Source organism: Pieris brassicae, chromosome 2, assembly GCF_905147105.1.
Source record: "Pieris brassicae chromosome 2, ilPieBrab1.1, whole genome shotgun sequence".
NCBI lineage: Eukaryota > Metazoa > Arthropoda > Insecta > Lepidoptera > Pieridae > Pieris > Pieris brassicae.
The window spans coordinates 6,218,595-6,271,282 of NC_059666.1; the positions used below are offsets into that span (position 1 = coordinate 6,218,595).

Consider the following 52,688-nt stretch of genomic DNA (forward strand, 5'->3'; position numbering starts at 1 on the left):
TAATTAAAATGTTTCAAATAAAATACGTCAAGTCATTAAAACTCAAAATTTGAAGATCTTTTAGTTAGGTAGGTAGGTAGTAGGTTGTAAAATTAACTTGAAAATAAATAAATAAAAATGTTGTGAGGGAACTGGCATCTAAAAAGTCGACGGCGTGAATCAGGCACAGAGGGCCGTCTATTAGAAAAAACAAAATCTAAGGCCCAGACCTAAAGTTTGTAGCGCCACAGATTTTTTTAATAGTCTTACTTCGAAGCTTATAGGTCTTTGTGATTTTTAACAATTTCATGGTTCAAGAGCGCCTATTACCGGCATTGTAAGTTTCATTGGTGTTTACGGAATCAGCCTACGAATATGTTTACGCTTTATAATTAAAATAATTATTAATAAATTATTTATTGTTATTAAACCTTTCGATGGGGATTTGAGGGCGCAGCCTTATTTTCTCTATTCTTTCATTCTCCGCTGGTCTGAAACAAGAATCATATTGAGAGCATTTATAATATGTCATATATTAGGCGGTGGTAGGTGGTTGGTACAAAAAAATACAGCGATATCGAGCGCTAGCGCCACGTGCATCTGACGTCATCGCCCCACTACTTTTCGGGTTTATAAAAACCCGAATCACCTGTATCCGCACACGTGTCCCCGAGCTACGCTCGCCAAAACAGCCCGAGCTGAGCTGTAAAGGCCCTTAAGGCCAACAGCGAGATTTCATTCAATAAAAAAAAATAAAAAATAAAGTATGGCACGCATTTCTCTGGTTGCATCGAGTTGCTCGGACCGCAGTCTTAACCGACCTCTTTCCATCACTGCTATTATTTTTATTGATTAAATTATTAATTAAATTGTATTTCGGCTTTACTTCTGATGTCTGAGCCAATTCCGACATATATAATTCGCACAATTAAACAAACAGTGTACTATTTAGATAGCAAGGTGTTTATAAAATACATCCGCAAATTATTTTAGCTTAAGTTAACCATAAAAAATGTTGTCGTGTACTTTTAAGAGGAACTATTGAAGTGAACTTCTTTAGGCGCATGAGGGTAAAATTTTGACAAATGAAACACAATAATAATAATATTAGCGTCACGAAGGTGTGCAGCGTTTTTGTCGAAGATAAGGGTGAGAGCGATTGAGACCGATTGAGACAGAGTTAGAACGACAAGAAAATATATTTTTACAAGCTATTTAGATAATGTTGAAACACGAACTTATATTACACATTGTACAACAATTAAAGCTTTATGATAAGTACATTATGATTTAGTCACAACAATTAGAAGAGATTACCAATAGAAGTCACGTTGAATAATGTAAATATCGAAGATATTAATTTTCGATATTTTTAATTTTTTAATGACAATTAAATTAATTAAATTCCTAAGGTTCCTTCCTTTTTTTCTCCACTAAGTCTCGGAAATCTAAAGTTTTAGATTTCTATAAATATGAACAAGACTTAAAAATTAGTTTGTCAAAGAAGTTTCACTTCTGACATGTGTACTTAGTATGCACGCACTTTGTTTTTACTCATACATAACTTTTGCGTTAGAGCTCCGCTAGAGGCTCCAGTGGAGCAGTGAAGCCCTGAGGTCGTAGGTTGGATCCCGGCTGTGCACCAATGGACTTTCTTTTATGTTCTAGGCATTTCTCGTACGGTGAAGGAAAACGTCGTGTTGAAGCCGGCTTGCCTTATGTATGTGCGTCAGCCACAGAAGGCTGATCACCTACTTGCCTATTAGATTAACAAATGAACATGAAACAGATACAAAAATCAGAGGCCCAGACCTAAAAGGGTTGTGGTGCCATTTATTTTTTTTTAACTTTTGCGGCGGATTTAATGTTATACAAAGCGTAAACGTAGTATGTAAAGTAAGCACGCAACGCTTTGAAAAAAATTGTAGTACCTAGTACGAAATCTTTGTTTTGGTGACAAAAGTTAAATTATTATTTCTTGTTACATTTTTAAATTGACGGTCTTTTTAAAGTGCACATAGTTTCCATTATGTAAAATTAAATTTTGATTTATTATGCTGGTATTGAATATTTTAATTAAGTCTTACCCGTCTGGATGACTAATCCAGGATATTTTTCTTTCCACGATATCGAATCCTCTCTCTTTCGGAGGAAGACTGCACTGCCTTCGGCCCCCTTTTCTAAATGTTTTTAGTTTATTAACGGATTATTTAATTTAATTAAAACTTCGACAAAATTTTGTCAATTGTTGTAAAATTGTAAATTCAACATCTCCGTGGTTTAGTAGTATTTACATATCTGTAATCCGGAGGTCCTGGAAACGATTCTTGACAAATAATAGTGTCGAGGCTTACCAGAATAATTAATGAAACACTCGGAATTGTAGCTGCCCATACGCTATCCACACATACACAACCGAAGATGAGTGACCGCATATTGATTTCTTAAATCAATATTGGGAATGAGAACGTAGATAAATAAAATCGCGTTCGTATCAATTGTAGATTTTTTCCAATCGTGTGTCTCTAATAACATCTTTCGTAATTATCGTAATTACTACGATCTAGGATATGGGTGGTACATACGAGGCTTCACTGATGACACAATCCAAAAACACTCCATTACACTGTGTACTGGTAAAGAGGTAGGGACCCTGACACTCCAAGTTCTCTGACACCCTAAACACTGAGGCAATTCCGATTAGCACTTCTCGAGACCCCACCCAGGTCACTAAGGGGCCACCATGGTCATTCTGAAATTATAATAACGGTAATTGTGTGGGCCTGGGTATCCGGAAGCTATATCCAGGATGCTCCCTTCCCTCGGTGAAATAATATGCGCTGGTTCGGCTGTCGCGTGTCAGTATAATAAAAAAAGGAATCCAATAATCGACAAGACTAAAACTATCACATACCATCAACGGTGGTGTATCATGCAGTCAAGCAACATTTTACATTTTGTTTTACTGACTTGATGACCCTTAGTTATTATGACAGTTCAGGCGTGACAATGTTTTTATTATTTTAAAATCTGTGCTTAACGACTACATTACCACATCTTTAAAAGAAATTACTGTGTGATTCCTACCTGTGTATAGTTATACTAACTACTAATAACTAATCTACCTGACAAATCCCATGTCTTCGAGTACCAAACGTCTGGTTGCCCAGAAGCGTTACGTTCATCAACCGTCTTCTAATTTCATCACTACTATTGATTACTTCGTCCTGACCATTCACACATTGCAGGTACTCCTAGGTAATGCAGAAATCATACATTTGATTTCCCAAGAATGATGTGGCTTAACTCATAGAAATAAACAATTTACATTTTAACATTGTGTTATGATTTAGCCAGTGTTTTATTTCATGAGGGTATTTACAAGTCCGAGGCGTTGTGTTATTTTTTTTGTGAAATTGGTAAGGTTCAGGTGATAGAACAAATGTATTTCATGACTATGAGCTTTAAAATATTTGATAGGATAATCGTAAAATTTAACGATTCAATATACTTTTTTAGATTTATTAATCTCAAATATTATAAAGATTGTATATTTTTTTTATTAGTAGGCTCTTCAAAATATCGGCTAGTTTGTATTTTGATTAATTAACCCTTAATAATGTTTTGGCGCTGTAATTCAAATGAAGCATATTGTTCTTTAAGTCTTCCTTTTAAACCTATAATTTCAAGTTTTTTCATTCAACCTGAGAGAAAAGCTTTAGAATTCGACGCGCATCATTTTACTGGCTAGAAAAAATTAATGGCGATGTAAGTAATCATTTGAATCATTATCAAAGCATAATAAAATCGAGGCAATTCATTCAATGAAAGTAAACATTATAACTGCGAATATTTTAAACTCATACCATGCCATCAAGCAAAACCTTCTGATAAACACACCCATCAGCCACTGGCTCTGATTTCTTAATAATCTCGCCTTTATCATTCAAATTACCAGCTGCATATGTACAGATCATGTACTTGTCTATAATTTTTTCCATTTCTTCAGAATAATGTTCTTTACATTTGTTTTTGTCGTAAAGCCGGGCGGGAGAATACCGTATTGTGTCTTGGTTGTAGTCTGCACGGTCCTTTGCCTGAAGTATTTTAACTATAGTAATATGGACTTTCAATTTTAAAATTCCCACTGATTTTGGGAATTATTTTAATTCAAATGTTACTGAATAAAGCGCCGAAGATAAATTACTCTCGGAGTTGTAATTAAAATTATATAAAAATAAATATTGTATTTATTATTTGTTGTCACCGTGACCACCCACGCTGAAAAGCACGCGAAACGTCGGAAAAAAAATTAAAATTTAGAATTATGTAAATAATTATAAGTTTTAATAATAATACATAGCTTTAATCCGTTCAAAAAGTGTTTTTCTTAATATTGTATTTACGACAGTTGTAGAAAAGTCCCGCAGCTGGTAATATTTCATTTAATTATCTTTGCAGTGCTCACAGGGACACGTTTTATACGATAACTATAAGTTGTATTTCTTATTATTAAAATCAAATTTTATTTGTGGGGCACTGGGCTTTTACAGGGAAGTCTCCCGTAATAGACGCACGCGAAAATACAAGCGACGGGGAATTCCCCGTTCCGTTCGATAGATGCGCATAATTGGATTTTATTAAATTGTAGATATTATTTTGTAAGTCAAAGCCAGAAAAAAATCGGCCGTGGGTTTCAGTGGGGACTGAGGGCCTATTTATATCCACGATTAGGCCTAAAACGTCCTTTACTAGATCCGCCCCTGGTAGTTCACCATTCACCTACTAAACAACATGTTTATGGAAAATTATCATAGAAAAACTTTTATATAAACGACGTAAGCTTACCCCCCTCCACTTATTCAAGTGCCCCCATCCCATGACGATCGCATCAGTCCCAGTTTCCTGGTACCTAGGCTCATAATTTATAGGTATAGTGGCCGGTATATAAGTGCAGTCAGTCTTGTATGATTCGTCGTACAGGTCAAATGCCGATTCTACCTTCACAATCGCTATGTCAACGAACGACCACTTCTCAATACGTGCGTAGTCTAAGTCGTAGGCTGTAAACGTAATTTAAATTATAAATCCTATGATTTTTTCACATGAATCTCGCGTGAATCATCGCTTGTGACCATTGCTTAGTTTAAAAGCCTGTCTAAAAACTTGCAGTCTGAAAAGATAAAGCCAAGAAACTCAACGGGTTTTTTTCCGAACGTGTCTACAATTTGTACATTCTAAAGTTAGAACTGGCGCAACTCTTATTTCTTAAACTGTAATAACTGATTTCACATTACACTTACTCTTACAGACTTACAGTGTAAAAAAATTGTAAATTCAGGGTATATTTTGCGTTTGCTGTTATTTAAACTATGATCTAAACACTATTATGTGGCAAATTGCTAATGTTATCAATGTAAATAAGATTGATGATAGCAAGTGACATTGATGGAGTGATAGTTTTTTGTTTCACAAGCTTTGTATAGCTCTCACTAACCTTTATAACGACTATCATTATAACGACTATCATTATAATTACTATCTAATAATATAGATGTATATTGATTTTATTCTAGTGAAGGACAAAATTAATTCTAAAACTATTTGACTCCCCGATGTGAAACCCTATGCGCAAATCTTAAACAAATAACATTTCTATTCTACTTTGTATGTCTATAATTAATAACATCTTTCGAAGCTTCACTTTGTGGAGGAAGGAAGCTGCTCTTCCCCGACCTTAAGGGAATACTACACTGACAAGAAACCACTGAAGCCTTCAAGCCTGCCGGAAAGTAGAAAAGTATAATATCCTTAGCGATTGGGATAACTTTCTTAATGCGTTCAGGTTGTCATCGTAATAATTTGTAGCCACAAATTGTAGGTCGCTACCACTTAATATCAAATTATCTACATCGACGTAAAATTAACGAGCATGAGAAATAAGTTACCTAGTTTCTTCCCGGGCCACCTACCTTAAACATTAAAACAATTAAGAAAACACTTTTTAAACGGATTGAAGCTATGTATTAGCATGCGTGGTCACGGTGACCACCGACGCTGTAAAGCACGCGAAATGTCGGAAAAATAAAATTATGTTAATAATTATAAATTTTCAATAATACATAGCTTCAATCCGTTTAAAAAGTGTTTTCTTTATGTGTAAAAGCTTTGTTAACAAAAGACAATACTAGTAAAAATAAATTGCTTACTTTTAGGCACACACGTGAAAACAACCTTCTTCTTTTTAGTCTTCGTGCATTTATCATTGTTCAGCTCGGCCGGTTTGATGTATTTATTATATCCAGCAATTACATACATGTGCCGCACATCTTCAACACATGCAGCTGATGTTACCACGAACCAGGTTGTAACTAGGGCGCCACCACAAAGCCAGAAGTCATATTTTTGTGGTGACATTGGGGCTTTTGTTAAGTATACCTTAAATGCAGACATTTTTGCTTAGTTATTCAATTACTGGCAAGATGGTGATTTGAAGAACATTGGAGCTTACCACATATGGTTTGTGGACACTAAGGGTCTCGCCATCTTTGATTCGTCGCTCGAACTGACCGACTGGAAAGATAATTTAAATAGTATAATATAGTATTGTCTTTTGTTAAAATAGCTTTTACACATTAAGAAAAATACTTTTTGAACGGTAATAATATAATATAGATATATAATATAATAGATAATTATAAGTTTTAATAATAATACATAGCTTTAATCCGTTCAAAAAGTGTTTTTCTTAGTATAATATAATAATACCTACATATATATCAATATATTATACTATAGTATAATAATATAAATTTACATTTTGATTAAGAAGGCTCGTCTTCTCTGAATTACTTGTATTTTTAATCAACTTTCCAACTTTTTTATGCTTCTGTTCTTAACTATTTCTTGATAGGTTAAAATTCTATAGGCTGTAAAAAGCTTAAAGCTTTTGTGCCCCGACCCGTTTATGTCACTAATATTTGTTTTGTTTTACTTTAGGTTAAGGTTCTATAATTTTTATTTTATATAACATTTGGTTATGCGCTTTACTCATCAATTTTTTTTTTGTTTTTATCTTACTAGGGTTGCCTGTAAGAGATCGCTTGTTAGCGATAAGGCCGCCCGTTGCATCCCTTATATTTTTTATGTATTGTGTTATTTGTGTATTTTTTATAATGCAACAGTGTGAATAAATAAATAAATAAAGTGCAGAGCTGAAGCGATTTAACATATCTTAAATGTAACTACTAAGAAACTAAAAACCTTGTCCGTGCCGATTGGCCTTGAAATTATAGACCGAATGTTGGGCCGCTGAAATATTTTTCCATTATCAAAGAAAATGGAAAAATTTTATGACTTTTTGGAAAACTTTGTGAAATTACACTTAAAAGGGTAGATGTTTTTGCATCTGGTGCTACGCATTTGCCTTATTAATAAAGTTTTGTACTTCGAACTTTTCGATCAACGAAAAAGGATCCATTTAAAAAGTTTTTATTGATATTCATGACCAATTAAAGAAAACAATATTGAGGTTTAGCCTTTAATATCCTCAATTTACTCCGTTTCTAACTACTCCGTACAAACATTTGATTGTAATTTTTATTATTCATTTATTGTGTAAAAAATACATATAACTCAACATAACATTACTTTACGGTTTTGATGACGTATTTCTCATTTAAGTTATTAATCATCAATTATTTTACTCTGTTAGTTATATTCTTACCCCGAAACAACCAAGTACTGATCACAAAACTTAATAATATTTTAGACATTTTATGTTTTAGCAATATCACGCTTGATTGACATTCTGAATTAACCGAGCAGTTATATTGTTTTATACTTAAGTACTACGAAGATTACAATATCAAGACGAAGCTGTGCACAGCTATATATTTATATTCAAATAAAATCATGTTTTACGGTCACTTGTTAATAATTGGACAATACAATAAAATTTGTATTTTAAGAAACCAAGTTCTTAAAAATGTATGGTTTTATTATAATAGTAAACTTTGTTTTTGTCGATACCGGGAATCGAACCCGAGCCACTAGGGTGAGAGGTATATTAATCAATTTCAGTATTCACGATCTTATGTATATTTTATCCTAACCACTTAATATTAATTATATAACAAACACCGCTTAATTTATATTGGAGATGCCACACATTTCTTTCAAAAATAAATTTTTCATATCATTGCCGGATCCCATAAATTAACAAGCCACTACGGCCTTTGCCAATGAAATTTGACTAAATCCCAATTTCATGATGCAAATTGGCTCTTATCCTATTTATTCAATACCCATTGATTGGATTTCATACGAAGTGGCGACTTGAGCTTATTACGTGAATGACTTTAACAATACTCGCTTAATTTAATATAACAAATCAATGTTCCTTTTCAAAATAGTTTGTCATCGGGTTATTACAAGTAATTTTTTTCGCACCTCTCTACATTAAGTTGTAACTACGCGGTTAATAACGTCGCACTAAGCTGATCTTTGCATAAAAATTGCATTTCGTTAAAAAAGTTGTTTGACTACATAGACGTATTAGTAGCATTTTTAAACATGATTTAAGATGCTAAGGACGCGAGTTTTATTTCAAACTTTATTGTAGTCTAAGATCCGGCTGCAGAATTAGTGAGCTCATCGGTTATTTGCTAAAAACCAATTTTATGTATATTTATAACTAGGAGAATATATACAAATATCTACCAAGGTGCCTATCAAATCCTATTTGGCCGCTAGTATTTTTAATGGAATTATTTTGAAATGATTTTTGGGAAAACATTTCGTTCATTTGTTATTTAAGTAAAATATCGTCTACATGACGGCAATTTACATAAAGATTTTTAAAAAATACGGGTGCCGTTGCCCTCCTGGCCGCACTAATTCGTAGCCAGGTGTAAAAAGGTATGATTTCAATACATTTATACGTTCACAACGTACATTTAATTATATATCAAATTGAAGTTATTTTTTTTCGTTTATCGTATATGGGTGCCTAGTTAAATCTGGCCGCAAATAAGGATTGCTGGCTGTTAAAGATAATAAATATTTTAGGAAGAGTGAGACAGTTAACGCATAACATCATTTGTCAGACGAGGATAGCGAATGCCTGTGCGACTCACCTGATATTAACTGATACCGCCGCCCATGGACCCAAGACCCTAAGTCTACAAACACTTAAAAATGAGAAATATTTAAATATATACTTATAGCAAAAAAAATCAGAGAGCTCGTAACTGTGGTCAAGAGACTTCTCTTATCTTTTTCCTAAAAGGGACAATTACAGACAATTTCTAGGACGGTTGTGGGAAGGAGGTCGATAAATTTATAGGTAAAGAAAACTGCGGATAACCTATAAGAAATTTATTTTACATTTTAACAGTATCTTGATATCACGTACCTCTTATTATACAAAAGCGAATGTAGGGGTACATTATCTTACAAAATTTACATTAAATCTTACACTAACTACACTAATCGGTTATAAAAATGTATGGAATATAATTTTTTTAACGATTATTGCTAAAAATATAAACATTCGTACTTAAAATAGATCTATTCAACGTCATTTTGTATAACGTACAAAAACTGAATATAAAAATTAACCGGACATTTTGAAATTTAACAGGAGCTCATAAAATTTAGATTAAAGTTCAATTTACATTTTTTGATACCAATTCAGAAACAGTAAATCAAAATGTATTGTGGTCCTATTCTTATTTCTGGGCAATGAGTGGGACACCAATACGTAATAAGTCATTGTGCCAAATTGTACATCTTTTTATCCTCAACTTAAACAATTTTATGGCAAAAAAGCAGACACTTGAGCGTTTTATTTTTAAACCAAAATTTTGTTAAACATCGATAAGCCTATGGTTAAATTAAACATTGGACATTAGAGAGCTAACTTAACTTAAGATACCTAGAATCGTTTATATTCAGTCAAAAAAAGGGAAATTAAAAAACTTATCTTCGTCAAAGGTAAGAAATTATGCAAAAATCTCTCTCTCTTCATAATAAAGTAAACACAATTTGACGAAAAGAGACATGAGAACTAAAATATGATTAGACCGAATACTTTTTTATAACACATGAACTAACTTTCAGACTCAGTTAACTGCTGTATGAATAAAATTTGAGATATGGAAGTCGTACTTAGCGCTAAGACGCGACTCAAAAACCTACCCACAGTACCGTGTTATCAGTGTTACGATCTTTTTTTCTTCAAGTAAAATTGGTTACCATGGTAACACGGTGGTTTTGTCCTAGATTTGTAAAAAGGTCGAATCAGTCATACTCCAGGCGGCATATGAAATGCACTGTCGGCACTGCTCAGAATCGATCATTAATTGTTAATAGTCATTTAGAAAGATTAATAAGAAATCAAATTGGAAGATAAAACGTTTACTTCCGTCCAACTTTCTTAAATCAATCTTTAACTTTCAAATTTCAAAACATGTATTAATTTAGAATCAGAGATAATTTAATGGAAGACTCTAAGTACTGCCGGTAATAAAATGAAAATTGTTTTAATATGCCTGTACTAAACCCTCATATTTGGAGTCTTGACTTAGCGAACACTCTTGACGAACAGAAGCATACTTAGCGTTAAGTATAGACTATAAGGAATATTGAATCTTACCTTATTGACGAAGATTTAAAGTCAAGAGGAAGCTACTCTAGAAGGTATGGAATTCAATTATCACCATAACATTTTTACTATATCTGAAATTTTCTAGATGAATTTTGTAAATAACTGTTAAGTAAAAATATTTTTTTCCACTGAAAGATCTCCGTTTAATTTTCACTCATTTATTTTTTGGTCCTAGAACACATTTGACAGTATCAAAGTTGAACCCATAAATAGTTATTACATGTTTAACGAATTTTTTAAATTGAGCGATTTAATATGTATTGCAACATAAAGACAATACAAACATATCCCGCACATTCTGTACCAGGTTTATGTGGCGATAATTTTTTTAAATATCTATGTGAATATTTAAAAAAATAGAGGAAGTAACCAATACAAAGAAAATTATCCATAATTATTACGTACCTTCCATTTGCGCAATCAAGCCGTAAAACACTAATGTATTTAAAACTTTTTCAATTAACGATATATTAAAATATCCAATCACTTTTGAATCGATACTAGCAAAAAAATCTAATTTATCTAAAAAATTACGGAAATTTCAAGATTTCTTTATCATTTTTAGCTGCTTTTAATTGCTCAAGTATTCTGAGTATTTGATGGAAAATCATCTAATACAGATATGCATATAAGACACTGTCTATTCCTGATATATTCAATTTCACATTGGTGTCATCCCGTATGGCTTTAAACGTGACCACAGTATAACAAAAACAGTTTCACCGATACGATGTCCGTCTACAATTCCTTGCTATATCCTGGAAACATTCTTCGCAGACACGTACCGGCTTCAATTGCCCATATCGTGGTAGAGGTATTGAGTTTGAGCTGCATGAGGCACAGAATACTTTGCCTGGAAAAGGAATTCTATGAGAATCTTATAAAAATATAGTACATATAGAACTGCACACTTTCAAGTGTTGATTACAATAATGATGAAAAAGAAAATTTAATTTCCTACAAGACACCAAAAAGGGAAATTTGAAAAAAAAAATATTTTTCGACGATTTACAATGAAAATAAAGAAAAAAGTTTTTTTCAATGCATTTTAAATGGGAAAGGGGACCCCCCATGCGCCAGCTCAATTTTCAAGATATCAAGCTCATATTTTAGGAGGTTTTTTTGTGTAACAAAGAAGCTTTTAAGATATATTTACTAAATAGTGTAGAAACTATTATGTCAAGTACCGTTAATATGTCAATGGAAATCACTAGCTGCCTTTGTCTTTTAACTAAACATCATTTTCTATTACGTATAATAAAGTTTTTTTTCTTTACTAAATTAAATATCGTGTACCCTCTAAATACCCTAGACATTCCATCGTCCCATTTGTCCCTCCCTGCAGAAGAACGCATTTGGACAATACTCAACGATGTCCAGATGGAGCATTCTGATAATCAAGCTAGGCAACTATGGATATCCATCAATAGTTTTCTCTACGTAAATTCTATGTTTGCCTCCTTTGTGAAACAATGCATCAGTGTGCCGAGGTTTGGCAAGCTTTTGTAAACGAAATAAAAATGAAATATTTATAGCATGTGATATTAGCTACAGTCATATACATACCGCAGTTTCGGCAGTGATGTCGTCGTCTAAAGGCGGTGAAATGTGCTGTGCAACGCATACAAGAAGCCGCCGCAATATCTGGAACCCACTCCGGTGCACGCTCAACTAGCACGCTTTCTTCTCTACCGCTACAATTAGTTACGTTATTTTTAAGGAAACGACTACACAGATATATGAAATTAGACAAAGCAAACCAAAGGCCCAGTTGGTCAGCACTATTTAAATCTAATGTTATTCGTTATGCGAATTTAGAGATTAAACCTCGGTTATATAAGTAAAAAGAAAAAACATTAAAACTTCACCACTTATACTACGATTTTTAAGTAATCTTGTTTGATGTAAAAAGTCTTTAGTCGTAATCAAAAATTAAAATGATATTGCTTTAACAGGTATAAGATACAGAACTTTCGGCTATATGGACCTTTAACCTTATGGTCCTTCGATCCAGAAAAGTATGTTCATTATTTACATATGTTTGTGTACAAAGGGTTTTATTATAGTCAGGATAATTACGCGATAAGGGTTTTATTATAGTCGTGGAAATAAATATATAAAAATAAAGGAAGTTTTATTATTCATACCTTAAAGTGAGATCACCGGTAGAGACAGATCCTTGTAAGTTCCCAGCATCAGACTTCCGTCTACTCTCATTAGCTGCCTCATTAATAGTGGAATTAACTGTATTTCTTCTCTCAATATGGCTTTCTGAGGGCGAATCAGAATTGCTATCTGCATATACTTCCTCTGCCGAATATACACTGTCAAATGAGCTTCCTGAAATTGTATGAAAATAATTTTATAACTTGAGTGCGTACTAGATCTACATGAAAATACTCAGATATAATTAGATTTTTTTTAGATAAAGCAATATGTAAGTGCCCTAGTGAAGCTAGTCGGTATTTGGTATTAGTGCATGGTGCTAGATATTGTCCTGTATATAGTAGATGTATAAACTCTTGCAAAAAAACGGAGAACTACGCAATTCAGTTAATTAAATGAAATGTAATTGTCTGACGTAGTCTATATAATTATAATTGTTTAAATTAATACGCGTGAAGTTAATTCTGGAAATTTGTCAAGTTTTGATGAATTCTTTAAAACCGTATGTAAAAAAAATGTATGTAGTCCAAAAGTTCTGTCACTGGCACATTATTTTTAAATGTCAAACAAGATTTTATAAAAAAAAATTGCATTATATTTTTGAATTGTTGAATATTGTTTTAAAACAAAAAGCAATAACTTTCCGTAATTCTTCACGATGGAGTGGACATTGAAAGAAAACCGAATAGCTGTTATTGCGTTGCAACACTAAAGGTACTCGCCGAGTACCATTTTCAAGTTGCTCAAAAATTTGAATATAACGCTTAGGCTTGTGTACTGTTCTATTGATAGGTACAACGAAGTTGCCAGTGTTGAGAACAAGACTATAAAATTTGGAAGGTCTTAGAGAGGAGGTCTGTGATAAAGATAGAAATGGAGAATCGTCTTTAAAAAAAGCAGTCACTGAAATCGACATGAATATGTTGTGTGCTGCGATAGACGACTGGCCGCGGCGCTTATTATGGCTGTATTAAAAATAAGGTAGGGATATCATTATTTCCATTTATGACAGAACTTTGGGACGACGTACACTGCCAAACAATAAAAAGTGGTCAGGAAATATTGGGCGGTCTATTATTCTTTTTTTAATAATAAATCACAATCATAAGGTTAATCTTACCATTTTGTATAACTTGGTCCTCAGTTGGCTGGTATTCGATACCGGGTGGTTCCTCCTTTTCTGGTGGTACATCATTGGTCTGGTTCATAAGAAACACGGCTTTCAATATGTTCCGTAAGTCTGCCGCAAAGTTTGTCTGCAACTGATCAGCTACGCCAGCGATACAGACGAACAGACGATGGATTAAATCTTCACTAGATCTGGAAATTTAATAAGAAATATATTAAAATATTACGTTGTTTTATTTTACATCCAAACGTACACGTATCTCAAAAACTACTGAACCCATTTTGATAAATCTTTGACGTGAAATTTTTAACCGGTTTCAAAATTGATAGTAATTTCTAATTACTATCAATCGATAGATCTCTAATTTAGGCGTAGCATTACAAAGTCTTATAAATATAACATAGAAAATAAATTATGTGCCCTTGACGATGCCACCTTCGCGCAGGGTTCAATCAAAATCGGTTCAGTAGTTTTTGAGTTATGGATATAGCAAGGGACATGTATAAATCTGTAAGTATTCAAATCCCTAACAAAAACGTTTGAAAATTAAGTACATGTACTAACTTAAACTTAGCTCTAGCTTGATGTCTGGCAGCCAACTCTTGCGCCTGCAACGCCAACGCTATTTGTTCGTCGTCTGCGCATTCTGAGGTGCCGCATGATGTGCCGCTGAAAATTATAAAGAACATATGATTTTATTATTTTTATTAATGTAATTGTTACTCATCGTCGCCATTCAATCAATAATTAGCCACCGAACCTTAAAAATAAGTGAATTGCTTCCAGATGCCTAGATTATTCGTATTGGCGTATATAAAAATTGTCACAGGAGTAAAATAATCAAATACCTTTCATCAACAAAATGGTCCAAATTCAACTTGAGCGGTGTATTTTGCGCGTGTCTACTGTCCAACGTAACCATGCTGGGAGACCATTTCTTCTTTTTACTCTTACCACCACTCTTCCTCTTCTTCCTACTCATATTTTTAGAAGAGTTCGTGGGTTCTGTACTCTCTTCTACCACCGTGTTCAGATTCTTATCTGATATTCTTTGTCTTCGTAATTCTATATTTAAAAAATGGAATGCTTAGTGACTGGAAAATGTTTAACACGAACTTTGACGCATATGTACGTACACGTCTATACAAAAGTTTATCAAAATTATTTTAAGCATTATACATGAAAATTTGCTCAATAATATTGCAATTAATTTAATATTTGAATGATAAAGACATAGATATGATTTGTTAAAGAATTAAATGTATAAATAATATTGATTAACGCAGATGGTGTATAGCTTGTATCCAGGAATCGAAGTCGTCTTAGAATCCCAGTTAATTTTAACACTTATAGTTAAAGTTATAAATATTGAGTTTGATTCTTATATAATGAATGAAATAGATAATATTCGATTAGTAAAGAGGGAAACAATAGTTGAAACAGATAGCTACATATATATCTATCCAGTGAAAGTTACAATGGTTGCAAAAATACTAACACATAAAGTTAAGATATACCTGTAATAACTTCTTCTATTGTCCTAAACTCGTCTTCTTCATTGCAATTATTTACACAAGAACTTTCCCCATTCAACCTATCTATCACAATTTCTGACGATCCAGCTTCATTCTTCTGCTCGTCATTTTCCTTATAATTAATATTAACATTGAACTCCTCATTCACCCTGTTTTCTATAAAATTATTCTTTTTATTCTGGTCAGCATCTGGCGATCTGTCCAAACTAGTGTTTTCTGTGCTAACGCCAGAATCTACTGGCGATTCGTGATCACTCTCATATCCTAGAATAAATTTAACCCTATCGTCTTCTTTCGCTGAATGAAAACTAGCATTATCTTCGCTTTCATCTTCAATTATGTTCCTAAATTCCTCATTTGTCAGTAACAAAGAGCTCAAATTAACGTTAGCTATGCTTATATTAGTATTTACAATTTCCGCTTCCAAATCTGGTATATTCAGTAAATCGTTTGGTATATTTTCGTCATCCTGGTTGAAAACAGCGGAATTATTATGCGACAATGATGCCAAGACGACAGGCTCTTGGCTTATCGCGTTTGGTATCAAATATCCATGACTAGTGCTGGGCATACAGCTTAATTGTTCATTCCGAGGTCCAGAAAAGCCGAAGGCCTCCGAATCATCTGTCAACGTGACGTCATTCGTTGAGAACGAATGCATCTGATCCAGAATGTCCACATCACTAACGATTGACGATAATCGATCTGCGATTTCGGTGACTTGCTCGTTTAGTGATGTTACTAGTTCTTGATCCGGTATTTGTCTGTTGTCTGTTGATACTGCGTTTATTAGAAGTGGGTCGAAAGTCATAAGGCCATTGGTGGAGAGGTTTCGTATTGAGGATAGATCGGTGTCTCTGCTAATTTTTCTGGATCTCTCTGTGTCGCTAGTTTGGTAGGTGTCTATGCTCGCTGTGTCTGTCTGTCTGTCTGTGTCTTCCGTTTCGTCTGTGACCTCATCTAGTCGTCTCAGTCCATCTATGATTGGTGTCATAACCTCAATATTGTCGGGAAGGTAATCCGCGTCGGTTATTGTTGGTTCGCTGGAACTAAGAATAGAAAGTGTTAGCTTACCTTATACAGACATACACACATAAAAAGGCTAAATTAGCAGCCAATGTAAATAATGTTGTTCATGATATTTCTGCAGGACATTTTATATTACCTTTGCTGTGTATATAGATCTCGGCAATGCGCATGATCCGCGTAGAACTTTGAAACGAATTCACCGATGTCAGGATAGCACGAATCACCCGACGAATCTTCTACTGTAAAGAGAAATAAGCCCTTCACGTAAACGAACTTAAATTACAAAAAAAAACTTGAACGCATTGACAATTAACTAAGTCATTAATTAATTCATTTCAATTATTTAACTAACTAACAGAAACTATTACTATTCCTTTCGTTTTTTTTAAATAAAATAGAGGGAAACGGGCACGCGGCTCATCTGATGTTAAGTGATACCGCCGCCCATAGACACTCAATGCCAGAGGGCTCGCGAGTGCATTGCCGGCCTTTTAAGAATTTGTACGCTCTTTTCTTGAAGAACCCTTAGTCGAATTGGTTCGGAAATACTTCAGTGGGCAGCTGGTTCCACATAGCGGTGGTGCGCGGCAAAAATTGCCTTGAGAAACGCTCAGTCTTGGAACGGCGGACGTCGAGGTGATATGGGTGGAATTTTGTATTCTGCCTCGACGTCCGATGCTGAAACTCAGCTGCAGGTATTAATCCGAACAAACAAACAACTCCAAAAAATCCGAACAACTCCTCTGAACTTGTATGAACAACAAATAAAGCTATGCATTCATACAGACACATCAAGATTATCGCTATGTATCATTCATACAAACATTTTAGACATCTCAAGGCCTCTTTTATTTTATTTTTTGCATACCTGGCGGCAGTTCCAAGCCTGCTAGACAGGAGACATCTTCGTTAGTGCACAGCAGTCTCTCCAAGACCATCAGCTCGCGACGGTCGAGAGTCCACAGCAATGATCGGATCTTGTGCAGTAGAGTGCGGAATGGACGGAACATGTCTGACATCTCCTCTGGAAGCAGTCAAGTAAACCAAGTATGAGTAGAGTCCGTGCGGAACCGGACCTGTCGTGGGATTTGAAGCATTTTTTTATAGGACAGGGGAGGACGCTTACCTGATGTTAAGCAATGCCGCTGTCCATAGACAATCTCAATGCAATAGTTATGTTAACAACACTGTTATGTCATTATAATACGACAGAAATTGTATTTCTTTATTTATTTAGTATAGTCTTTATCTGTGTGTGTCAATGCTGACGTTTGAGGGAGCGCAACTATTTGGTAGCCTGTTTGCATCGATTGCAAATGCCAACAGTTAGTGCCTTTAAGAGACGTTTGGCGTGCTTTATAACTGACAATAAATTATGGATTTGTGTTATTTGTTAAATTTCTTCTATTTATTATTTATTGTTGTTGTGTCTTTGTATTTTTTATCTTTTTTCGTGTTGTGTAATTGTAATAGTCGGTGTGAAGTGATTAATTATAGTTATATAAATGTTGAAAGAAAACACTTTTTACCGGATTGAAGCTATATATTATTATACACTTATAATTATTTTACATAATTTTACTTTTTTTCCGACCTTTCTTTCGGTAAAAAAGTGTTTTCTTTCAATGTGTAAAAGCTATGTTAAAGACAATACTATATATAAATGTTTCTGTGTAAAATAATAAACTTGTAACAGAAATAAAGATTCTATAAGCATAACTGGAGGTTGATATACGATGCTGACTGTTTAACCGGGGCAATGGCGTTTCATTAATTTTAAGAATTGTGTCGAATAAATAAGGGAATCGAATCTTAGACTTTAATTGTCATTTCTGGTTTTCACGTAAGAATAACATTTAACAACGTACCTTACAAAGGTTGTATAATACAAAAAAAATAACTTGGCGATTAAAAAGAGTGGCGGAGAGTTTATTGCCAATTCTCTTCCGTCTCTTGATTTGAGAACTGGCAGTAAATGTAAAATTAGAAGCATTTAATGTAAAAGTATATTGTGTTACCTAGATGAATAAGTGATTTTTGACTTAGACTTTGATATAACATTAAATAAGATTACAGTTGAGAAGGTATTGGGAGACTGGTAGGAACCTGTGATATGGATAACCAGGCTTTCAATGCACAGCAAAGTCATATTGAGTGGTAACAAAAAGTACATACTATTGTTCTGTAAATGCATTAGTTTTAAGTAATTTGTTTGTATAATTGCCTAATTGAATAAATCTGTTATTCAGCAACATCTTTTTTCATTTACATTTTAATTGCCATAAGGCAAAAGTGTAATTACACACTTATAAAAGTGTGTTAAATTGCCTTAATTAATTTATTAAAATGATGTGTAAAAAATATTATATTCGATTCGCTTAACTTCTGCGCTGGGTCTCTTTCCACTCCGACTTCAGTATGAGAAAGACACTTTTCAGTACCATTGAATTTTTTATCGAATTCAGTACTTCTAATTAATATATTACATACATTAACGAATTGTAATATTTATGTATATGAAATAAATAAATATTTAAAAAATACCTGGAGACTTGTCAATAGATAGCGGTCCACTAGAGTAGATGAGTAGACCGCTTACAATAGCTAGTCGAGGCACGGCAAACATTAAAGCAGGGTCATATGAATCCACCTGAAATCACACGATCAAAATGTCATTATAACGGTAACACTATTACACTGAAGAACTTTAAAAAAACAGATTAAAAAAGTACTAACAAAGATCAAGATAAAATTTGCTTATTTGGTAAAAACAATAAAGGATTATAACATAATTGTAGAAAAATGTTATGTTTGTATTAGAAGAGCTGGAAAAATACTTGTGGCAGAGTACAAGTATTCTTTACTTAAAAGGTCCCCGAAATCTAATAAACACATTTTATATAAGTAATTATTTGAAGTATTTCCGAACCAATTCGACTTAGGGTCCTTCAAGAAAAGAGTGTACCAATTCTTGAAAGGCCGGCAACGCACTTGCGAGCCTTCTGGCAATGTGAGTGTCCATGGGCGGCGGTATCGCTTCACATCAGGTGAGCCTCTTGCCCGTTTGCCTGCTATTACATAAAAAAAAATCAATTCTCAAAAAATGCAATGGAACGCAAGTTTTATTTACCAACTTATTTACCGTTAGACTAACATACAATATTGTAATAAATGTATAGCATTACCTGCTCCTGAGTGAGAAGATTGTGTTTGAGCGCCCTACGCAAGCTCTCAGAGAATAGCACACAAATGAGCTGCTGAGCTTCAAACTCGTGAGGGGTCTTTACGGTAACCATTGCACTGACATAGCATAGCTCAAACTCGGCAAACAATCTGTGAAAATAAGTTTTTCAATTTAAAAGACAAATAATATGTAAACTTTATTATATCATAAAATTAAATATATATACAAATATTATTAAATTAAATAAATTTATATAATATAAAAATTTAAACTTTATTTAAACAAGTGATTTGAATCTGAAGTGATCAACTTACTGCGCATCTGCGTTCTTTTGATATCAAAATATATATTTGATGATTAATTTCGATACAAGGACAAGTAAGAGCATAATACTTTAAAAACACAGAAACACCGGTCTTTATTTATTTTCAGAAATGTTAAGTCACAACAAAAATTATTTAAAATTTAAATGTACTTTAAAAATTAACATTAAATAAACGTACAAGAAATGCTACAAGGATACAAGGAAAAATATCACATATTGTAGTTGCTTTATTTTTTCATCTTAATACATCTGAAAATACATCTTTAATCTCTATTGATATATCATGATAAACAAATATAACATTGCTCGCATTGTTATGCCTTTAAACTACTAAACGTAAACCCCCACCTGTCGAAAATACGTAGGCTCTCGTGCAACATATCATCGTGGTCTTGCAAGGCCAGGCCACGTGGTCTTAGACATTGCTCGCGCAGCAGAGACCGGACAGTCTCAAGACTGCGCGTGAGTGCCTTGGCCAAGGGGCGCATAGCAGCCGACTCCTCTTCACGGTTCATTATTGAAGAACCGGCTGCCAGACACTGAAATTTGCAAAAAAAGCACAATAAGAATTTGTGACATATTGACAAAATTAGTTGAAATCATAATGTTTAAAACTCATAAATACACCGTATTCAAAACGTAAATTAAACGTTATTCCGTGTTTGTTATCAGGGTTACGATGTTATTTACATATAAAAAGAATTGTAACGTATACGGTACTACGTTTTATAATAAAAACAGTAATAGTTGAATATTAACACCTAATAATTCAGCTTATGAAGCTTATTATATTAAGTATCTGCCTATACAGAAAAGATAATTTTTAGCAAAACAATGTCAAGTGTTCAAACATTACACCTATAAAAATAAAAAATAAACTAACTTAAAAATTTCTAAACTTTCTTAAATTCTTAAAAATTTATCGATTAGAATAGTACGCATGTCATACATAAAGAGCGTATAAAAAATCCTTTAGTTGAGTTGTGTAGGACAGTCGGTAACATCTCACTATTTCACTTTTTTCTTTCATCCCAGTTTATCTAGCAACTATTCTTATAAAAATAGACTAAATACTTCTATATAAAAAAAATGTTACTACCAACCAAAGACCTCGCTAACCAACGTTTCAAATAATAATACATATCTTTATTAAGACAATTTTAAAAACTCACCTCAGCACCGAACCAAAGCTGTCCAGCGAGATTATCCTGCAAAACGTCCTCTGGGAATTTGACACGGAAACCCCTTGCCACCCGCTCGTCGCCGAGCACCTGGTCCATTATTTGACTGGTTATGTTTAGTACTCTGTCCTGAAATTGAGATATTAAGGTTTAATATTTTGTAACCATTAAATTACATTATTTATAGCAAACGGTCACCTCACCCGGGAAATCTCCACCGATAAATCGTATACTATACGGGCCAACAATTTTAATGACCGTAATGAATATATATGTTTATTGTTCATTTGATTTTACAAAGATTATGCTACATACAGTACTTATAGAAATACGAATTTAAAACTCTATATAATACATACTCAGTCTGACAGTGCTGAGAAAATGTTTTTAGATGCTCTATTGCATGAAATTTTGGGAATTCTATCCCTTAACATAAGGTCTGAAACGAGTAGTTGTACTCGTATTTACTGAAGATAAAAAAACTGAGAACTTAGGAAACTAATTAATACACCAAATACTTGGTGGACAAGACCAACCATAGAAACGCCGATACATTATGTATTTAGGAATGCGCACATGTAGTGATGTCAATCAAAACTAGATATAATTTAATATAGACCGCTCTTGTCAGCGTAGTTATTCATGACTCGCGTGCGCAGAACCAGTTACAATAAACACGTGAGTAACGTTCACTGCACATTGAATCAAATATCTACATTTAAAGCCATATTATATAATTATGGCTTTAGCCACTGAATAGACGAAAAATATATTATGTACGAGCATGATAAGTCGTAGTCGTAATTAAAACTGGATGAAAGGCCCTTCAACTGTCTCTTTTCTGTGTAAATTTAACATTTATTTTAAGTATTAATTAAAAGATGAAGTATGTGTGTAAGAAAGTACATATTTTGACATAAAAACTAGATCTAATGGCAAATAGAATATGTTCCGATTCATTATAGATAAATTTTGTGCTACTTATTTTAACAGTTTGTTTTGGATTCTTAAAACAATTACTCGTTTCAGTCACCAGGTACAAATGGTATAATTTTTTCGCGTATTTATCAATTCAATTGAGCACAACAGAGGTTCGAATGCCCGGTATTAATTCAGTTTTATACAATACAATAGTATTATAATAATAAAGAGGAAATATTTGTTTGTTTATGGAATAGCTCGAAATCTTAACTCAAGGTGTGATAAAAATACCAATAAAATTTTCTATCGCGTACGCTGCTGAAACTATTGATCATAGCTCAAAGCTTGACTACAGCTTTATAGAAGATATCAATGTCTACAAAGAGTGTGTACAGTGTACACCATATACCACCATGGAGCAGGTACTGAACGTCAGTTTTATTATAAATGTTACCCTTTAATTAATAGTATGCATTTAGCTCAATTATCGCAGCCGTGTATGACTCAACTGAATCACGTTTGATCAAATGACGTGCTCTTGTATTGCGTTCATATTTACGTATAAATGCGCGTTGACTACAACAGTGCCTTTCCTTAAGCGCAAGCCTACCACTTAACTACGATTAAATATAAACCTGTCATACCGCGTAATTCTTAATTTTAACAGATATTAGGTACAACTTTGAATTTAATCATTAGACAACAGAAGAATTTCTAACTATTTATTGAGTCAATTATTCAAAATCGATATGAGTTTTATATGGTGACCCATTTGCTCCATAGTCGCAATACTCATGTAATATGAATGTTATAGGTGAAACCAATACATTCAATAATACTGGGTTTTTCAAGTTTCTCTGTCTGTCGGTACACGCAAGTTTCTAAAACTGTTAAGCTTTTTCCATTTTACTAATTGAATAATCGATCTAATTAACCTGGAACAAAGTTAAGATATAGCTGTCAGACCACTTTTCCTTATCCGTATTTAAATTTAAAAATGATATGATATCTTTAGTATCTAGACATTAAAATACGAACCGTTTTCTTACAATATACCACATACCATATTATAATATATACAAAATATTTTATAGCGGACTATAGCTAGTTGTAGTATATTTACAAAGTTTATAAATAGGATGAAAAGTATTATCAAAGATAAACATATCCTATCAACACGGATGAGTTGAATTGATAACAAACGAACGATTGTTTCATTTATTCAAATTGTGTTGATAAATGGATTGTAAGAAACAACTTCTTTATTACTATTAGCCAAGCGATAAATAATACCTAAACTCACGAAAACAACTTATTTTCAGACAAGCAAGTAGAATTGTTTTAAGAGTTTCAATTTGAAAGTTTAGTGACAGGTATGTTGATTTTAATTTACAATACACAAAAATTAAGAAATATTTAATATTTTCAAGGTAAGATACATAAAAAGTTACACACAGTTTTAGTTCTGGCCTCAGATTCATGTAACTTTTCCGTGATAATATAATAGGCAAATAGGTAATCAGCCTTCTGTGGCTGAAACTCCGACGACTTGATCGGTCTCTGGCATGGCAGTTTCCTTACGATGTTTTCCTTCACCGTACGAGCTAGTGTTAAATGTGCACAGGATAACCATTGATGCTCAGCCGGGGTACCCCAGGGATGAGAGTCGCACGCTGAAGCCATTAGGCCAGCACAGCTCCAGTTAAATAAGATACAAACATAATATTATAAATATATATCACTGTCAAGAGACTAAACGCTTCAAATAAGGGAGCCTTAATATGTAAACTTTATGGACAAATGCACTTAACGAGAACAAATTGTTTATGGCATTAAACTAGTAATGTTAAACCTGTTTTCTATCTTGTCTATGCCGTATTAAAAATCTAGAACGTTCATATTGGAAGAAATTTATCCAAATATCCATGGAGCACAACTGGAGCGATCAGCCTCCTGTGCCTGACACACGCCGGGGGCATTTTGGATCTAAGACAAGCCGGTTTCCTCACGATGTTTTCCTTCACTGTCTGAGCGAATGTTAAATGCGCACATGGAAAGAAATTCCATTTGTGCCCAGCCGGAGATCGAACCAGGGATGAGAGTAGCACGCTGTGGAGTCACTAGACTAACAGTGCTGCACAACCAGCATTTTCACTGTTTAGATTAAGTCGTAAACATTTCTTCGGATCCTTAGTTCAATTAGTCATGCGCTTCTGATTTGGTGCTTACATCGTTCATTTGATTCAATGAACTGTGAAACGTGAATCATTATTTTTGCTAGGTCAACAGTTTCAAATTGAAAATTGGAACTGGGCATTGGTACTACTGAAATTCAATATTGCGCAATTAAAATCAAGAGAAGATTGCGAAACCATAAAAATGTAAATATACTTTTTTTTAAATGTGATTTTTTTTTCAAAATATTTGTGATTTATTTTGACAAAACAATGGATTAAGCTAGATTAGACCTTATACATACAAGTAGCTAACCGATGACAGTAATATGTTAACTATATAATATCGACATTTCAGTGTTTGCTATACCTACTGAATAAAATAATAATAAAACATCCAAAAATGAGTATGATAATTTAAAAAAAATCCAATGCACCAACATTTCTTTTAAGTCTGTACACACAAATCTTCAAAACTTTTAACCTTTACTCGATTTTACTAAATGATTCAGAAGCTGTCAGGCCACTTTCCATTCTCATTTTTAACTCTAGTATATATACCTATAACAAAAAGCATAAAAAATTCACAAAGCAATTGTCACGGTGTATTATCTCGACCTCCAATGGGTGATTCATAGCAACCAAATACGCATTCAAGGTACTTTTGGATAAACGCAATATGGGCCGATTGTCTGTCCACTTTACATACAAGATAATGATACCATTACCTAAATATACCACAAAATGTCCGCCGTATCAAAATATTTGTGTATTAATTATTTATATTGACTTTGTTGTTCAGTTTTGGACAGCTCAAAGAATAGTTTTTACATACAACTTGTTTAGTTCATTCAATTTCGATGCGTGCCTCCTTATATTTCCACATACTATATACGCTTCATAGTTTTACAGACGAAAACCTTTTGTTTCGATTGCTATTCGAATGAAAATAAAAACCCAAAACACTCAATGATGGAACACATTTTTCTTATAAAATCATCAAGTCGAATATCGACAATACATACCTAATAACAATACCGATTCGTTCTATAAAGAACAAAGGAAAGTATGGTATATCCTATTAAACGATTATCAGTAATTAATCATAATATTTATGTGCGGTGTTTTTTCTAATCTCGTTTAGTATGAATCATTGTTCGTATCAAGCACACGTTTCTTATAAACAGCTGTATCTATAAGTTCGAATGAATGCTATTAGGAAAACAACGAACAAACACTGAACATATAATAATTACAATATGAATACCTATTTTTTTATACTGATAGCCACGGCACTGATAAGGTATGCTTCGGGGCCGTAGAGATATGCGGGGACTCTACGTTTCCGTATAGAAAGTCTTTATTTAGAAAAAAAATAAAGAAATGGGGTTTCTCTCACACTTTAATATAGTATACACGTAGTATAAACGTAGATTTTGTTTTCAATTGTCTTCTCTAATCTCTTTCATCGCATTCTTATCGACCTGTACACAGTTGCAAAGGAATTGGTTTCTATTTCGCGTCATGTAACTAGTTTATCAGACTGTCAATTGTCATTTGTGAAGGAAATTTTCCAATATTATATTATAACGTGACCTTAGAAGAAATAGAATTAAATTAATTTAAAATAAGTGCAAAGTCTTGGTTAATCTTCATTTAAAGATTATCCTGAAGGAATTGTCACACTATTTTGTCTGTTACATTTTTTAAAATTAAAATATTTAAAAAAAATATGGGACGGTGTAACGAAACTTGTTTTCAAGATTCCATAGCTACAATTCAACAGGAACTGTAACATAAACGGTTTATTGATGCGTAAACATTACATATAAAACACTATCTTGCATTATTATAGAAATTATAGAAGAGCCTATTTTTCTAATAATAAGTATGTCTACAGATTTGATAACGACTTGTATAGTTGTACAAACCTGCGCATGACGGAGTTGGTTGACGAGTGTGGAGCACCTCTCTGGGTCTTTTCTACCATCAAACGAATCCAGCTCAGCAGCTATCATGTTTAAGGCATCGTCGGCGAAGAAAAACTGCGCTAGCAGCGATCGGTCGTCCCTCTGAAAGAATATGCAGCACTTATTAATTATTTCAATACATAATAAAGATGGTATGGAAACTGGTAATGGAACGTGGGTGGTATTTAATAATTTATTACCCGAACTTTCAAATATAATCCGTGGAGGTAATAAGGTCTCAATTGGGCCGAGTTTGGTTAGGTAATATTAGAATTATTTATTACAATATTATTGATAATGCCCTATGGACTAGACATGATTTACGTCGTAACGAAAGGAGTTTGACTGACCATTTAATGGTGACATTATAACACAACACTATATAAACTATAAGAAAACACAACAACTCTCCACGCAGTCCTAAGAAGTTCTTACAGGCTGTGTCAAGACATTTTATCCCAAGACATTACACTTGCTGTTTTAGGTGTTAATCGGTCAGCATTCATTTGAAATGCTCTTTGTTTCATACAGTCAAAGTCAAAATAATTTATTGATATACGTAACACAATGTACACTTATGAACGTCAAAAAAGAAATATATACATATGAAATGCTTCCAATTTTACATTTACCGCCAGTTCTCAAATCAAGGGCGTAGAACGGAAGTGATGAACTGGCAATAAGAAAAGCACTTTGAAGGGATTGAAGCTATGTATTATTATTAAAAGCTTATAATTATTTACATAATTTTTCGCGAAATACCGACTTTTCGCGTACTTTTTGGCGTGCGTGGTCACGGTGACTTTTCAATAATACATAGCTTCAATCCCTTCAAAAAGTGGTTTTTCTTAATGTGTAACAGCTATGTCAACAAAAGACAATACTAACTGGCAATAAACTCTCCGCCACTCTTTTTAATCGCCAAGTTTTTTGTGTTACACAATTTTTGTAAACAAACACTACACCATGTTCCACATGACTCCTTAAGTAATTAATAATAATAAAATAAATTAAAAACATTAAATTATAGGTTAACCCAACACTCGTATGGGATCGGGTTGTTTGTACCCAGCATAGTCTAAGGTGCAGCAGCAGATTAAACCCAGGTCCGAAAAATAATCCTAGAAGACACTCGCGGCATGTCCTAACAAAATTATCTGGACGTGGCTTTAATAGCAGGTCACATCAAAACAAATCCGCCTTCAAGTATTACCAAACATACATAATATATTATGCAATAAAGGTCAAGATATTCAATTACTCTGATAACGCTTTAAATAAATAATCCTCAATTAATTTTAAGATATAAACTCCTTTGTGTAACCTTTAGTGCGTATTTTATAGTAGCGACTGGTAGACTTGATGAGAATCGTGCATTAAAATATTTAGCCAAGTTTAATTAAAGAGATATATTTCACCATAGGCACATTGAATCGGTTGCGCTAGAAAAACACGTTCACTGGGTTCTGCTACCTTAAATAAGTCGATAATTATAAATAAATGAATAATAAAGTTGAAAAATATCTAAATTTTAGTTTAATTTTCGTGTTGTAGTAATTAGCACAGAATTACTTTTGCTAAATGTAATACATATATAAAAGTAGTTCAACGTTAATCAGTAGGTAAAACCACACAAATTTATTCATTACCATTAAGTTTGTATTGAACTAGAATGTTTTTAAGAGTACTTTATTATGCCATTGCGGTTTCGTTCTTGCAACATGTGAAGGCGCACCTTTTAATCATACAGACAGAAATAAAAATATTTAGTTTAACCAAGTAATCTAAGATATATATATATATAAATATATTAATTATTTTATTTTAACCCGCTTTACTTGCATTGGCATACACCCCCCCCCCCCCCCCAATTCAAACTCCATCCTGCACAAAATCACACGCGCACAATCCCATACGATACATACGTTACGTATACTCTTGCACAAGAGGTATACAAGCAGTGCTTCCTTCACGTCCATTTCCTTCGGCGATGTACGCAAAACTGGCTAAACCGCCTGATAAGTGAGCTTAGGGCAATGATCAAAATTCAGGAAACCAAAAAAATACACCCAGCACCTTGAGGTCATTGTGCATGTGCATTTAAAAAGGCCAAGGAGTACTACACCTGCTATTGCGACACTTGTAATGCCGATTCCATGTTTAAAATTTCGTAAACAATTTCTTAACCTTATCTATAAATTATTTTATATGTTTTGTTTTCCCCATGTTCAGTTCATCAACTTTTGTTTATTTTTATTTGTATTATGAGTTTTATATATGTGCATTTAAAAGTGTTACTTGTACCTATTATTACAACACTTGGTAATACCAGTAATTAAACGATTCCTGTCTTGAATCCTTGTAAGTTGTATGTTTTTTTGAGTGCTTATTTCATCAATTTGTTATGCGTTTATTTGTATATTTTTATATGTGTATTGGGTAAATGCGTGAGGGTAGGCAACGTTTCCTAAGTTTTAACTGTAAATATTCTACGGTATTTTTCATTTAATAATATCTTAGAGAACAAACTTACAACTAATTAAAAGTAAATCTATGCATTAAAATATTGTATGTATTATTTCGTCTTTAGCCTACTGACTACATGCCAACCGCTACAATTTGAGAATATTTCTTTGTTTTGACTCATAAAAAAGCCTATGAATTTTAAGTATTGATACTAGGTTTAAATGTTTAAACACGTTCTTTGCACTTATTTATTTTAGACGATCTTGAATTGTAATAATAGATTGTTAGTTCCAAGTATTGTAATCATTTAAATACTTCCCGACAAGAAAATCATTACAAAATGAAATACGGTCAGACTGGTCACTCCTTGACGGTTTCCTGTATATCAGATTATATTAATAAACACAAACATTATTGTTCAAGCAGTTCACCCTGCATTTAAAAATAGAATTCAAAATAACCAATAAGCAAAAAAGACTCAAAAATAACGTAAGGTTACTCAAGACAAGGTCTGTAAGCTTAAGGATAACAATTCAAACTTAATATATAGGTATACTTATATAATTAAGAGAAAAGATTTATTTGTTTGGAAGAATACCCTCAAAAACCCACTGGAATGATTTCAAAATCTTTCAGGATTACAATGCTTCAGTATCCCTAAAAAATTTGGGTCTTCCAAAACGATATAAAAATATTTCCAGCAGTGAGGCTGTTCAGGCGGATAGAAGTCATATACACTTGACATTTGTGCAGTACATAGGGTCTGATATGACTGGACGACGCGTAGATGTTTTATTTAGCCTTTGCCATAGCCGAAGAATGCGGCTTCAGCGTGCAACTCTCATGCCTAAAAGTCGTATGATCGAATCCGAGCTGTCCAATAAACTAATTTTCTTCCATGACATTTAACACGTACTCGCGGTAAAGGAAAACATTGTGAGGAAACCGGCATGCCTTAGACCGAAAAGTCAATGTTGTGTGTTACACGCGCATTACACACGAAACAAATACAGTAACCTAAGGCACAGGCCTAGAAGGATGTAGCGCCACGTGGTTTTATTTAATTAACCCTGACTTTCGTCATCCCTGCTGTCTTCCTTATTATAAACATTCTTTGAATTACCCTATAGAAATAACTTTCTAGAACTATATTTATAAATATAATACATACAAATAAAAAAATATTAAACGCGTTAAACCGTTTCATGGACCTTACAAAGACTGGGTAATAATATGCCTTTACCGGTCTACTGATCAGTTACAGTCTAGCGATTGAGATAAAGGAAATATGAGATCTATATAAAACTAGATTTCATCCGCAGAATATACCACAAAACGAAACTGTGTCTGGCTTTCTCAAATATTACCTAGGATTATTCTATATTTTTGTTTTTTTATACATTGTCAGTTCCCTTTTTCGCAGATCATTGAAACTATTTCAAGACAAATAATTACCGTGTGTGCCGAATAGATGGCTTTTAATAACTGTTTCTTTAAAAAAAATAAAAAGACAGAAGCTTAGCTGTTTTTGAACGCACTGATCTCAGGATTAAGAAATGCAACCTAAGATAACTACTATGTACTATTCAACTATTTTAATACTACTAATACATACCCATATGTATAATTAATATTGCCGTACACTGAAAGTGCAAATTCGCAGTTAATAACGTAAATATATTATTTGTCTTGATTTATTTTTAATGAGACAAGACCTCGACCGTTAACGTGAAAAACAATTGTAGACTTCTTCTCCTTTTCTTTTCCTTTTTAAACTTTTAAATTGAAACTATTCCTATAATTATAATATTGTATCCGCATACGCGCATATAAATTTAAAAAATAATATTTACTAGTGTGTATTGTGTCTTCAAATATGTTTTTTTTTTGTAAATAATTTATATATGTATGTACGAAATGTTTATGTTTCATTAAATTGTAACAAGTAGCAAATAATATTTCATATGACTATCTCTACGTAGAGTTACGTTTATAGACGTAAATTTTAACCGTATTTTACTATCTTATTATTACTGGTTGTATTGCAGCATTCATGTTCCAATGCAAATGATAAAGAATTTAAAGAAAGTATGTATTTTATTAAGAGACAGTTCTTGTTGAATCAATGAGCATTCAGAATTGAACTTGTCTAAACATGTATTTTACACTACACAAAAAAATAAGTTGTTGTTTTCGTCGATATGGACCTTACCGCGAATTAATAAAGAAAACAAAAGAAGATCGGCTCCTGTATGAGACAATATCTGGAATACCTCAGTTTTAGCAAATCTAGTGCATATTTTTAAATTAAGCGCAAGATAACTTTTTACAACAGTAGTAAGTATAGGAATAGTGCAAAAAGTATAAATTGTAAACTTACTCAAATTAAAATTAAGGATAAATATTGCGATCAACGACCTATATAGCCATTGGGAGTGACTTTATAAGGTTCCTAACCCCATATAAAAGTGCACTCAACTTAAAAATCTACACACGCAAAGATTGAGAACGAAGCCTTTTTACAACGTCGCAATAAATATATATCCCAGTGATTTGTAAGAAATAAAACTGCCTTAATCTTATAATTCTCATCTATGTCATAATTTTCTCAAAGAAGATTTAAATATTTGTAGTTTAAAATTATTCGAGACAACATAAACAATAATATGATTAAATTTTTCGTTTACGGACACTTAGATTTCTTTCTAGACAATTCCTATTGTACTGGAATTATAAACTGCCAAGAAATCGTTTGCATGTAGGCCTAAAATAAGGTTTCGGTCATTCGCACCCGTGGGGAGCGATGGAATGTCACGCAAAAACCAACCCACACCACACCTGCCGTTATTACAATGCTCATATATATGTCGGTATTATATTTAGCGGTAACTTCTTCTATAGATTTAAAATTATTTTAGTATAGGAATTATCGAACATTAATCAACATTTTACATAACATTTAGCTTTTTGCAAAAAGGCATAATAAACTCAAACTCAAAATATCTTTTTTCATATAGGTAAACAAGTGAACGTCAAAAAGAATTAATTGTAAATTTACATTTACTACCAGTTCGCAAGGGCGTAGAGCGGGTGAGAAGAACTGGCAAGAAACTTTCCGCCACTCTTTTTAATCGCCAAGTATTGATTAATATAAATAACCAACTAAACGTCATCAAAATCGGCCGTTGCTGGGTTAGGTGCATAATTCGTTTCTCATGTCACAGTCTCGCCTTGAACGTTGACAAATATGTCAAACTTCATACGGAAAAGATATGACAGATCATGAAACTAGATTTTAGGCAAAATTTCAGACATATTTCGCTGTGCAATTTTAACGGAATATTTGTTACTAACTTGTGGTAAACAAAATTAATGTTGAATTTGATAAAAATAACTGAAGTGAAGATATTAATACTACACCATGCTTATTTGTGTTCTAAATAATTTGTTATCGCTTTGAGACGTTATTTTTTCTATAAAGATGCCAAAATCCTACAAAATCTACGTAAGCACTAGGTGGGAGGTATGTCTACTTAAAGAGCCATTGGAAGAAATCACTTTTTGCCGGTTAAGAAAAAAATTATATCTGTAGCCAGTAGATATTGACAACCTTCAAATGAACTCCAACCTTAGGGCGTGCTGAATGACCCAACAGGCGCCGCTAAGTTCAAGGCTGTTTGGGCATGAAGGCTTCACTGGTTATCAAAGGCTTTCTCTCAAGAGTTTAATGCATATTTTGAACTAAAGCATAGACTAAGTCTGGTTCATCTTTATCTATATTCACTTATAAAGAGAAAATATTATATTTACTAGGCCTGAAAAATTACTTGAATAGTTGTCAATATTACCCACAAATCTGTATTATTGTGTATTTATTATAGTCGTCACAATAATCTTTTGTTAGAATGAGACAATCAAAACATATTACAGTCATATTACTCAGAAATAATATTCTATTGTCCAATACTATTAGACAATAACAGATACTACACCCCGCAACTTACATTGCAGATTAGACAATACTGATCTATTGACTATCGCGAAGCTAGACCGCGCTAACAAAATTAATAGAAAATTAAAACCGGCTCGAAAATCAACTCAAAAGGATTAAATGATAGATATTCCTTATTATTGCTGATTTTTATTTATATGCGGGGAATAGAGATCCTCTTATTTATTCATACGAATCTTTCGACATCTCGATCTTCCAGAAACAAAAACAATAAAAAATATTGTATGTCCAATTGATGAGCTCCTTTGGTTTCTGAAGTCTGTAGTTATAAAATTCTTATGCTATGTTAAGAGACAGATGAGCAAATAAATTATTGCAACGGGCAAGAGGCTCACCTGATATTATATGATGGACATGCACAGTACCATAAAGCTTGCAAGTGCTTTGCCCACCTTTTAACAATTGGTACACTCTTTTCTTGAAGGACCATAAGTCTAATTTCTCCAGAAATACTTCAGTGTGCTACTGGTTTAACATAGTAGGTGCGACAAAACTTTTTGTATATTCCTACTTTCCATCGCAAATTTAGAACTAAATAATGTTTAGTATCACAATCTAGCGTTACTTTTGTTAAATCTTAAAATAATACTATATTACATCACACGCAATTGGAAACATTGTATGGGTGCGCGTGTATTACGGAGATAAGCATGATAATATTATTTATTCTCATTACGGACTTTACAATGTAATTTTCCAGCTTTTATCATCGATGACAAAAATAACACACATAGCATTATGTGAAGTAGAGAAAGTGCATTTATTTTTTGGATTTTTTTCCCTTGTATCTTCTCTTTATCTTTTCTAGTAATTCTAGTTATCACCCAGAAGCTCCTCTCTAAGCAGGAATGCTTCATTATTATTTTGAATCAACCTATTCCAGAACCAGTCTTATAATACAATAAGAAAATAAACATTTATATGCAAAATTCTAAAACAGTATTAGTGTCTTAGTCAATTTTTTTTTTTGCCTCAGTGAAATATTTAAAATAATAACGCGGTACGGCATAGTAAACCAATAAAGTAATTTTTGTCGATTGTTAGTAAAATATATATTTGTGTAGTTCTCTAAACCAAATCTTGTATTAGCAGTATACCAATGAAATATCTTAATTCACACAAACAAAATCGCGGATATAAATTGAAATTTATTATGGATCCAATTTCAATAACCAGTAACGTGAGGCACGTGAAAGCCTCATTCGATGTTTCAACACATCTCGATACATGTGTATGACATCATCGATTAGATAATAGCTTATATATTTCTAATACACACTTACAACAGTAAACTAAAAAGTTATTGTTATAGTTTTAAACGACAGAGCTAGGACACTGAGACAGTCACTCAAGGCATTAATATCGAACCAATTCGTCCGACCTATGAATAGGGGCGTTACGTTCTTTAGTCTACAACATACGTCATTGGCGTTTTACGACAAATTTCATCGTACCCGCAACGTAAGAGATTAACCAGTATATTCTTATTATCAGTATAGTACTTTAGACAGCCAGCTCTCTACATCAGCTTCATATCAAATACATATCTGAGTTCGAAACACATTTTAAAGGCATTAATAAATTATTAAAGCCACAATAAAGTGTCACCTACATTCCCTTGCTTCCTAGTACCGTCACGTTTGCTTAAGTGATCCTTAATTCATATTTAATTGCTACGAAAGCGACGATTATCGGTGTTCCGTGTTGACGCATTAAAATGTTGCTTTGTTTTTCTGAAACTCTTTTATTAAAGTATATATTTTAATCCGTGATTGTGATGTATAGGAATGCATTATTGTATATTTGTCTACAATATTGAATTAACAGGTGAATTTGGATATGATGATAATGTTATACCTACAAAATGCGTCGTCCGTCACATTACTTATTGTAGGTGACAAAATCTAATAAAAAATTATACAAATTAATTGAATAATAAACCATCTCATATTATGATTATTTTACGAAATGTAGTACTGTGTCCATTAATCGTAATTCGGACCGCTTGTGGATCTTTCAATGGTATACAACAGCTGCCGAAAGCAAGTTCTATAGTGAAACTACGAAGCTGACCGGTATTTGTGATATAGAAGCCTACCGAGCGTAGAGGACAAATCAAAAAGACTTTATTAATTTATATGAAACTTTTATTCAATAACATTCTTCTACCTTCTCACATAATGCAAAAACATTCATTATGTTATTAATCTCAGAGAATTAATGAGATGTTAAATTAAAGATAACACTACCATATCAGCACTTGCTAGCTTTAAAAACTGAATTCTAAGATAAAGAAGGGTACTTGAGAGATTTCCAAAACAATTATAAGCAATATTGTGCATGTCCTTGACATCTCGCAAATAATGCCTAATTGCATTTGAAGTACTTTATATTCCGTCTTCTTAACTATAAACAATAATTTTAGTAAGGAGTGATATATCTGTCTTGCTTTAACAGTCTTCTCCGAGTTTATTAACCAAGCCACTAAGTCAAAAACATTTAAAAATCCCTGCAAGCCATGAAGAACGCCATTTAATACAAATTGCGCACCAAATAAAACCAGTTCAGCCAAAAAAAAACAACGAAATCGAAAGTCTCACTGTCGCCAATGACGGCCGATTCGCAGTAGAAAGTTTTTCATGGCTACGGTATTTAAACTAATACAAACCTTTTATTAACTAGCTAAACCCGCGACATCAGCTACAGCTTGTTATTCATTGCTAGTCTGTGAAGCGTATTTTTCTTGGCAGTTGTTGTCTGTGGTATATAGATCATGATAAAATACCTAAATCTTGTGTAAGTTGACAAGGAGGATTTAGCAAAGTGGTTTAGGTTTTTGTTGTAATTATTCTATACTTTTACTATGGTCTTCTAATAGATTTAATATGAGACATGTTTACAAAAAGACATTATTTTATCTCTTGAATATTTCATGCAAGCACATTTTTTTTTCTGTTCGAGTTGCCATATTAGCGCGTTATGGCCGCCATTTTTCTCTTTTTTTATTCATATGTAGTTTTGTTTTTTTTAAATATCCAATTACGTATTTAATATTTATACAAACGTATAAAATGTATGTATGTGAAGCATGAAAATCGCCCGTAAATAAAAACATGGTATCAGATTCCTACTTTGCTACTTTTAATATCAATAAACTATTTGTATACGAACTTTATTTATAATTAGTATCTGTATTCGGTTTTGGACCAATTATACGATTATACAAGGATAGATTTTAGCAATATTTCATATAAATTACACAACATTAAAAACAAAACTTAAAACCGGTTTCCATAGATAACTTTATAGTATTGCGTATCCTTTGAGGAAAACTAACTGGGGTTTCCTTTACACAATCTTGGTCCTACATACAGTAATTATTAAGTTATTAATATGTATGAAGGTTCTGAATTGTAATGGATTGGGAGATGAAAGAAGATAAAAATATTTAATTCAGTGTTCCAAATTCAAATTTAAAACTGTATTTTTTGCTCTTGTTATAAGTTTTTGAACATAATATGTTGTTATTCACTAATCAAGGTCAAATAAAAGATAAATTAACACGCATACCCGATTCGTGTTTTTACCGAGTGATTGATTTTATATTAAATATTTATTTTTTTATTTATATAAATTAAATACAATATCATGAAATCAAAGGAATCAAACTCTACACAAAGAAAGCCAACGTAAGCCTCGCCAAGTCTTGCTTTAAGAAAGTGGAAAAAAATGCACACACGTCCCCAATGCACCAAGTAATCGTCACTTTATTAATATCAATTGTATGCACGATCGCTTCCCGACCTCGACATTGAGACAGGACATCTCAAATGTCTTATTTATTAATATATTTATTTTTAAATGCAACATAATTTATTATAATTTAAGCTTCAAAATACCAACTAAATAAATCCTTAATACCCAATTAGACATTAAGGGATAAAAAATCTAAAAAAGATAGCTTCGTTTAGAAAATTTTGAACGTAAATACAGTAGGTAAGTATACATTTTTTTATGACAAGGTTAGGTTAAACATGCTTCCGGATAAAAAAATATCCACGAATATATCTAGTTATAGATTATGTTGTACTGCGATTGCACTTGCGAATACAAAAAATAGCCAGTGACGAAGTCCAAATCTCATCCAACACATACGAAAATTTTGCCACCTATAAAAAGGAAAGCTAAGCTGTTCATTAAAATTTTTACTCCTATAAAGTCTTGTATAATGTTCAATTAAGGAATAATAATATCGTTATTTTTAGTTTTAAGTATTCACAATAATTTCGTTAATATGCATATAAAGCTTTTCTGTTTAATATTAGTTTAATATATATCAGTTGAAAAAGCAGTGATGTCAAGTGGTCCCGATAAACTTAACGTATGTAGGTACTTGTGAAAATCATAAAATATTTAAAAGGTTTCCGCGGTCTTGCGATGGCAAGGTTGTTATATAAATAGTACCTATTACTAAAACGGACGGAATATTTCTGTCGTTTTGCTTAAAAAATAATAGGAATAATCATTATGGCAGTCAAACACTCATCTATCAAATGTATAATAAATATACTGAGAAGTCACTTCTCTGCCAATAAATATTATGATATTACATAGTACTACAATTGTAACTAAGAAGACATTTTAGCTTTAATTTAAAATAAAAACCTATAGAAAACATTTCATATCATAAGTACAAACCCAATGACTGAACTAAGGATACATCAGCCTTCGCGCTTTAAGGTTGTGAAGTATGTACGACTATAGAGCGCGTGTGGAAGCATGAACAATAGTAATAATTAGATGGACACGACATACTACCAATTATAATGTTCAGGAGTCAGTTGTTTGACATAAGAAAATGTTTCCTATATTGGTAGCTCAATAGCGAATATATATTTACAAAGGAACCCCCGAACCCCTGATTGATCATACAATATATTGTGAACAATTCTGATAATTAAGCATCGCGTAACATTGAACTGATAACACTGACAACATGTTATATCTTCTGAGATAGAACATGTACCAACAGCAGATAGCATTTCATGTAAAAAAAATCAGGTGTTTACATTCCCATGTTACATGTTACATATCCCATGTATTAGACTAAAATTTATTTAAAAACTAAACTAAAAACTAAAAATATCTTTCTACAATTCTACACAAATAGAGCAAACAATTTGCATCTGGTGTCAATAATGGATTATTATAATTTATTCATCAGTTTTGTTTACTGTGTCACAAACTAGCCATTGATTTGCATTATATGATATCCATGAATATTTATATTTTTTAACATATGCTATGGGTAGCTGTTAAAATTTTATTAGACAAGCAAGTGCTAACCTTTTTTTCTCTATTACAGTCAGAAATTGAATTTCTTAAACATTTGTAGCATTGATTTGATTTCTTGAAGAAAGATAATTTATATAAGAGAAAAAAATAATTTTATTTAATCTACCATTATATTACTAAGCAAATAAAACTTCAATCACACAAAACACAATTGAGTATATGTTTGAAATTCTGTAAACAGTGAAAGTTACCTAAGTGAAAGTAAACCTTCTACTACCAATAAAGTTTATTACCTGTAAGGATTTAGGCTATTATTATAAATAGGAATTAATTGCATTAGATAACATAATTTATGTATTAAGGTAGGGTACAAAACAAACTATGTACAAAAATATCAACTGTGTATTTTTTATAAAATAAATAAAAACCAGAGTCTGAGAATAAATATAACCTATATTCATATTGGCCAAATTAACAAAGTAGCATTGTGAAAATATATATGTAATGTAAGTCTTGTTCTTTATTATAACTATTACCATACATTAAGAATAAACACCTAATTTCCTACATTAGTTGTTAACATACACAGTTTAATTTTGATGTCTTAAATAACAAAACTACTCTTATCATACATACTTATGTTTGGTTATCTACAGTATTATTCTTGTAGATATGTTTGATATATAATGATTAGCATTTAAAATATATTTAATTTTTTATATTTATGTTTTGGTCTAAATTATTATTATTAAAATTGTAAATTTATTGATTATCGGTAAATATAAAAATGTACTTAATGAAAAAGTATAAAACCATAATTCAGTGCAATATAAATCACTGTATCATAAGTAGTTGTTTAGTTTAACCAAAAATTATCACAAGTTCAATTCAATACTCAAATCTTTAAAATAAAGATTTTCTATAGTTTTGTAACTATGTTTTTAGGCTAATGGTTGACTTTGTAATAATGTTTACAAATAAAACACTATATCATTAATATACAAAATACAGGTTTACTAGCTAAACAAATAGTCGTGATAGGCGAAAATCTACTTTTAAAAGTAAATACGTTTATATCAAAGTTATTAAACCATAAGCCATGACGTAATTTGAAACAATAGCTATCGCGAAATAAAACAACTGCTGTGGCGATTAGAAAAGGAAATAACTTTAGCCCCGATGTGCAATGGGTAGGTAAGACTATTGGAAGTATTTTGCAATCGTACTTGATGCGTGGTAACAAAGAAATCATTGCTGCAAAGTTTATTTGAAGATAAATACGAGGTAGATTTACAACAGGGTCTACTTTCAACAATAAATTAAGTCCCCTAGTACCAAGAAAGGTATTTTAAAAAAGAGAAACTACTACAATGTTATGACATACCTTTGGTTTGTAGAACCATTTTCTGAGAGACTCCATCGGACCAGTTTTGTACAACAGCCGCATAAGAACAGCTCACAACACAATTACACACATGATAAAATTTAACAATCACCAAAATTCAACACGTCGATGAAATGCACAAAACAATTTCGCTATTATTTACGTCAAAAAAACACAGAAAGCGGACATGTTCAGCGGAACGCGTTTACTATTCACGTTTGAACTTAGAATGATGAATGAAAATTAATGTTGATCGATGTTGCCGCTTTATGCTTACGTTTTGCTTAAAATTCATAAAAATTACTACATTTGCAATAAATAATATTGTCAAATATGTAAATATTGACATATTATAATCTAATTAATTTACTTTAAGTAAAGGTTAGGTGCACACGTAGATTTAAATGCTGTCCATTCATATTACAGATTTATTATTACTAAGACGTCTTCATTAAATTTATATAAAAGTAAAAGCATACTAATTCCATCTTCGTGCAATAATTCAAATATCTTTTATTTCAATATAAAATAATCGAAAATTTATAATTATTATTTATATTACTTTTTGCCGTCTAATTAGAAATTATCATAAGTCTGGCAACAGCAAAAGGGCTGTTGCGACAGCTTCATTGATATTTCCGAATTTTCCGAAGAGAATGACATCATACTGTATGATGACCGAGTACTAACGTCAATGTCAATTTCCGTATCTCGTATCGTTCCTCATGTTCGCTTCGATTTCATTCCTTCTGTTTTGGTTTAACTAATTACTTACTATTTTAACAAAAATAATAATTTTCATTGCATATTCATGTGGGTTTATTTAATATTTAATCTATTAAAGAACATAACAATCTTTATGAAGATTAATAGTTATGATACTGCTTTTCTTTATAGTGTGCGCAAAATGAACTGTTGTTTTAAATTAATTCTGCTAGAGGGCGCTATTCTAAGTCTTTATTATATTTTTCACCCTATTGATATGTATATTATTATAACAAATAAATAAACCGGAAAAATACACCATAAGTATAAACGAGATAAAAGTTGTAAATATCGGTAAAAATGACGAAAATACCTAGTAACATAAATGTTACCATAGCTTTACCATTTTTACTGCTAACAATAAGTAAAAAAATCTGTTAATCTTAAATAATATGTAGTAATGTAGTTGTCTCTTTGGTCCATAGAAATCTACTCACTTCTCTAATTTTTATTAAATATATATTTAAAATAAATATGTTTAATAAAAAATACAATTATTTCCGATAACATCCGAATGCCACCCAGACTTGATTTTATTTAGCACCGTAAAAATAAAAGTTATTGTAATAACTAGTATTTGACTTGTAAGTCAACTTTTCTACAACTTAGAACTAAATATACATCATCATTTATTATTAATCAATCTAATTGCCCTATTCAGTACCTCGCCACCACCAAAAAATAAAAGGAAATCATATTGAAACTAATATTTTGACATTTGTTAACGTTCGTTTTACGTTACAAAAGAAAAACGTATTACAACTAACGAGTTAAGATATTATATTTCAATTTTAGAGGTTAAGGATGATGTTCGGCGTAAATTTTTTGTATATTTTTCTCAAGGACAGTTCTTCAAGCTCTTGACTAACCTACTGTAGACAAAGAACTTTGGTTTCACTAAGTTACTTAGTATAAATGTACTTTGTTTCTTATAAAACAAAATCTTCGACTTATTCTTTCTTTCAAATCAAACTTTTACATAATATAACAAGCCAGCCAGCCAATAATATAATTTCAAATAAATCATTGTTGTAAACGCAATTTATATTTTCAGTATTAACTTTGTTTACAACATTTTTTTTTTACTAGTAGGTAATATGACTATATGATTGTCTACCATGAAAGTAGTTTTCGCAGTTCCAGTGGGTTTTATGCAAACACATAATTGTATTGAGACACACCATTCAGAAGATGTTAATAGTGTATTTACTAAGTAGAATACCACTTCCACACCAATGGAACTTAGTAATAAGATATACATATGTATGTATACACTGTGGATTCTTTACAAATATCGACATTCTCAAAACGAGGGGGCGATAATTTGAATCTCGAGTTAATTATATAATTAATAGTCTTGATAACTCAATCTATTAATTATAACAGGATTTGTATACTTATAACGAGCTAGTTGTTATCCGCGTCTTTAATTGCATATAAGTAATTTTAAGTTTCCTAACGTAATAAACACAATTGTATTCACGGCAAAGCGTCATTCATTCCTTTTTTTTTGTAATCATTTCAAAACACATTTTACGATTAAATCGTTGTATCTTGTCAAAATAAGTGGTCCAGCTCTCTTTACCGCTTAAGACTACTCCCGGGACATTTCAGTTGGGAAATACACATACAATAGCAAGCATACGTTGGGATAGAGATAACTGCCGTAAAAGGGCTGTCTAACTAATATACATAATTCACTCGTCCAAGATCCAAACCGTATGTCAGCTTATTGACTATAAATTTATCAATAAAACAAATGTAAAAATTTGTCGACCCCATACCATATTAGGCATACTCCAAACAATTCTTGGGTTAAATAAAACAACACAGCGCTGGAACTATTCCTATTAATAATTGTTTAAATTAATGTATACATATCTGCAAATAGTAAATATTTTGCGTGGGATTTTAGTCCTGTCGAACTGCGACGTCGCGTCCCTGTGCGTATAAAAGAAAGGGGTTGGTGTCAACTTGCGTAGTCCGCTGAAGAGGAAGCTCGGAAATAGTGGTGTATAGAAGGTAAGATTTTTTATATATACTAGCATGATTTTAATATATTTATGATTAGTAGGATTTATTATAAATTGTGCGTAGTTAAAATTATTTTATATATTCAAAATTCGTGGTACATATAATATCTCGGTATAATTTAAATATCTTATATTAATATTTTACACTATAATACTATAATTCATACTTAAATAACTCATTGTCAGTGAATAATAAATCGAATCGCATTTTAAATCCGTAAAAAAAATATTAAAAAGATTTTGTATAATTTTTCTATTTAAATTATCATATTTTATTCTTCATAATAACTGATTGTATATTGTATATATAACATTTGTGCTTGAATGTATTTTTTTATTATCAATTGAATAATCTTGAGGAATACTGAAAACAAATAAATTTATTATATTTTTAAAAGTTGAAGTAATTTGATCTAATGTTTTAAGTAACACTAAATTATTTTTGGGAAAAAAGTATACTCAAGAGAGTTAGAGTTATTCGATTGTATACTAAATATATAAAAGATATTTAATTACATATTTAAGAATCTATAGTTATCAAAAATAAAAATGTAAAATAAATTAAGAGACGTAACAAATTGGGAAAAACTATTTATGAATGTTTTAGGCACTTGACGTAACAATATACTTACAATTAAATAATTAAACTTCGGTTGCACAATAATAATTTCGAATATAGGAAAGGTTTAGAAGATTAAAACGTATATTTTATATAAATAGTTAATGTTGAAACAGCTATTGCTTGTCTGAACGAGCTTCACCCGAAATCCGTAAAAAGTCGTTATTACTAAGAAACCATAGAAGGCCACTTACATAACAATATATAAGTAAAAAAACTGGACTTATAAACATTACTTGGCCAAAGGCAAACTCAAAAATCATCTATTTATATAGGTAACACAATGTACCCTTATGAACGTTAAAAAATATACATTAAATGCTTCTAATTATTCATGAAACAAACAATCAAGCAACAGTTGATCACGACATTTCACACAAAAAAAACACGTATCCGGCGTGTGTCAGGCACTGGAGACTGATCACCTACTTGCCTATTAGATTGAAAAATGATCATGAAATCTGAGGCCCACACCTAAAGAGGTTGTAGCGCCACTGATTTATTTATTTTATTTGAAAAATGTTAGGTTTTGGTGATTTTACTCGTTAAAATGCTTTTAACAAGAACAGAATGAAGCACCAGTTGATAGTTTTGCTGTTTCTCGTGGTTGTAACACTTTAATGGGGCAAAGCACACACCTCTGCGTCTATTATAACAGTAAATACATTTATGAAGAGGTCGCTTAAAACGATAAGGCCGTTCGTTGCCCATTACTTAATTATAATTTATACTTCCAAAAAATATATTTTAAAGCAAGTCTGTAAGCCCGAAATTTTCCAGTTCGATTTACGTAGAAACAATAATTGCATTTACGTTAACCACTAAGCTAAGCCGGTCGTCTATATCCCATTTCCTGTAATGATTATAATAACAAGTAGCGAACTCAAAGAAGAAGGGGAAATAACTGTATCGTTATTTTCATTGTTATGTGATACGTCACATTCACACATGTTCACAATATTAAAAAGGTTACCGGAATAAGGTTTTATATGATATCCACTTCAAGGCTTTGCACATTACATTTGCTCTATAGTCCGTGGAACAAAAATTGTTTGCTATTGCGTGAGCCACTAACGCCAATTTTTTACGAAAATGTCACATGACCAAGCCTGAATATGTCGTTACTCTATCATTTACTTTATGAAACATATGCAATCTGACACTTTTATACGTTTTATTGTATACCCTGCCTACTATTATTTTGTTGTGTACACATAAATTGCGCTTTAGGGTGTGAATATAACGTAGAAGTGAACTTCGGAGTTGGGTCTCGCTTGTCTATAAGTATTTAGTCTATAGTTTATAAAATTTTCAATAATCTAATAAATATATCGTCTATTATATTTGTAAACCCAACGGGTAGCGTTAAGTTTCCAAAGCATTATTGTCTCCAGCTATTTGTAAAATTAAAAAGGGTGTTTCATAATTATAGAGAAGAGGTACAATCAAGAAGAAAATGAGGCCTTGGAGGCGTTTCATTATTTGCGTTTTAACACCTGAATGGAAAATGGCTAGCTATATTTAGCTAAAGGAATTTGAAATTAGAATTTTTATTAATTTAAATTTAGAATCCATATGTGGGAAATAAAATACAAGGCTTTTTCGTAAATAACTTTTATAACGTATCACAGATTGTGTTACAGTATCTATGGCTCAGTGATTAAGACATATATAAGTACGATTCCCGCCGAAACAACTCTTTCAACTTGGATGGAACAGAAGGCTTATCACCGATAGTGTAAAGATATCGAACAAGTACTTTAATTGTTAGTAATATTATTATGGTTTTGATTTTATTGAGAATGTATACACTGCGAAGAAAACTCATGTATCGCGGGTAAAGCCGAGGGCGGGAGCTTATTATTCTAAAAATAGGATGGTAAATTTAGAATAGAAAACGACCTTCTCTTTGCGTTGCACATCAAGATAATAGAAGAAAAACATTATAGAAAATGCCGTAATGGCGACAATATTTTAAGTATATCTTGGAATATTGTTGTCACATATTTTATAAGCTAGGAAAGGTTTTTGAATTACATTAAGCGTATACTAACTGACTTAAATATTTTTAATACTAAACTTGATTAATCTTATTATGATTTATATTTAGAACATGATTAAAAGATTGGTCCCTCTAGCAGTTTAAGGCCATACCTTTAGTAGAGTAAAGATCTGGCGTCACCGGTGCTATATAACTATCGGTTTAGACTTTGGAATATTGTAAATATACATAAAAAAAATATACACACAAATATATTGTAAATGTGTGTCCATGGTACAAACCTCTATGCTTTATATAGTAATTAGGCAAATACGAATGCAATACAATTATATTGAATGGCTATATGACTCGGTAAACTTCGTATCACCTACATATTTGGGTCATAACTTAATATATTTTTTTAAACACAAGAGATCGGACCTCATACTACAGCTATTTCTTCTGGCATCTCTAAATATATGACAACCAAGTGGCTATTTTTTTCTAAAAAAATATCAAAACTTTCCCGGCTACAAACAGTATTTATTGGAAAATTCAATTGTTTGTTTTTTCTTCTTCAAACCTTTCCGTAACGTTCACAAATATTTCATGATCATAAGCTAAATCGATCCAGCCATTCTCGAGTTTTAGCCAGACAAACGAACATCCTTTATATACAAAAAAAAATTAGTAGTTCTTCAAAATATCGTTAGTTTTCGATTAATATGAGCAATTTATGTAACTAGTCTATGCGTCGCTGTTAATCGAGTTTTCAATTTGCATGTATAATTAATTCACAAAGGTTAGTGCAATTTTCTAATTAAAACACAATATAACTCCTGATGACGGATGCATTTTAACGTACTAACGTAACCGGTAGATAGATAAGTACGTAAATGAATAAATTGAAGTAGGTACGTATGCCGTTTACAAACTAGAGTTTATATGGACTTTTAACATGGCCAGGTAGAATCAGCATAAGTATAATCTAAATAACTTAATGTATTGATTTAAATTCAATATAAGAGCGACATCTTAGTTCATGTTTATGATAATTACTATGGGTTAAACACTACCACACTAACTTTTAATTTACGAGAACAATTACGAGATCAAATTTTTTTTTAAATAATATATAATAAAATAAAAATGTGTTTATTCATTTAAAGTACATATGCATTACAATGTCAATGATTTGGGAACTCTTTTAAGTGAAATATACCTGTGTCAGGGTTTCCAGTTCTTTCATAACAAACTTAATTCTACATTCCTTAAAATATATTTATATATGATTTAATTACATCTTTTATTTTGTTTATTTTTGTTTTTGATTTTTCAACTGTTATCAACACGCTTGAGTTCATGAGTGAGTGTCAATGTGTGAGTGAGTGAGTGAGTGAATGAATAAAGTGTGTAACTACATACTAGGTCTCAGAAGAAGCTCTAACACTGCGTAGGGTGTGTTCATAAGCCAGTCCTTTAGTCGTATTTTTAGATTGTAGACAATGAGCGGGTAGATGTTAGCGGCCTGTTTAATTTATTATAGATATAGTCTGCTTGCATATTGCGTCTGGCGAAGTCAGTCCTTACGGTCTGACCGACGACAACCTCCCTATTTCTTTTTAAGAGCAGCCTACTATCAAATGGTAGCGCTCTGTGTGTTTTTAAAATTAGACTCAGGACATACAGCTTCCTAACGGAAAGTAATTGATTGAGATGATGATCCTCTTCCGATGGGAATCTGTATGGCCGGAACAGCATGAGCTTTAATAAACCTTGTGTCCCCGTTCCAATTCCAAAATATTGTTTTATTGGCAGTTCTCCATATTTTTAAGCAATATAGTTAATACGGACTGAATTAGTGCTATTTAAATTCTTGTGAGTATTACATCCGATGTAATGTGTCGCAAAATTTTAAAAATGTATGTTAATTTCCTTAATCTACCAGTCATGAACTCTATATGGGGATAAATATTTCATAGAGCTAACTTTTGTTATTGAAAGACACGGGCAATTACTGTCTCTTTGCAAATCGCAGTTATGTATTTTAATGTTAAAATCTTTAGGTGGTCGAGTTCGATCAGAAATTCTGAAAAATATAACCTTTTTCAAAACATAGGTTGACCAGATGACATAGACAAGGTACTAAAAACCTTGTTGTTACAAAAGATTCTATACCATTTATAAGTAATTGATAGAACTTCGTCATATTCATTACTTTTTAAACGCTTTTACATTTTATTTCTATTTCTTATGCACCGCAAGATTCCGGCAGTTATCCACGGGTATAATACCTGATGTTTTTTAGAGACATTCGTGATTATTGTATTTGTAAGATAGATTCGGTGTTTCGAGTGGTTTTCAGTAGATATTTATATGTAACACATCGAGTTAAAATGCAATACCTACCTATTAGTTAAATCATAATAATAATACAATGGCCCTTCAAACTTCTACTTCATAATCTTTGCCTCTGATTGCATCGGTTTTTTTATACTTCATAAACAATCCACTGGTGCACAGCCGGATCGAACCTATGACATGCATGCATGCTGAAGCCACTTCAGAGGCTGGACTATAAATTAGATACATGTATCATATGAATATAATAAAAATTTTCTGCAATTCTATTGGTTTAAGAGAAACTTATGAAAATACTCTATTTGCAGCTGTCAAAATGACGAATATCACTTTCATCCTCATAGCCGGCATTCTAACCACAGTGGCATGTCAAACATTCCAATACTCCCGAGGGTGGACCAATGGAAAGCGGGACCATAAGAGAGATCAGACTCTGGACCAGATTCTGACTCCGTGCCAGATGCAGAAGTTGAAGTATTTATTGCAGGGGAAAGCGTTTTCGGATCGGGTATAGATGTTTTTGTAAAGTGTTTTGCTTAATAAGTACTCGTAGACACTAGCGTTTTTTTTATCCGAGTTAGAAATGCATTTGAATTTCCCTTGCCCCTAAATATAAGGCTCTATTCTAGTCATTACTATAAGGCCGCCCTACTATCACGCTCTATCAAAACCTTTAATGTACAGTAAGTAGCAGGTAGGAAATGGGCATACTTTTCGCCCCAGTGCACTTTCTTTCTCACACAGAAGAAACTTCTGAATGTGACTTTTAAATTAATGTAGTATCTACAGTTTAAGTATCCCAAATATCAGAAAGAAATTAATTGGCGACTTATTTTTTTTACATTGACGTAGACACAAAGTCGACGGCGTGTGTTAGGCACAGAAGGTTGGTCGCCTACTTGCCTTTTGAAAAAACAAATGATCACGAAACAGATAATGAAATTTGAGGCCCAGACCTAAATGATTGTAGCGCTACTGTTTTTTTTTATTGTATAAATCTCTTAGAAACTAAGATGTACTGAATACTACAAATTATAGTGAAGTGCAAGCTTAGGAACCAAGAGTTAGATTACTACTGAAGAATACCTACGTACAATCGAATTATTAACGTAATAATAGTTAAAATATAAAACTTTTTCTGCAGTTACTCATACCTTGCGACTATACGGATGAAGATTCCGACCAGAGACAAAGATACCAACCGGATGTCCCGGATTCACTCACCGACTTTCACTAAAGTCCCTTGAAAAGATGATCTACGCTATGAATTACTTCAAATCAAGCATTATTTCTATCAATATCAGTTAATATTATTTACTGTAAAATATGAAATTTATACATTAAAAGTGTTTAAAGACAAAATATTATTTTAGAAATTTAAAAGCACATTGTAAATTAAACAATAATATTAAAGTATTCTTATATAGATATATGTACTTAATATCTTAAGTCAGAAATCAGCGGATTATATTATTTATTAATCTGCAGTCAATGCCATCTAGTTTGAAAAAGGCACAATTTATTAAGTCTATATTTAATGACACTTCACGTACGGAGACAATGCTTATGGGCTGGATTACGCGTTGTTAAATTTATTTTAAGTCAGATGAAATATTGTGTATGCTACCTAGATAAGAAATTATAAAATAAGCATAACATAATATATAAAATGTGTATATTATTATATTTAACATGAATAAACTGCTATAATTTTGACAGTGTTTAAACTTTAATGTCAATAATTTAAAACTGGATTAGTAAAAGAAAAATAATGAAATAACTCCCACTATAAAATTAATATGTTATTAATAATATAATTTTAGATACCAAGTAAAATCCATTATCCCTAGCGCCATCTATCGCGGATATTTAATCAAACGATGTTCAGAAAGTAATTGTGTCTGTGATCAATGATGAATCTATCAACATTTAAGATCGTATAATTGTAGTATAATATATTATACTATATTGCTTCCGAATTTAGCATATCCAAATATGTTTTAGAGATTATAGGAAATATTGTTTACCTGTTTTAGCGCCATCTATCGAACTTGGTTAAAACTACGTTGGCATTTTCTTGTGAATAGCGCCACAGTTGTACTTTCTACTCGATACAAGATGTCGTTATATCGTTTTTATAACTGTACTAAGATAAAACTTAACCAGTGAAATTAAGTCTCACATTACTGAAATAAAATTTTTAGTGGTAAATAAGTATGAATCAGAATGTCTAAAATAGGTTATAAGATAATAGAAATTAGGGTATAGTAAGACAAAACCCTAGAAGGACCCTGTCTCTGTAAAATAATTAACTATATGTTTTGTAGATACTAACGAAGGAATAATTAATATGAATTATGAATACTTGGATTATCATTTTTTCAAACCAGATCTATTACGGACAATCGAAGTGTGTATAGAAAGATACGGGTAAGAATTGTGCAAGTCCTATCATCACTTGTTTAAATCATACTCAAAAAAATTAAAATCATTTATTCATATAGGTATAACACAATGTACACTTATGAACGTCAAAAAAGGAATATATACATATGAAATGCTTCCAATTTTACATTTAATGCCAGTTCTCAAATCAAGATCAGATCATAGAATTAATGAAACCCGATATTAATTGAATATGTGTATGAAAGTTTTTACTGAACAGAATTCCATGGGCCGCACGATTGACTCGCTTAAATGATGCATGGTTGTTAGGTATTTAATATGAATGTATATTCAATAAATCATACCATATGGTAAATACAAATACACTTAAAATTATACTTTAATATCACTTAACAAAGTCTATTTTTGGCCAAAACCAAATCGTGTCTGTTTCTGGTAATTTGTGCACCATCTATCATTTGTAACAAGCATCATTACTAGTATATTAAACTAGGATACATAAAATTAACTTTCGATTGCTTGAATTAGTGTTGCGATAACTGTTTATCGACATCGATAACTAATTTAAACATAACGTTCTCAATCATTTGATATGTATCGTATTATTCTAGTTTTGCATCGCTGCATCTTCTACCACATTTACCACGGAGAGTGTTCAAAGTTTTTTTGGTTTCTAAGCTTCATTAACGGACGTCAAGGCAGATTACATGTCAGTTAGGAAAAGAGAGAACCAATTCTTAAAAGGCCGGCAACGCACTTGCGAGCCTTCTGGTAATGTGAGTGTCCATTTGCGGTGATATCACTTAACATCAGGTGAGCCTCCTACCCGTTTGCCTCCTAAAAAATAAAAATAAAGTTTTCATGGTATTGTGTAGGTCTGAGATTATAATTATCTTAGTACCAATTATCTTTAATCTATTTATTAATACTATCTTAGTTGTTAACGCACTCCGTATGAACAATCAAGGTTTCTGAAATCAATCACTCTTTATGCCACAGGGCTCGCGTGAGTTGTATGGCTTAGCAATTTGTAAGCTCTTTTCTTGAAAGACCCTAAGTCGAATTGGTTCAGAAATACTTCAGTAGGTAGCTGGTTCCACATAGTGTCTGACGCAACTCTCGTATCGCGTTTCGGTTAAGGTTCTGCTGTTACATACAGTTGTATGGACATAAGCGAGTCCCACACAACGCATTTACAAAGAAGTCGCGCTACGGAAAGATATGCGCAAAGTATTAGTAAGTAAAAAAGGACACTCATGTCGCTCTCCTATTAAATAATTTAATATCGTTGATTTTCTACTAAAGTATGCGCAAATTACTTACCTTTAAAAAACTTATATGCATCCTCCTTTCGTAGGTGATCGTTATTAAAAAAACTTAAACGATTATTATATAAAAAAAGCAATAGTCTTTGGTCTTGGCCTCCCCAGTTATGAAAACATTGCCCGACACGCCGACTATTAAGGTCTCCGCTTTTCTCATATTTTCCTCCAACATACGAGTAATTACGAGATAAGCCCATTGGTCCGCTGTTCGAACCTACAAGTATAAGATTTTCTCAAATGTTAATATAAACAAATCTGAAAAAAAGAGCGTACCAGTTCTTAAAAGGCTGGAAACGCACAATGCCTTCTAGAAATGCCAGTGTACAAGTTCTTAAAAGGACGGCAACGCACAACGCCTTCTAGAAATGTCAGTGTACAATTTCTTAAAAGGCCGGCAATGCACAACGCCTTCTAGAAATGTCAGTGTCCAAGTTCTTAAAAGGCCGGCACTGCAAAACGCCTTCTAGCAATGTCAGTGTCCAATTTCTTAAAAGGCCGGCAATGCACAACGCCTTCTAGAAATGTCAGTGTCCAAGTTCTTAAAAGGCCGGCACTGCAAAACGCCTTCTAGCAATGTCAGTGTCCAAGTTCTTAAAAGGCCGGCAACGCACAACGCCTTCTAGAAATGTCAGTGTCCAAGTTCTTAAAAGGCCGGCAACGCACAACGCCTTCTAGCAATGTCAGTGTCCATGTGTCACTCTACATCAGACGAGCCTCCTGGCCCTTTACCCCATTACATAAAAAAATATATGTAAATTTTACCCAAAACGCAAACATCAAACGGAATGAATTTCATTCAATATATATTTAGAACTCCAATGTTGTAGAAATTAATATCGTATGTCTGCAAGTTGAAAAGGCGATACTCAACTTTATGCGGCCTGACTCAATTAGATATTGCTAGTGAAGGGCTATTTGTAAAATATATCGATATATTTTTTATATATAATAATAATAGTTTTTAATAGCGAATTCAGATAGGTACTTTTATATTTAAATACGTTTCTATTTCAATCTTCTTTTGTTGATCAAGGATTATACGTGGAGCAAGTAATGTAGAAACTTTTAGGTTACTGACAACAAATGATAGGAATATTGTCGACGGGAAAGCAGAGTCACGAACCAATTGCTGATAAAGCAGCAAACGAGAAAACATACAGTGACAACGCATAACCTGAATTTATGTACCACCGGCCAGCGGGCTCCAACTCACCCATAAATATTATGATGATATTTTTCGCCAAGCCTTCTAAGCAAATAAAACTTCTTTTTAGGAAAGGGCAGATAAGAGACTCCCCAGCTGTCTAGCTTCTTCTTCTAGTTAGTATGTATGTCCTAATTTACAAAAAAGAAACTGAATTTTAAAAGGATCGCGGATAAATTACTAAAGATAATGACATTTAAGTACTAATAGATTTATTTTAATAATAATAAGGACTATGGAATCACTATCGCTGTAGACAAGCAAATAGTTGTTAATTTGTAGATATAGTAATATTGGCAATTCGAAACGGGTTTAAACTGATCTGATACTGACGTTGTTAATGTATAAGCTCTGTGACATGACAATGACAACTGACAGTAGGTCATTGCTGCGACACACATTTTCTAGAGACTATTGTATCATATTTAGGTAAATTGTTTTTTGTGTTACATACAAACTTAGTTGTCCTTTGCAATAAATATTGGATGAATTTAGGCATAGAACAAAAGAACATTATATCTGTGTTAATCTATTACTTGAATAATTCGTATTTAAATGAAATGATAACTTTAAGG

The 52,688-nt window shown here is 32.3% G+C and overlaps 2 protein-coding genes across 3 annotated transcripts; both read right to left on the reverse strand.

Moving 5' to 3' along the window:
• Positions 1-371: 371 nt before the first annotated feature.
• LOC123720175 lies at positions 372-7,856 on the reverse strand. Of its 2 annotated transcripts, none has more exons than XM_045676701.1 (9): positions 7,706-7,856; positions 6,491-6,552; positions 6,189-6,417; positions 4,828-5,042; positions 3,846-4,076; positions 3,105-3,233; positions 2,565-2,731; positions 2,067-2,159; positions 372-470 (listed from the first exon to the last, which is right to left on the reverse strand). In XM_045676701.1, the coding sequence occupies exons 1-9, from the start codon at positions 7,752-7,754 to the stop codon at positions 392-394; spliced, it is 1,254 nt and encodes a 417-aa protein (XP_045532657.1). In that variant the 5' UTR covers positions 7,755-7,856; the 3' UTR covers positions 372-391. The 2 variants fall into 2 exon arrangements, with proteins under 2 accessions (XP_045532657.1, XP_045532658.1); XM_045676702.1 differs by lacking the exon at positions 7,706-7,856 and adding an exon at positions 7,630-7,699.
• Positions 7,857-9,342: 1,486 nt separating this feature from the next.
• Positions 9,343-39,630, reverse strand: LOC123719415 (lateral signaling target protein 2 homolog). Its single transcript, XM_045676180.1, has 15 exons — positions 39,420-39,630; positions 26,224-26,364; positions 21,189-21,326; positions 20,365-20,555; positions 19,693-19,840; positions 19,052-19,157; positions 17,376-17,531; positions 16,644-16,746; positions 15,461-16,527; positions 14,792-15,008; positions 14,508-14,612; positions 13,935-14,134; positions 12,796-12,988; positions 12,215-12,342; positions 9,343-11,501 (listed from the first exon to the last, which is right to left on the reverse strand). Exons 1-15 carry the CDS (start codon positions 39,480-39,482, stop codon positions 11,368-11,370), a joined length of 3,090 nt encoding a protein of 1,029 aa, XP_045532136.1. The 5' UTR covers positions 39,483-39,630; the 3' UTR covers positions 9,343-11,367.
• Positions 39,631-52,688: the final 13,058 nt, after the last annotated feature.

Excerpts from the sequence above, each read along its gene's own strand:
- LOC123720175 (XM_045676701.1), bottom strand. The coding sequence starts at position 7,754 with ATGTCTAAAATATTATTAAGTTTTGTGATCAGTACTTGGTTGTTTCGG. Across the intron at positions 6,553-7,705 it reads CAGTACTTGGTTGTTTCGGG|TCGGTCAGTTCGAGCGACGA; the intron begins GTAAGAATATAA and ends TTATCTTTCCAG. Across the intron at positions 2,732-3,104 it reads GAAGACATGGGATTTGTCAG|AATGACCATGGTGGCCCCTT; the intron begins GTAGATTAGTTA and ends TTATAATTTCAG.
- LOC123719415 (XM_045676180.1), bottom strand. The coding sequence starts at position 39,482 with ATGCGGCTGTTGTACAAAACTGGTCCGATGGAGTCTCTCAGAAAATGG. Across the intron at positions 17,532-19,051 it reads ATCTATTGACAAGTCTCCAG|AGGAGATGTCAGACATGTTC; the intron begins GTATTTTTTAAA and ends GACTGCTTCCAG. Across the intron at positions 12,343-12,795 it reads ACCGGTGATCTCACTTTAAG|CGGTAGAGAAGAAAGCGTGC; the intron begins GTATGAATAATA and ends AACTAATTGTAG.